Source organism: Zea mays, chromosome 7 (assembly GCF_902167145.1).
Source record: "Zea mays cultivar B73 chromosome 7, Zm-B73-REFERENCE-NAM-5.0, whole genome shotgun sequence".
Classification (NCBI taxonomy): domain Eukaryota; kingdom Viridiplantae; phylum Streptophyta; class Magnoliopsida; order Poales; family Poaceae; genus Zea; species Zea mays.
Window position 1 is genome coordinate 81,003,126 of NC_050102.1, and position 72,089 is coordinate 81,075,214.

The 72,089-nt window shown below is 45.4% G+C and overlaps 1 protein-coding gene across 2 annotated transcripts; it reads left to right on the forward strand.

Moving 5' to 3' along the window:
• The first annotated feature begins 25,433 nt into the window (after positions 1-25,433).
• LOC103632502 (DNA topoisomerase 6 subunit B) lies at positions 25,434-35,842 on the forward strand. 2 transcript variants are annotated; one of them, XM_020541030.1, is made up of 19 exons: positions 25,434-25,740; positions 25,840-25,892; positions 26,214-26,311; positions 26,404-26,509; positions 26,643-26,777; positions 26,868-26,919; positions 27,043-27,107; positions 27,961-28,067; positions 28,925-29,027; positions 29,103-29,188; positions 29,270-29,466; positions 29,808-29,923; positions 30,021-30,106; positions 30,197-30,269; positions 33,919-34,010; positions 34,095-34,233; positions 34,303-34,397; positions 34,952-35,126; positions 35,351-35,842. In XM_020541030.1, exons 1-19 carry the CDS (start codon positions 25,587-25,589, stop codon positions 35,495-35,497), a joined length of 2,079 nt encoding a protein of 692 aa, XP_020396619.1. In that variant the 5' UTR covers positions 25,434-25,586; the 3' UTR covers positions 35,498-35,842. The 2 variants fall into 2 exon arrangements, with proteins under 2 accessions (XP_020396619.1, XP_020396620.1); XM_020541031.2 differs by having other exon boundaries at positions 25,504-25,740; positions 26,187-26,311.
• The last annotated feature ends 36,247 nt before the right edge of the window (positions 35,843-72,089 follow it).

Sequence of the window (72,089 nt, forward strand, 5' to 3'; positions counted from 1 at the left end):
GGGCCACCAATGGGGATTGGGGCCATAGAGTCAGCCCCCAGCTCCAAGCCAGATGAACGTTGAAGTCTTCTTCTTTTTCTTCCCCTCGGTAGACACGGCTGGGTGGCCCATTCGGCACAATCGTTTGCCACAATCAACTCCGGGACTGCAAGCTCCTTCATCCTCTCCGAAAACATGACTAGTTGCGGCGCTCACCGATTTAGTACGAGCAGATTCAGATGACTCGCCTGGTAGCATATTAAGAACAGCGTTCACTTCAGCCTCATCTGCAGTCGTTTGTATCTGGAGATGGGTCTGTCTTTCCTCTTCAGGGAGATTCTGGTATGGAGCAATGAAGGCCTCAATACCTTCTGAAGAAGGTCACACTCTATGGCCTGGACTGTCATCTTGAACAGGTGGATTGGATATGAACTCTGAAAAGGGCCTCTGCGGGAGAAGATTCTAGGCAGAATATGAAAGGGGAGCACCAACATTCGAAACCTTGCCTCTCAGCATCGAATCAACCCGACTCAACACGTCCTCCTTAGATATTCGCTTATTGGTAATTCGAGTGGGGTCATCAACACCGGTGTACAGATAAGCAGGGTAGACTATATCCTTCAAAAACTGAATATTCTTGAAAATAAAGTCGACAACAACAGCTTCAGCAGTCAAGCCTCTATCCTTCAATACACATATCTCTGCAAGCAGCACCCTGTTTGTCTGGCATATTGTCTGCTATGGAGATATTTGAGCATGTCAGAGATTTAGATTGCTATCCTAATGTCTCAATCGCTTATCGAATATTATTTACTATGTCTGTGATGGTTGCATCAGCTGAGAGAAGCTTTTCAAAATTGAAATTATTGAAGAACTATTTGAGATCAACAATGACTCAAGATAGATTAAATGGTTTGGCAATTCTGTGCATTGAGAAGAAGCTGTTGGATGAGATTGATCTTTATGGTATAATCGACGACTTTGTATCACAAAATGTTAGAAGAAATTTTTAGCATGATATCATGTGACATGTGACAAGTAAGTGTTATGGCTCTAATATATATTTGTCATCTTATAAACTTTAAGGCATGGTATAGAAGTTTTTCCCATTGAATGTTCAATAATTTGTGTTTATAATATATATGGTGGATGGGGCCTCCATATTGGATTTTGCCCCAGGCCCCCAAAAAGTCAGGAACGGCCCTGGTAGAAGTATGGGTTGGCATGTTAAGTCGGGCGCAAAAGGGCAAACCGATAGCTCGGGAGAAATCTTGGTTGCAGCAAAGCAAGCATCACTTAGGCATTACCTCTAAAATGCTAGTGAACCGGCAGACACAAGAGCAGAGTACGCAGTAGCAAATTGACACTAAAGCAAGTTTTCATTTACAGGAGGGAGATCATTACAAAATTGAGACCAACTCATCATGAGTCGGCCTCCCACCTCCCGATCAGTACAATACATTACATTACCACTTAAACTACACTACACTACTAACTAAACTACATTATTCTACTACTAACTACTACTACTATTGCTATGCTATACTAATATTTAAGCCGGCAGCATTATGCCACTGGCCTTACCGTCGTCGTCGCCACCGCCGCCCTCGCTGTCGCCGCCCTTGCCGTCGCTGTCGCCACCCTTGCCGTCGCTGTCGCCGCCTTTGTCGTCGTCGCCTTTGTCGTTGCCGTCATCGCCGCTGCCCTCGTCACCGTCGTCGCCACTGCCTTTGCTGTCGTCATCGCCTCTGCTGCTGTCGCCCTCGCCGTCGTCGACCTCGTCGCCGCTCCACTCCTTGGAGTCAGAGGAGTCCTCCACCTCCTCTGAGGAGGCCTCCTCCGAGTCATCCGACCCACCGAGCCCCACGCACTCGATGGATCGCCAGTACGCCCGCGCTGCGACGGACAATCCCATGGAGTTGTCTGAGTCCTCGGACTATGCCACGGGGGACGTCGGAGCAGGCGAGCGATAATACTCGGAGGTGACATCCTCCGAGTACTCCGAGTCCCTAAAGTCCTCCGAGTGAGGACTCGGGGGGAGGGGGCGCTTGCGCTTCCCGTCAGCATGGCGGGGCCCTCTCTTGCCCTTCTTGCCTCTGTCCATGGTCGTGCAGAAGGAGGGGAAGTAAAGAAGGAGAAGGCAAGTGATCAAGAACGGGGGCTACACTCATTGGGTGCACCTTCGGTGCACCCAACAGAATCACAATACTTTGAAGCCAAGTGCTAATTTCAAAAGCATAAGATGAAGACCTTTGAATTGATTATTTCAAAATCAACTCAAAGCTTGGGGGCTACACCCACCCAACGGATTCAAAATACTTGGGAGCCAAGTGCTGATTTCAAAAGCATAAGATGATGACCTTTGAATTGATTATTTCAAAATCAACTCAAATCTCGGGGGCTACACCCATTGGGTGCACCTTTGGTGCACCCAACGGATTCACAATACTGTCGGGTACCGTAATTAGGGGTACCTCCAACACTCCTAAACACGGCTGGAAAACATCTTCAGAACAAACCATAAAGACTGATAAGCACGGTTCAAGTCAAGGCCTCGTCTACCAAGGGACGCGATCTCGTCTCGCCCGAGCCCGGCCTCGGGCAAGAACAATAGTTCCGGACGGATTCACGCCTCGCCCGAGGGCCCCCTCAGGCAGTGGGCGCACCCCCGGCTCGCATGAGGCCAAGCTCGGGCAAACTTTGTCGTACAGCGACCTCGGCCATATCGCCTTACCACCGACCGTATCGCATGCACATTTAATGCGGGGATCACCTGACATCTTATCCTGACACGCGCGCCTCAGTTGGCAAGGTCGAAATGACCACAGTCACTTCGCCCCCTTTACTGATCGTTCTGATAGGAAAACAACACTATTCACCCCGTTCCGACTACTTTGCCAACCACCAGGGTAAAAAACGACAGTAAGTCACGACCTCCCTCGAGTCCAGCCTCGGGCGCAACTGGAAGCTCCGCCTCGCCCGACCTCGGGCCTCGGCCTTGGGAGGAGTCACAACCTTGGCCGACCTCAGCCTCGACCTCAGGAGAAGTCACTGCCTCGCCCGACCTCGGCCTCGGACCGACTGTGCCACAGGGGATACATCATTACCCTACCCCTAGCTAGCTGCCTCAGGCTATGAAGGAACAAGACCGGTGTCCCATCTAGATTACTCCGGCAATAGGTAATGATGGTTCCCTGCATGCGTCCATGACGTTGATTGTTCTCAACTCCCTACGAAGGCAAAGAAACGTCAGCAGGACCCCGGGTCGCACCGTTAGCTACGCTTCTACAGGGCTCAAGCACTTCTCCGCCTGCCACGTTAGCACATAGCTACACCCCCATATGTACAGCTGGATCATCTCCTTGTATCTATAAAAGGGGATGTCCAGGACCTTCCCAGGGGAGGAGGGCGGACGCGAAGGAGGCCAACTCAGACGACTCACTCCAAGGCCAAACCCTCTCCCGCGAAGCTTGTAACCCCTACTACAGCACCCCGGTGCAAGATAATATAAGCCTCATCCCCCCTCTCGTATTTCATCTTGCATTAACCCATCTGGTGTAACACCTCAGGTGTTACTCAGGGTGTCCACCCAGGGCTACCCCCTTTTAACCTATTATCACATGGGGATTGAATTGGGCAGAGTACATCAAACTTGGAATTCAAGGTCCTAATCAAGTGCAAACCATCTAGGATATCATGCCCTAGCTTGTCATGCACATCTAAGTGGGGAAATTTCCCAAAACCCTAAAGCAAACCCCTCATGGGCAATAGGAACCCTAATTGAAGCTAGGATCAAAGGGTCATGTAAATCTTGTGATCATGGCTTGGGCCAAATATAAAAGTTGTAATATACTTCATAACCTACAATTAATAGTAAGGAAGTACCCCCAAAAAGTTTTCAGAAAAGTCCTAAAAAGTTCACCTAAGGTTCAGCTCAGGGGAGAATTCAGATTTTGCCTAAGTATAAAAACTAACCCTTGAACAAATATTCCACATGTTCACCTTAATCCAAATTTCAAAACCCTTCGACCCAATTGACAAAGTGGCGCCAAATTAACCCTAGAATACCCTGGAAAGAGACGACACCTACCCTAGGGCATTTGACATGACTTGGCACCATTTTTGTCTCGGTTTGGACATGTCTGACACAGCCAACTTCCCACCCTCATATCTCTCTAACCCGACCACATCTATTCTTGGAACTTACATGAACTAGGTAGCTCTAGGTGCAGGGAAGAGATCTCCCACAGGCGATAGGGTAAGATTCGTACGTTTTGGCCGCTCAGTAGAGGGAAGAACACGGGCAGAAGCAACGAGCCACGTGTTCGACGCGCTCTGAGCTCGCCAGAGCACGCCCGCCCGCGCCCCCACGTGCCCCGCGTCGCGCCAACGGCCAGCCGGCGCCCTGTCCCGCACCCGCGCCTATAAAACCCTCCTAGGCGTCGGTTACACTCTTCCGCACACGCTCAAGCCTCACCGGAGCTCAGTTCACCGCCGTTTGCCCGTGCGCGGCGTGTCCGCGGCCACCCGAGCCACTGCCGCCGTAGACCGGCCAGTCCAGCCTTCCCCAGCCCCATCCAACCCTCGGAGACGAGTGTGCACAACTCAGTGAAGCTCCCCGAGCGAGGAATCGAAGCCTGCTTCGCCGGAGAGGCCAGTCCACGGTCGCTGGAGCTCTCAACCCCGCCGGAGTGCGTGGACCGGGTAAATCACTGAGCCATTTCTCGATTCACTGCACAGATAGCCTATACGTCACCCCAGGAAGCTCATCGTGCCCTTGGATTGAACCAGATCGCCGTGGTTTGGCCGGTACACTCGCCGCCGACGAGAACCCCCGCCTGCGCACGTGGACTGGGCGATTCCGGCCATCCCCGCCGTCAAGCCGCACCTCGCTGTGACCGCCAGAGCCTCCCCGAGCCAACCCTGCCCTTCGCCGGACCTATCTCGCCGCCGGTAAGCCGCGCCACCCTTTTCTTTCCCGCGGGTACTGTTTACAGTGGGGGAAGGACTGCGGGTGAGAGGAAGAGAAGGTCAGGGGGCTTTTTGAACTGTCAGCGACTCAGGGGAATAGTGGCGCAAGGGTAGAACTGCGAAGATTGATTTAGCCTTAACCCAGGGACCTCGGTGCAAACTGTTTTTCCAGGAAACTCTTTTTAAATTTGTTTTTAAATTAAACAGAGGCTTTAAAAATTCATAACTTCTGTTTAGTTCATCCAAATTTGGTCAAACCAATTTTGTCAGACTCTAAATAATGTAACCCCCTTAAGAAAAATATAAAACCCCCTAGGTACTATAGAAAACTTTAAAGCTCTGATTTATTTATAGTTTTGGCCAAAAGCTCAATAATAGGGCTAAAATTAGTTGCACTATTTGACTAAGGCTAGAAAAATTTGGAGAAGTTTATATCTATCTACTAACCCAAATAAAAATGCTAGACCTTTCTGTCCACCCCATTAAGTTAGTTTTTGCCCCTTATTTTACAATATGCTCAAGGTTAAGAAAAATAGAAAATGTGATTTAAATAATGAACCAGAGGGCACCCCTATTTTTGTTAGGATACTTATTCAAGGTAGTTCACTGGAAAAATATATCATACCCTGTTTAGGTATAAAATAAGTAGGATACCTTTTATTTTAATAAAACAAGGGAAACTTAGAAAAACCCTACAAAAATAACCCCAAGGTGAAAACACCCCAACCCTTGGGATAACTAATGTTTTGTTAATAAAAACTTAGGAAAAATATGAAATCTGCTGTTTGACATTTTTCAAATAACAATGTAGTAGAAAGTGCCTTTTTGACTTTAAACTTTAGAAAATCATAACTAAATAACCACCCCTTAGCCTTCTGTGGTTTTTGGCACAGAAGCCTATTATTGCTGTTAGATGCCAACAAAAATAACCTTTAAGACAGACCCCACCTCTAATTAAGAGATGTAGTGTAAAGTGGCTCATTTTACACCACTCTTGTTATTTTTGTCTAAAGCATAGCCTTATTATTTTGAGCCTCAACTTCTTAAAACAAGCTAGAAAAGCAAATAGCAACCCACTGTAATTTTTACAGAATTTTTGGAAATTATTAAACCATTGTCGTAGTTCAAACCTACACTAGAAACCATAAGTAGAAATTAAAGAAAGGAAAATAAATAATGGTAATTAGTGTCATCCTAAAACCCTTGTAAATTGCCCACTGAAATGTATAAAGACAATACAAATTCACTATGTTTATCCTCAACAAAAGCCCAAACCTAAAAATGATGAGCACAACCCACTAAAAGCCCCGCATGACCAAGAAAACCCTAAGTTACTCCTTAACTTAGTTTTCTTCTTAACATAATGTTATTAAATCCTGCATCATCATGACATTCATGTTCATTGCATTCGATAGACTGTAACCTTGCTGACGGAGAATACGTCCTCGTACCGGAGCAAGGAGCTGCTCAGGAGGTAGCCCCGGATCCAGCACCAGAGTCTGCACCAGAGGACCTGTCTGCCACTGCTTTGGAAGGCAAGCCCCGGTTTATGCATAACCTGTTATTTATGCTATTTTACTGCACTTATTGATTGTAGGATTGAATGTGCACTTAAGTGTAGGAGTTGTTTGAAACCCTAGTTGCATGATCTCAGGAATCCTGTTGAGATGAATACTAGTATGCTAGGTCGAGTAGCTGCTTTATTAAGTAGGATCTCGGTAGAAGTCGAGTGATTTTTCTAGCACTCGCGCGAGGCCAGGAAATTGATTGTATCCACTTCTTATCATAATGATGCTAGTTTGTGGACAACAATCCATGGGGATTGGTTGTTCATGGGATAAAAGAAATTTGATTAAGGATTAAGGTGTGGTACCGTGAGTCAAGCGTTTGAACGTACTAAACATATGCCGAGAAATATGGTAAATCGGTAAGCCTAGTACTTGATTGAACCTGGCAGTGGACTTTACCCCTCACGCGACCTGAGACGTGGTCTCCCATTCCGGTTATGGTGGGTACAAGTGCGGTCACTGCACGACGGCAGTCGGGGTCAGTGAGGCATTGTACGCCAAGGCGGTGAGCCCTGATCTGCTGACGGGGAATCGATGGGGACGGTTGATGTGTGTGGGGACGGAGTGCCCCTGCATGTCGTGTGTTTAGGTTTACCTTGCAAGGTTTAAAAAACTTGATTTGAATCGTCTGCTTCTCGCAGCTAATGAGACTGCTTGATCCATGCTGCTACATTGAGTAACAAGTGGAATTGTGTTGAGATGATACAAGATGTTGATTGCTAAAAATGTTTGCTACTATGTATGAATAGATAGTACATCTTTAGCCTTAAGAGAGTCACACTTAATTTTGACAAAGTTAAAAACTTGATTTAGAAACTCAGCTAGTGCTTTTGGCAACCAAACCCCACAGCCAAACAGCTGCATGTCTAGAGGTAGAGGAGTAGACTCCTCACACCGGGTAAGTCTAGCTGAGTATTAGTATACTCAGCCTTGCTTGTGGCATAATTTTACAGGTTCTCTGGAGGACATGGTTGCCGGAGTGACTTGGTCGTCCATCTTGCCACCGGGTTGGACTGTCGAGTGGGACTCTACCTCGGCTGAGGAGGAGCATGAGGAGTGATGGGACAGGCTTCCCCACCTCTCTGTTTATTTACCGTTAGTTTATTTCTGCTGCACTTCGAACAATGACAACTACTTTTGCAAAACTCCGATGGTGATGTAATAATTTAATACTCCTTCATGTATGGTTTTATGCTTTATTGTGTTTGCTCTGTGACTCACCATCGAGTGAGATTGTGGTACTTGATCCTGTCAGTGGCCGTGTCGGACTAGATCCGAGGGATTGACGGGTTATTCCCATTTAAGTGTGGTCTAGCCTCTGAGGCGGGACTTAGGCACTTAAGTTGGAATAATTCGGGCAGTTCCGCCACATCTGGGCAGGGACACGCAGCATCAAATTCACTGGTCGGTTGAGGGTCCTCGTGGGTCCAAAACGCCGACAGTTGGCGCGCCAGGTAGGGGACGCTGCGTGTTGGCAATACTTTCCCGTTGAGTTCCAGATGGATAATCTTCAGCAACCTCTTCAGCCCAGGACGGTGCTCCGCTTTGGGAGTCTCGAGTTCATGTCCCCCGACAGCAGCTATGACATGGTACTCCTCCCCCCGCAGCACGACAACAACAACGGTCATCGGCTCGCCCGGCGAAGGCGAACTCGACGACGACTTCCCCCCGTGGTGGAAGAGGAACACCCGGGTTTGCCCCACCACCCTCCTCGCCGGAGGAGGAGGAGACGGAGCAACCATGGCCAGGCATGAGGCGGCTCCTCGTCGGCTATCGGACCAGAGCGAGTCGACGACACCGACACCCCTGCGGGAGACATGTCGGGTGTCGCTTCCCAGCAACGTGCCAACCCCAGGCGGACTAATGACGCTAGCACCCTTGCGAGGGACTTGTTGGGCATTAGTCTCGCGCCTGAGATAACGACGCATTCCGTCCCCGATGCGACTTCACCATCGTCCATCAACCAGGAGGTACCATCCGTTTCCCATCTTGTTCCTTTTAGATTCAGCTTCGATCCACCAAGCGACCCCACTTCGGCGAACGCTTTCGCAAAGGCATATCCTGACCTTCCGGGGTACCATATGTGGTCAACTTGGGACCTGTTGACGGCCGCCTCAACCTCCGGACTCGCGGGTTCTAAGGAAGAGGACGACCCCGACATCAGTTGGGATTTCTCCGGACTCCATGATCCCAGTGCCATGCGAGACTTCATGTCCACATGTGACCACTGCCTCTCCAGCTACTCTGACGATGGCCACAGCCTTGACGATGAGGGTTACAGCCCAAGTCGCGAGTGTTTCCACGTCGATCAGGGGGATCACGACGAAGACAACCACCTCGGCATGCCAGAAAATGACGATGTCCCTGTGCCTGTGTCTCGCGTTGAGATCCCGTGGGAGCTAGCTGTGGTCCGAGTCCCTACGAGGGGTCAGGGCACACAGCTCGAGCAACTCTGTGAGATGCAGGCCAAACTCGACGAAGAAACGGGGCGACTTGTGCAGCTCCGACAAAACATCGAGCAGGAGTGGGCAGGCCGAGCACTCGCCGGAGGAGCGCGTCATCGGGCCCGGGACGTCCAGCGCCGTATCATTGGCGATGCCAGGGCAGGGCTGCCCCCAGCCTTCAGCGGGGCCGACCAGAACCTAGCTGCAGCGGCGATGTTACTTCGGACAATGCCGGAGCCATCCACCACCGAGGGGCGACGAATCCAGGGCAAACTCAAGGTCCTCCTGGAAAATGCCGTCGTCCGACGAGCCGAGAGCTCTGCCTCCCAAAGGCGCGGAGGCCCCTCGGAGCATCACGCAGCGTCCTCCGAACGCATGTGCGAGGCCTCGGTCCGCACCGAGCACACAGGAGATAGGACACCTGCCGCTTGGGATCGCCTCGGCGACGAACAACACCGCTGCGACCGTCGAGCCCGCCTCGAGGAGAAGGTGCGCCGAGGCTACCACCCCAGGCGCGAGGGACGCTATGACAGTGAGGAGGATTAGAGCCCCTCGCCCGAACCACCAGGTTCACGGGTCTTCAGCCGGGCCATACGACGGGCGTCGTTCCTGGCCCGGTTCCGAGCTCCGACTACCATTACCAAGTACTCAGGGGAGACGAGGCCGGAGTTGTGGATCGCGGATTACTGGCTGGCGTGCCAGTTGGGAGGGACGGACGACGACAACCTCATCATCCGCAACCTCCACCTTTTCCTCTCTAACGCTGCCCGTGCCTGGCTGGAGCATCTGCCTCCTGCGCAGATCTTCGGCTGGGACGACCTAGTCAAGGCCTTCGCTGGAAATTTCCAAGGTACGTACGTGCGCCCTGGGAACTCATGGGATCTCAGGAGCTGCCGCCAGCAGTTAGGGGAATCCCTGCGAGAGTACATCCAGCGGTTTTCAAAGCAGTGCACCGAGTTACCTAACATCACTGACTCGGACGTCATCGGAGCATTCCTCGCCGGCACCACTTGCCGGGACCTGGTAAGCAAACTGGGACGCAAGACTCCCACCAAGGCGAGCGAATTGATGGACATAGCCACCAAGTTTGCCTTTGGTCAGGAGGCGGTCGAAGCCATATTCCGAAAGGACAAGCAGCCTCAGGGAAGACAGTAGGAAGATGTCCCCGAGGCGTCCGTCCAGCGTGGCACAAAGAAGAAGACCAGGAAGAAGGCGCAAGCAAAACGCAACGCCATTGACGCGGATCTCGTCGCTGCTGTCGAGCACAGGAATCCTCGGAAACCTCCCGAAGGGGCCAACATGTTCGACAAGATGCTCAAGGAGTCGTGCCCCTATCACAGGGGTCCCGTCAAACACACCCTTGAAGAGTGCGACATGCTCCGGTGTTACTTCAATAAGGCCGGGCTCCCCGGTGGAAGGTGGCAAGGACCAAGGCAACAACAAGAAGGGGGGCAACAAGGAAGAGGAGTTCCCGGAGGTCCAGAACTGCTTCATGATCTACGGTGGGCAAGTAGTGAATGCCTCGGCTCAACACCACAAGCAGGAGCGCCGGGAGGTCTGCTCGGTGAAGGTAGCGACGCCAGTCTACCTAGACTGGTCCGACAAGCCCATTACCTTCGACCAAGGCGACCACCCCGACTGCGTACCGAGCCCAGGAAGGTACCCACTTGTCATCGACCCTGTCATCGGCAACGCTAGGCTCTCCAAAGTTCTCATGGACGGAGGCAGCAGCCTCAACATCATCTACGCCGAGACCCTAGGGCTCTTAGGGGTCGATCTGTCCACGATCCGGGCCGGTGCAACACCTTTCCACGGGATCATCCCAGGCAAGCGTGTCCTGCCCCTTGGGCAACTTGATTTGTCTGTCTGCTTCGGAACTCCCTCTAACTTTCGAAAGGAAACCCTCACTTTCGAGGTAGTCGGGTTCCGATGGACGTATCACGCGATGTTGGGAAGACCGTGCTACGCCAAGTTCATGGTCGTCCCCAACTACACGTACCTCAAGCTCAAGATGTCAGGCCCCAAGGGAACCATCACCGTCGAATCCACATACCACCACGCTTATCAGTGCGACGTGGAATGCGTGGAGTACACCGAAGCCCTCGCCGAGTCCGAAGCCCTCATCGTCGACCTGGATTGCCTCTCCAAAGAGGCGCCCGACGCGAAGCGGCACGCCGGCAACTTCGAACCTGCCGAGGCGGTTAAGTCCGTCTCTCTTGACCCTAGCAACGACGCCAGCAAGAAAGTCAGGATCGGCTCCGAGCTTGACCCCAAATAGGAAGCAGTGCTCGTCGACTTTCTCCACGCAAACGCCGAAATTTTTGCGTGGAGTCCCTCGGACATGCCAAGCATACCGAGGGATGTCACCGAGAACTCACTGGACATCCGAGCCGGTGCCCGACCCGTGAAACAGCACCTGCGCCGTTTTGATGAAGAAAAGCGCAGAGCCATAGGCGAGGAGGTCCACAAGCTAATGGCTGCAGGGTTCATCAAAGAGGTATTCCATCCAAAATGGTTAGCTAACCCTGTACTTGTAAGGAAAAAAGGTGGGAAATGGAGGATGTGTGTAGACTACACTGGGTTAAACAAAGCATGTCCAAAGGTTCCCTACCCTCTACCCCGCATCGATCAAATTGTGGACTCCACTGCTGGGTGTGAAACCCTGTCTTTCCTTGATGCCTATTCAGGCTATCACCAAATCAAGATGAAAGAATCCGACCAGCTCGCGACTTCTTTTATCACACCTTTTGGCATGTATTGTTATACTACTATGCCATTTGGCTTGGGGAATGCAGGTGCAACATACCAAAGGTGCATGAACCATGTGTTCGGAGAACACATAGGCAGAACGGTCGAGGCTTACGTTAATGACATCGTTGTCAAAACAAGGAAAGCCTCCGACCTCCTCTCTGACCTTGAAGTGACATTCAGGTGCCTAAAAGTGAAGAGCGTAAAACTCAATCCCGAGAAGTGTGTCTTCGGAGTACCCTGAGGCATGCTCCTGGGGTTCATCGTCTCTGAACGAGGCATCGAGGCCAACCCGGAGAAAATCGCGGCCATCACCAACATGGGACCCATCAAAGATTTAAAAGGAGTACAAAGGGTCATGGGATGCCTTGCGGCTCTGAGCCGCTTCATCTCGCGCCTTGGCGAGAAAGGATTGCCCTTGTACCGCCTCTTAAGGAAGGCCGAGCGCTTCACTTGGACTCCCGAGGCCGAAGAAGCCCTCGGAAACTTAAAGGCACTTCTTACTAATGTGCCCATCTTAGTGCCCCCCGCTACAGGAGAGAATCTCTTGATTTACGTAGCCGCAACCACTCAGGTGGTTAGCGCTGCGGTCGTAGCCGAGAGACAAGAAGAGGGCATGCACTGCTCATTCAGAGGTCAGTCTACTTCATCAGCGAGGTGCTATCCGAGACCAAAATCCGCTACCCGCAAATCCAGAAGCTACTGTACACAGTGATTCTAACACGGTGAAAGCTGCGACACTACTTCGAGTCTCATCCGGTGACTGTGGTGTCATCCTTCCCCCTGGGAGAGATCATCCAGTGCCGAGAGGCCTCGGGTAGGATAGCAAAATGGGCAGTGGAACTCATGGGGGAAACACTTTCATTCGCTCCTCGGAAGGCCATAAAATCCCAAGTCTTGGCGGACTTCCTGGCTGAATGGGTCGACACCCAATTGCCAACAGCTCCAATCCAGGCCAAACTTTGGACCATGTACTTCGATGGGTCGCTTATGAAAACAGGAGCAGGTGCTGGCTTGCTCTTCATCTCACCCCTCGGGAAACATGTGCGCTACGTACTACGCCTCCATTTTCCGGCGTCAAACAACGTGGTCGAGTACGAGGCCTTAGTTAATGGATTGTGCATCGCCGTCGAGCTAGGGGTTCGGCGCCTCGACGCTCGTGGTGACTCGCAGCTCGTTATTGACCAAGTCATGAAGAACTCTCACTGCCGCGATCAAAAAATGGAGGCCTACTGCGACGAAGTTTGGCGCTTGGAAGATAAGTTCTATGGGCTGGAACTCAACCATGTTGCTCGGCGGTACAATGAGACCGTGGATGAGCTGGCTAAAATAGCCTCGGGACGAACGACGGTTCCCTCGAATGTCTTCTCTAGGTACATATATCAACCATCGGTCAAACTCAACGATGCACCCGAGCCTGAGGAGACCTCGGTCCAGCCCGAGATACCCTCGGCCGCGGAGGGTGAGGCCCTACGCGTCGAGATAGAGTAGAGTGGGGTCACACCAAACCTAAACTGGCAGACCCCGTACCTGGAATATCTCCTCCGAGGAGAGCTGCCCCTCGACAAGGCCGAAGCTCGACGACTGGCTCGGCGCGCTAAGTCATTTGTTTTATTGGGTGATGAAAAAGAGTTGTACCACCGCAGCCCCTCAGGCATTCTCCAACGATGCATATCTGTCGCCCAAGGACAAGAGCTGTTACAAGAAATACACTCGGGGGCTTGCGGTCACCATGCAGCACCTCGGGCCCTCGTAGGAAACGCTTTCCGACAAGGTTTCTACTGGCCGACCGCAGTGGTCGACGCCACTAGGATTGTACGCTCCTGCCGAGGGTGTCAATTCTACGCAAGACAAACGCACCTGCCCGATCAGGCCCTCCAGACGATACCTATCACTTGGTTGTTCGCCGTGTGGGGTCTGAACCTCGTCGGTCCCTTGCAGAAGGCACCCGAGGGCTTCACGCACCTGCTGGTCGCCATCGACAAATTCTACAAGTGGATCGAAGTCCGACCCTTAACCAGCATCGGGTCCGAGCAGGCGGTGGCGTTCTTTACAAATATCATCCACCACTTCGGGATCCCAAACTCCATCATCACCGACAATGGCACGCAATTCACTGGGAAAAAGTTCCTAGACTTCTGCGAAGGCCACCACATCTGAGTGGACTGGGCCGCCGTAGCTCACCCAATGACAAACGGGCAGGTGGAGCGCGCCAATGGCATGATTTTACAGGGACTAAAATTGAGGATCTACAACGACCTCAATAAGTTTGGCAAGCGGTGGATAAAAGAGCTACCCTCGGTGGTTTGGAGTCTGAGGACGACGCCGAGCCGGGCCACGGGTTTCTCGCCGTTCTTTCTAGTCTATGGGGTCGAGGTCGTCCTACCCACGGACTTAGAATACGATTCCCCGAGGACAAAGACATACGACGACCGAAGCAACCAGGCCAACCGAGAAGATTCACTGGACCAGCTGGAAGAGGCTCGGGACGTAGCCTTACTACACTCGGCGCGGTATCAGCAGTCTCTACGATGCTACCACGCCCGAAGGATTCGGCCCCGAGGCTTCGAAGTGGGAGATTTGGTGCTTCGGCTACGACAAGACGCCCGAAGGCACCACAAGCTTACTCCTCCCTTGGAAGGGCCGTTCATTATCACCAAAGTTTTGAAGCCCGGGACATACAAGCTGGCCAACGATCAAGGCGAGGTCTACAGCAACGCTTGGAACATCGAACAACTACATCGCTTTTACCCTTAAAGTGTTTCAAGTCGTTCATGTATCTCGATCCCTTTACATGCATAAATAAAAAGTCTAACCATCAAGGGAGGATCGACCTTGCCTCAGCAAAAACCGAACCTCCCTCGGGGGCTAGAAGGGGGGAACCCCCTCTGCGTCAAAATTTTCCTCGGAAAAGTTTTCCACCAAAATGACTTTCATGCCTTTCGACTATATCGATAACGGAATCCTAAAAACAAGCTAGAGAAACCTTGAACGGCAAGGCCGACCGAGCCGAGGGACTCCTACGCCTCCGGGATACGGATACCTCACTCATCACCTTCTGCGACAAGCCGACAAGTAACTCACGCTCGTATAAGTGATTCTGCTACTGAACAAGTCCTAACGCTCGAAACAAGAGGAAAGAAAACGTAGCTTTATACTTTGACACTAAAAAAAAGTTAGGCCTCAGCGGCCGCAAGAAACGTACGCATACTTAAAACAAACTGTTCCCCACAGGCTCAGGTGTCGGCAAGGGGAGGAGCAGCACCCTCGGCGTCGTTCCCGCCCGCGGCAGAATTTGGCCCGGCCTCGGACGGCGACGCAGGCGGAAGGATCTCCACCTCGAAGAAGGAAGCCAACGCCGCGCCTGGGCCCTCGGCAGCCGCGTCAAGCCTTCAGACCTCGGATAGGGCGGCCTCCTCTTCGTCGGGTAAGCAGTATCCCTTGCTGACCCGCTCCAAATCCACGTCGTAGTGGGAAGCGAGGACGGAGAAGGCCCGCCTAACGCCGTGGTGCAGCGCCCCGCGGAGTCTGCTGCGCACGTGGCCACCCAAGGCCCGTAGGCGACTCTGGGGGGAGCTGCCCGAGGGAACGTCGCCGAGGCCAAAGGTCCAGTAGAAGACCGAGATGGCCTCGGACATGGCCACGCGGTCGACCTCCTTCTGCTCAGCCACCTGGGCAAGCGCCTCGCAGTTCTTGACGGACTCGTTAAGAGCCGTCTCGAACCCTGAAGATAGCCGAACAATATCCTTCAGACGCGAGGAGAAGAATGAAGCAAAAACAAAATCACGAAGCAGGTAAAACATACCTTCGGCCCAGGCACGCTGCTGTGAGGTCATGGCTTGGGCGGACCGGGCAGACCCGACGGCCACGGCCAGGCCCTCCGCAAGGGTCCCGGCCCGAGCGGTCGCCTCGGGTCTAGAAGGGGGGGAACCCCCGAGGCGTCAAAATTTTACTCGGGAAAGTTTTTATACCAAAACGACTTCCGTGCCTTTCGACTATATTGGTAACGGAATCCTAAAGACGAGCGAGAGGGACCTTGAACGGCAAGGCCAACCGAGCCAAGGGACTCCTACGCCTTCGGGATACGGATACCTCACTCATCACCTTCCGCGAAAAGTAACTCGCGCTCGGATAAGTGATTCTGCTACCGACGAACAAGTCCTAATGCTCGAAATAAGAGGAAAGAAGCACGGCTTTATACTCAAATACCCAAATGTTCAGGCCTCAGCAGCCACAGAGAACAAACACACATACTTAGGGTAACTATGCTACCAAGACTTAGACGTCGGCAACGCCCTCGGTGGTTTTCCTGACCTGCGGCAGATGTCTTAGTACTTGAAGCAGTTACATTTTGCTCTCAAGCAAATACCATTACATTCCCTTATGAACGGGACCCCAGCTCCATTCCCGCAGGAATGAACTACCTCCACACCAGAAGGGCTGCGGGACAACGAACTCCAAGTGGCTCACGGGCGACCACTGCACCAGCAGCGACAACGACCTCCGCCTCGGGCGGCTAGACAACAGCAGCGATTGCCTCAGGGCAAACGCTACTATGAAAAGGCCCCCGTCCCCCACATGGGGGGGCGAGAACAAGCCATTAAAGCCAAAGAGCCGGAGGTCCGGCCGCAGGTGGCACTGACGGTCTCGTCGGCAGAGGCAACCCCCTTTGCAGTGGGAGGCTTCACCTGTGGCGGCCACCACCTCAGCACCGACGAATGGCGGCCGCCCCAGCGCGCACAAGGAGGTCCTCACTCACATCCTCGCTATGGGAGTGAGGACAAGACCATCCAGGGACGTGGGCACTGCCCCTGCGGCGTACGACGTGTTGTACGATCCCCCGGTGTAGCCGACGGCGTGGGAAGGGCCGTGGACGTGGCCGACCTACGCACGGCGCGACCGTCGCCCATGCGGTGGACGGACAGCCACACCCCGACCAGGCAGCAGGTGGTAGTTCGCCTCCTCCGCAAGGCTGGTGAACGCCCTTCTCCCCCAAATGCTGGAGGAAGAAGTGGGTCGTCAGCCCATGCGGGGAGCAGGACCGCAACTCGGCTTGCCCTCCCCCCCAGCACGGATGATGGACATCCTTGAAGCTGAGGGCAGGGGGAGGCCACAGCCCGGCTCGCTCTTCTCCACCACAAGGATGACGGTCATCATCCTGGGTGACCGCCGGTGGGGGACTGCAGCCAGGACGCATGATGAAAATCCTTGAAGCCGAGCGATGACTGAAGAGCGCCAACCTCCACGAGGTCTCGCTCCTCCAACAGCAGCAAGAAGAAGGCAACACAGGTGCACCCCATCTGGGGGCCCGGAAGGTGGGAAGACGCGATGAATGCGAGGAGTGCGAAGGCATGGCTACTGCCCGGGGGATCGATCCCTTTTTAAAGGCAGATCTCCTCACTCGCACCCCCAAGCGTCACGGGCAAACTCTCCGCCGACGTGCTCCAGGGTTCCCACCCTACGACACGGGGGCTAGGTCCCACATGTCATACGAGCTGACCCGAAATGCGAAGAGGGCGAACCGCCGCACACGAAGCATGTAACCGCCCCGCGGTTATACGCCCTCTCATCCTCACCGAAACCAGCGGTCGAAAAGGCGGACCGCCATGCAAGAAGCGTGCAACCGCACCGCGGTCGTGCACCCTTTCAGCTTCGTTGCAATCGACGGTCCAACATGGAGGCACGGGCCCACATGTCAAGTAACAGGCGCACCGGTTACTGCGTGCAGAAAAACCGCACCGCCACTTGCGCCAATGCCGCGTCTTCTCGGGACTACAGAACCAGTGCAACGACTCGAGGCAACCCCGTGCATGACCCAACAGTGCCAATTAAGTGTGACGGTCACGGGTCAGCCAGCTGTGGGGATAGACACGACGGTTGATATGACCATAGGCGGACCGACAGTAATTGCAGCCACAGACATACGGAAGCAGTGGTCCAACCACCAACCAGGCCTTGGTCACGCCTACAGCTCGCATCCTCCTCCGAGGCGGCAGGGGAGCCCTCTCCTACAACATCCACAGCATAAAGACGACGCACCCGTGTTCCATTCCTCGAACGACTCGCGCACGCGCAACAGATACCCCGCGAACCGCCCGTCCCGTCGCATTAACTCCCAGGCAGGGCACGCGACACCTCTGGTAGGCGAAGCGGGCGCCGTTTCGCCTCCGTCATGATGACCGCCTCAAAAAAGATGTGCCACATTGTTTAAATTTATATCCTGTTTTCCTTTTCCCTCTCTCTCTCTCTCTCTCTCTTGCCATAGGGATGGGAAAGGGGATATTTCGAAAGGATCCTTCTCAGCGAAGGAAACGGGCCCCGAGACCTCCTACTGATCAGGGGTTCGAAGGTTGTGCCCCGCGGGGTTCGGCAACCGCCCCAGAGCACTCGCGCTCCGAGCCCTTTACTGATCAGGGGATCGAAGGCTGGCCCCTCGGAAGGGTTCGACAGCCGCCCCAGAGCATGCAGAGTCAGGGATGACCCTGGGTATGTCCGTTACATGGCCGAGGCTCGGTCTACGCTCCCGAGGTACCCTAGGACATTTTCGAGACCAGCGGGAACGGTTTGTAATGGAATCCCACCGGAGGGAGGCACCGAGCCCTCGGACCCTATCAAATGGGTCCGGGTCCAGCGAATCACCTGTAGGTACTTTTGGAGCGCGCCTCTGGGCCACTAGCCGACCCTTATCGAACGGGGCTCGGGCGTCCGCTCGGATTACCCGCTAGCAACTCACTAGAAACACCATGTTCAGCGCCCACCGAGGGTAACATGGCGCCTTCCCCCCCTCCTCATTGCGGAAAGGCGACGAAGGGGCGTACAATAAAAAAGCCAAGACGGTCCTCGATCGTCCTCTCGCTCCGTGCAGAGGCTCGGAGGCTGCTCTCGCACCCGGGCTTAAAAACTTGGAGCCTGACCATGCACCCGGGCTGCGGCCAGGCCGCATGAGGGAACAACAAGGCCAACCGAGGAATCACAAAAAGAATTAAGACCTCAGAGGAGTCAAACCACTCCTCCGAGGCCTCGGGGGCTACACCCGACGGGTGCGCTCGCGCGCACCCATCAGAACAAAATATAACCAAGAAAGGCTGGTCCCCTTGCAAAAAAACCGGCAGAACCTCCAAGCGAGTATCTACACTCCCTTCGAGGCTCGGAGGCTACTGTCGGGTACCGTAATTAGGGGTACCTCCAACACTCCTAAACATGGCTGGAAAACAACTTCAGAACAAACCGTAAAGACTGATAAGCACGGTTCAAGTCAAGGCCTCGTCTACCAAGGGACGCGATCTCGTCTCGCCCGAGCCCGGCCTCAGGCAAGAACAGTAGTCCCGGACGGATTCACGCCTCGCCAGAGGGCCCCCTCAGGCAGTGGGCGCACCCCCGGCTCGCCTGAGGCCAAGCTCGGGCAAACTTTGTCATACAGCGACCTCGGCCATATCGCCTTACCACCGACCGTATCGCATGCGCATTTAATGCGGGGATCACCTGACATCTTATCCTGACACGCGTGCCTCAGTTGGCAAGGTCGAAATGACCGCAGTCACTTCGCCCCCTTTACTGATCGTTCTGACAGGAAAACAACACTATTCACCCCGTTCCGACTACTGTGCCAACCACCAGGGTAAAAAAACGATAGTAAGTCACGACCTCCCCCGAGTCCAGCCTCGGGCACAACTGGAAGCTCCGCCTCGCCCGACCTCGGGCCTCGGCCTCAGCCTCGGCCTCGGGAGAAGGTCTCCGCCTCGCCCGACCCCAGGCCTCGGCCTCGACCTCGGCCTCGGGAGAAGGTCTCCGCCTCGCCTGACCTCGGGCCTCGGCCTCAGCCTTGGCCTCGGGAGGAGTCACAACCTCGCTCGACCTCAGCCTCGGCCTCAGGAGAAGTCACTGCCTCGCCCGACCTCGGCCTCATCCCGACTGCGCCATAGGGGATACATCATTACCCTACCCCTAGCTAGCTGCCTCAGGCTACGAAGGAACAAGACCGGTGTCCCATCTAGATTACTCCGGCAACAGGTAATGATGGTTCCCTGCATGCGTCCATGACGTCGATTGTTCTCAACTCCCTACGAAGGCAAAGAAACGTCAGCAGGACCCCGGGCCGCACCGTCAGCTACGCTTCTACAGGGCTCAAGCACTTCTCCGCCTGCCACGTTAGCACATAGCTACACCCCCATATGTACAGCTGGATCATCTCCTTGTATCTATAAAAGGGGATGTCTAGGACCTTCCTAGGGGAGGAGGGCGGACGCGAAGGAGGCCAACTCAGACGGCTCACTCCAAGGCCAAACCCTCTCCCGCGAAGCTTGTAACCCCTACTACGAGCACCCCGGTGCAAGATAATATAAGCCTCATCCCCCCTCTCGTATTTCATCTTGCATCAACCCATCTAGGCAGGGACACGCAACATCAAATTCACTAGTCGGTTGAGGGTCCTCGCGGGTCCAAAACACCGACAAATACTTTGGAGCCAAGTGCTGATTTCAAAAGCATAAGATGAAGACCTTTGAGTTGATTATTTCGAAATCAACTCAAAGCTCGGGGGCTACACCCAATGGGTGCACTCCCACGGAGTTACAAACATTTCCAGACATACGATGAGCCCATAAGCAGGGACCAGAAACCTTTGAATCGATTATTTCAAAATCAACTCAAAGATTGGGGGCTTGTGGGGGACAGATATCCACCGGGTCCACTAGAAGGCGAAAACTCTGCTTGGGGCCACATGCCAGTCACCCCGTAGGGACGTCGCGTCGTGGGCCGGACAAAGATAACGGTGGAAATGGGCTGACCCAGGAAGGCGATGGGCTGACGCCCGGATTACTCATGGCTTGGGGTGATCCCGTTGAAGCTGTTCGCTTTTCCCGCGCTCGACATCCTTGAACGTCGGGGATAGCTTGGATCGGGCGCGCCGGGTTTTCCTCAGGATAAACGAAATTTGTTTGCTATTAGTTAGGAGATAAGTTGGAAGAGTGTGATCAACATGTACGCGGGAAGTGCCCTATAGTCGTGTATATAAGGCCAAGGGGGATCCCCATCATTTTTATCTCATTAGCACCTCACCATTCGGTAGACACCACTTGTAAACACATCCCTCATACAAAGTCACCCCAGGAAGTAGGGTATTACGCTACTCAAACGGTCCGAACCTGCTAAAAATCGCTTGACTCTCTCTTCCTCGTGCCCCGGCACGAACCATCGAGTTATAATCCACGACACCATTCTACCCAAAAGCACCAAGAATATACCTCGGTTGTGTGATCGGACACTAAACACCGACACAAACATTTACAGAGAAATGTGACGGTGTTAGAGTAGCAGCAAGCAGATCTCGTGCGCGGACGTGCGTGACGTGGTGCAGAAAATGAGCGCGACGGCCGGAGAAGATGAGCAGAGGAACAAAGAAGCCTAGGCGGTGGCGAAAAATGGCGAGTGACAGTGCTGCTTCCGCGGGCAGCAGGCATGGAGCGCGAGAGGAAGAAATGGAGTGTGGGAATCACATAAACAGCGGCGTGGGGTGGCAAATTATAGGTTGGGAGGAGGAAATGGCGCTGGACAAAGAGGAATCGAAGGATCGACCATTAATGGCATTGTGGCAGTGAGAAGGGAGAAACAATCGAATTCAACAAGAGAGATGAAAGGGAAGAGATGGCGGTGGCGCGACTGTAGTGCTCCACTGCAGCAGCTGGGGAGGAGCGGAGAGTGGAGGCTGAGTGGTGCACGAGTGACGACGACGCAGCGTTACTGGAGAGACGGACGAACACGAGCAGGAAAATCATCATGTGACTATGTGAGGAAGAAGAAAGAAATGACACATATGTGGACCCTACGTGTAAGAGAGAGAAGAGAGGGAGAGTTAGGAACACGGGATGGGCAATGGGGTCATTCAGCCGATCAGTCATTTTTCTTTGTTTTTTAATTCAGAAAATATACTTAAATATATATAAATATATATTTAAATATTCCAAAACAAAATCATAATAAATCTAAAAAATAAAAATACCCAAATCTTAGAATAAACATTTTAGACAAAAATCTATTTTTAAATAAATTTGGTTCACAAAAGGGATAAAATCAATAAAATGTTATTTGTTGTGCTTTTTGTGAATACTCACAACAAAAGTTATTAACATAATAAAATACACATTAAAAAATATTGTTGTAACAATTCATTATTACTTATAAAACAAGATCATTCTCACACAACTAAATCCAAGAATTGGATTTGAAATTCAAATCAAACAAAATATATGCTTCGACAAGAATGCATCAAACACTTTGATAAAATTTTACTATTTAAGAAATTGTTCAATTTAATTATATCACCATTTCTTTATTTGCTAATATAAATATTTTTTCTTTCTACTGGTAATTAATAATATAAACTTTGTTTTTTCAAATGATGGATTTGGGATGTTACAGTTTGATAAAAGATGTGTTTTCTTCTTAACCATTGGATTCAAGCACATGAATTGATGTTATGTCCTTCTTTAGGCTTGAATACATGTCAATAATGCACAAGTCACATTGTTTTTGAGTTGTGTTAAATGATCAGGATGGGAATGGAGACAAAGTGGTCACCCTGCTTGGTCGGACAACCTAGTTGTCGGCGACGTGGCTTTGGCCAGGCGACCACCATTCTTTCTCCATTGTCGATTCTTGTAATTTGGTGGTGTCATGCATAAAATTATCATACACAACTCGTGGAACCTATTAGATAACACAAATTTGGTCCCATAGAACTCCTTAAACACAAAATGTTGGTGGTCACAACACGTTTTTATGTCCACCATAAATAAGATGGTCGCTTTCAGACAATTTATGTCGTTTAGATGCTAGATTCATAGATTTCTTATATGGTCATGTTGAAGCCTATAAAGACAATTTATGACTTAGGACAATTTGTTTTATCATCATTGTTGAAGCCTATAAAGAGTCATGTTACTATATGCGGTGATATTCATGGACAATTTCATGATCTTGTTGAACTCTTTCCGAACTGGTGGAAATGTACCTCATTATTTTCTGTTCGTTTGCTTCTGTCACTTCTTTGATTTAATAAAGAAAACATGAGTATTCCAATATTTCGAAACTTCCACTTTTACCATTGTCCAAATACAAACTACCTGTTTATGGGAGATTATGTTGATCATGGTTACTACTATGTCAAAATTATCACTGTGAGTGTAACTCACATGGCTTTATGTTATCACCATCAACATATTCATCTACCCATAGTGGTCATGGGCAGTATAGATGTGCAGTGGGCACTCTATTGAAAAGCATATCATATTTGCCTTTTGTTGTTCCTACTTCAAATCTCTAAATTGCAGAACTTCACTAATTATTGGCACTAATTTCATACACCACAAACAAACAACTTTTGGTGGCTTTAAAAGTTCGATGTCATAAGAGGACCACCATTTTCAGAGGAAACCATGAAAGCCGACATGTATACAATTTTTTGTTTGACAAATTGTTCATGTTTCGCAGCGTACCTCACACCTCCCGTCATGGAGTCGATCATCCTCCGCCTTCTGTCCTATGGCCACACGCTCGACTTCTTCCACCACTCATACTATCCCCTCAATGCCATGGCGTCACTCCTGCCACCACACTAACATGTGTACCTCGACCACCTCGCCACAGATGTGCTCGCCTCTCACTGCTCCATGACGTACGACGTATTGGGTTCCTCCTTCGCCGCCTTGGCACTACTCGCGCCTTCTATACATTGTTGTCCATGTCTTTGATGCAGCGACTACGACGCTTAGCTACGCCCCAAACTTATACATGTACAACTGCCTCCTCGAAACGCTCGCCAAGGTCGGCCGCACGAAAGGCGCCTAGACATAGTTGTAGGAGATGGTGGCGAGGTGCAGTGATGAGAGGGTAGATAACTAGATAAATCGTGCGCGTGTCGTCCTAAAGAGCGTGCGCTATGTTACAGAGAATGAGTGAGAGGGCACGTGTTGACGATGCTTATTGTGTCGTTCAACAAGTGGGGAAACATGGAGGATGTAGTTGAGTTGCTTAGGGGGATGGAGGCACTTGACATGTGACAAGCGAGAACACATTGAGCGTTTTGATACCTAGATTTGCTAGGCAGCGGAGGGTTGATGTGGCATGGATATGTTTGGTAAGATGGCCAGTTATTGATTCAGTCTGGATTTGGTGATGTATAATGTGTTAATTGAGGGACCATGTCATGGAAATGAGATGAGGAAGGCTGTGAAATTGCTCAAGTATATGAAGAGGGATAGGGTTACACCTGATGTTCGCTTGCTCAAGATGATAATAGAAGCATTCTGTAGGTTAGGAGATTTCTCTACTGTTGGCCCATTCATTAATGAAAATGTAGCGTATTTGAAACCCAACAATGTTGTTCTATTGTATAATAATGTGATTCTTGAAGGTCTTATTAACCATGGAGAGGTAGAAGCAGCATGTCAGTTACTCAACTCCATGGTGCATGGTGGTCAGAGGGTTAGTGATGACGATACTGTTGGTGTGCATATTTTTATTATCAATGAAGAAGTTGAACCAAACTTTGATTTGTTTAATATTGTTGTGTCTGGCCTTTGTGAGACTAGATCTAGCTTTGGCTCTCACAAAAACATGGTTGGCCTTGGTTGCAAGGGAAAGTTTTTGGTGTTTAATGATTTGATACTTGAATTGTGCAATTTGGATAAACCAGAAGCGAAGGATCTTGCGAGTAATACACAAAAAAGATAGAATATAACTCTCCATTCAAATGGATTGCTAGAGTCACTTGGGCGTGTTTGGCATGGTTCTGTTCCACTTCAGAGTAGCTCTACTCTAAAACTCTGGGTGGAGCAGCTCCGCTCTAGAGTTTAAATTGTTTCTCATAACCAGTGACAGTTAAATAACTCTAAACTCCACGTCTAGGTTGTTTTTAGAGTTTTCGGAGCAGCAAAGCAGGTACTCCAAAAATTTGTACTACAACTCTGAAAATTCCATTGAGTTTGTAACCCTGGAGTTAGAGTGAACTTCTTCTTAGAGTTCTACTCCGGAGCCATGCCAAACACGCACTTAGTCGTCCCAACACATTGATATATACTTTCACCTAAAATTTAGGGGGTGTTTTTTTTGGATTACAATCTATCCAGATTATATAATCCGACAAATTAAACAAAAATGATCTCGGTAGACTATAATCCCAAAAAATACCCCCTTTAGAGCAATAATTCTCTAAAACTAAATCAATAATTTAGGTAGTTAATATAAAAACTCTTCTCCAACAGTTCTCTAAACGAGTTTTATAAATTTAGCAGTTCTTATCTAACCTCATTTTCTCTCTATATTTGACAACTATTTAGCAACTCACTAAACAAAAATGTTGACTGCATTATGTAGTTAATGGAGATGATTGTTCACATTTGTGTCTTATTTTTTATGTGGATAGATACAAAAAAACTTCAAATTATATTTAGAAAACTACTAGAGAACTCATAATTCTTTACTCCTAAAGTTATTTAATAACTTATTAAATCTATGATTTAGATAGCTAAATTTATATAATTATTGGAGCTGCTCCTAGCTGGATAAAATTCCGTTAGGTGGAACCATTAGTTTGGAAACATCATTTTTCTCTCAAGAAGATGTTTTCACCCTAAACGGGCAAAAACCAGTTTTCGTAAAAGTCGGCGTTGTTGATTGATTATTACTTAAAAAATGCCATTTTTTCAACCATGATTTATGTCGAGTGTCTAATTTCTTATGGACCATTTCGATACATCTGGTACGATAGTCCGCCCAAAGTCCCAAACGGACCCACATTTGGCTCAGACTTTTGAGAGATCGCGCTCTCCAATTTTGCACCCGAACCCTAGCTACCGTCTCAATTAGATCCGACCTCGCCATGAACACCTCCGACGACGAGGCCATTGCCGCCGCTGCCGAGACCAAGAAGAAGACTCCCAAGGCGGCGGCGGCCAAGGGGAAGGCAACGGGGAAGGGGAAGGCGGCCGCCGGCCCCAAGACGTCGGCCAAGGAGAGCAGCCTCCTTAAGCAGAGTGAGCTCCCTCCCCGATCCCATTTCTCATTAAGATTTTCAGTACTTTGGGTCGGTTTATCTTATACATTTTGTATCTTTTCTGGGTGTTCTGCTGCAGAATCGCCCGCCGAATTCTTCGCTGAGAACAAGAACATTGCCGGGTTTGACAATGTGAGTTGTTCTCTAAGGACTTTTAGCCGATTTGGGTGCAACAGCTAGATTTCGTGCGTTTGCGAAATTTAGCTAGAATCAGTGTGGAGATGCCCTGTTATCTTGTCGACAGATAATTTCACTTCTTTATTTTCCTTCTGGTTCAAGCACATTCTTATCTATAGATTAAACTTAGACCACATCTGGCAGTGGGAAACAAACAAAAACTATGATTAAAGGATATTACTCATTCTAGTTGTAGTACACTTTTGAGGAGGAAATTTATAAGATACTATCGTAGTCATTATTTCACAGAGATACTGATGTAATGGTGCTGGTCAGCCTGGTAAATCCCTGTACACCACGTTGCGGGAGCTAGTTGAGAATGCCCTTGATTCCGCCGAATCCATATCGGAGCTCCCTGAAATAGAGATTACAATGTAAGTAATCCCCAAATGTATTCTTTGTGGTCTTTTGCTATGTTGCCGTACGGGACAGTGCCCATAAGTTTGTTTTGCCATATCTTTGTCAGAGAAGAGATCACGAAGACCAAGTTCAACACAATGATTGGGCTAGTGGATCGACAGCGTGTTGACGAGGCACTATATGATGATTTTGAGTCAGAAAAGGCTCGTGAGGTAAGATGAGCACCTAGGTTTGTAGTAGTTTGACCATGGATGATGTGTTGAGAGGGGTGAGACTTCACAAACTTACCTCTTTGTATTATCATAATTTTAAGTCTGATGAAGCTGTATGATTCACAATACTTAGAAACGCCTAGCCAAGGAAGCACGTTTCCAAGAATCTCAGGCTAAAAATGCTGCACTTGGGAAGAAAGTTAAGGATGCTCCATCTGTTCGAGGAAAAGGTCGGGGTGAGGCTGCATTTTTCAAAGTGACTTGCAAGGTATTGTTGTGACAATGTGATTTATGATATACCCGATGAGAATATATTTTCTTAACTTTGATCTTTATTATTCCCCCCTTACGGATGCAGGATAATGGTAGAGGTATGCCACATGATGATATCCCAAATATGCTTGGGAGAGGTAAGTTTTTAATGGTATATTTAATCCGTAATTGCTGAATTCAAACAGTTTGGTCCTTTCTTACTTGGAGAGGAGATAGTACCACGATGTCCAATATCATTGGAGTTATTTACATTGGTGCAGTTTTGTCGGGCACAAAGTATGGTTTGAGGCAAACACGTGGGAAATTTGGACTCGGTGCTAAAATGGTAATTTTTTTTTGCGTACACAATTGAGAAGAAGCTTTCTAAATTGTATGTTGCTGTGGACTATTGTTTTGTATCTTTTTGATAGTTAAGAATGAATGCAAACAGTTAGTTGATTCTGCATTGTCATGAAATGTTGAAGTTGTTTCCTTTCTATTCCTTGGGAATGACTGTCTTTGTGTTTGCAACTTTGCATTAGATTGTGCAAGTGTGCAACCAAGCAATACTCGTCTTATGCTGTTTGTCATGGTACTTTTATTTCATTTTCTACATAGCCATGTAAAACTTTCATCATAACTAAAGTAAAATGTTACAATCATAATAGCAATTTGTTTGCAGTTGGCATAATCATCCTTTTCTTTCACTTTGACTATACCTTTAAGTGTGTAGTGGGATCCTAGGGCATGATAATAATGCGAAGAGAGGCATGAAAAAACCGAAGTTGACATGGGAAGAGACAGTAAAAGGAGACTTGAAAGGATGGATTATACCTAATGATTTAGCCTTGAATAGGAGCAAATGAAAAACAACTATCCACGTGCACGAACCTTGATTTGTGGCTTCTGCTGGGTTTTTAACTCTAGCCTACCCCAATTTGCTTAGGACTAAAATACTTTGCTGTTGTTGTTGATTATACCTTTAAGTGATTTATTATTACTTTGCCCTCTTGTTTGTTATTTCAAATTTGATGGTATTCTTTTGCTTAATCTATCCCATGCCTAAGAGATGCTCACCGTGTTTTGCCTCTGTAAAATAGCTTAATACAATAAACATGTGACCTATGATATTCTCATGGATTATTATTATTTTAGTGGCTCTAATGTTCTGTTTATCTTATAATTGTGGATTAGAACAGGCACTTATATGGTCAAAGATGAGTACAGGGCTTCCTATTGAAATTAAATCATCGATGAAAGGCCAGAACTATACTTCCTTCTGTCGCCTGGACATAGATATTCATAAGTAAGTACAGCTTGTTGGTTTGTGTGTCTGTTCAACACATGTACTGACTTAATATTGCTATTTATCTCTATTTATGTCCATGCTTATCAAGGCGTCCATTAAGCGTCGCCTTAGCGTCGCTTTAGCGCTAAGGCGCGCTCATAGGGCAAGACGTCTTGCTCGCCTTGCGCCGGGGAGTAAGGCGTCCGCCGCGGCATAAGGCGCCGGCGGGGCGTCAGCAGGGTGTTCTCGGGGCGTCAGCGGGGCGACGCTTAGGGGATAGGTAGGGTTTTGAAGGGCGACAGCTGGAAACAGAGAAGAGGGTTTGACCTGTGTCTGTGTGGCAGCTGCAGCTGCTGCCTCCTTCCTCGTCGGCGCGCAGTGCTCCGGCTATCGGAGGTGGGAGACTGCGGTGGAAGAACCGAGGGAGAGAGAGAGAGGAGAGCTGTGGGGGAGGGAGAGAGGGGACTGAAGAGAGATGCAGTGTGAGGGAGAGATAGAGGCTGGCATCTGTGACCTAAAACTGTGTTTTGGGCTGAGCTGGGCCGAGTTGGGCCGGACTCACTTGTTGTGAGGTTCTTTCTTTCCTTTTTTTTCTGCTTCTACTAGACTGAAATTGGACATATTAGACCTTATAAAAGTGCTAGCTTGCTTATTAACTTTAAATTAGTGATATATAAATAATGTTTGATCTCATTTTTTTTATATTTATCTATCTATATAACTAAGGCGTCACCTCGCCTTATGCTTTATCGCTTAAAAGATAAAAAGGGGGTCGGTCGCCTTATGTCGCCTTACCGCCTTAATAACTATGTTTATGTCAATTCGGTAACTTGTGCAGTTTACCATGACCCATTTTGGTGTATTCCATTTTTCAGAAATATCCCTCATGTCCATTTACATGAGAAAAGAGAGAACAAAACTCATTGGCATGGGGCAGAGATTGAAGTTATAATTGAGGGAAATTGGACAACTCATCGTGTGAGTAGCATGTTTTGGAACATTTGAAACAAGGAATTATTCTGTAAAGCTAAACATGTGATCTCTTTCATGCAGTCAAAGATCCTCCATTATATGCGTCAGATGGCAGTCATCACACCATATGCTCAGTTCCTTTTTAAATTTCTATCTGATGCGGCAGAGTAAGCATTTTGTTTATGGTTATCTATGTTGTGCAAAAGCTGTTGATATTTTTTTCATGAATGAAAATTTGTTTTCTGCAGCAAAAACTTAACAATAAAGTTTACACGCCGGACAGACGTTATGCCTCCTGTTCCACTTCAAACAAAGCATCACCCATCTGCGGTTGATTTGTTACTGATAAAACGCTTAGTTGCAGAGACTACAAAGCAAAATCTTTTACAGTTTCTACAACATGAGTTTGTGAACATAAGCAAACCGCATGCTGAACGTTTAATTGGTGAGTTTTATGATATGCATTATGGCTGACCTGGTTATCATAAACTAAAAAAATAACTAAATCAGTATAGTTTCTATCTGTTTTCAACACATCATGGACTACTTAGTCCAATTTTCCAGAATAGAACCTTTTTGGTGATCGTGAAGTTTCAATTGTTTATAATGTTGCTTTTCAAAGTATTCTACTCTCCACTAAAATCATTTACAACTCCTATTATAATCTATTTTGACTAAAAATGTAGTTGTATTGTTGTTATGTACTTTTATATTACTCTATTTCTAGGCTTTACTGTTCTTGTTACCAGTTCTATGTTTTAATATAACATATTTTTGATTTGGCAGGGGAGATGGGACCTGATTTCAGTCAAAAAATGGCAGTTAAGAGCCTTACTTCTCAGCAATTAGTTCGAATACATCAATTATTTAGGCAGGCTAAGTTCGATGATCCCAGCGGCAATGTATGCACTCCCTTCAACCTTTATTTGTCAGTTATTCATTGGTTGCTTTCATATGTGTAACTGGTCATTGTGGTATCGAAATCAACCAATTCTATAGTGTCTTAGTCCTGCGGGTGAATATAATTTACGCCTGGGTATCATAAAAGAGTTGCACCCTGATATGGTTGCGACACATGCAAGCAGGTATACCATTTTATTCAGACTGAATTCCAGAAGGCATTCCAATACTGCATATTTGAACAAACTAATAACATAATGTGGTCCTCTATTCAGCCCTCAGGTTTTTGAAGGTCACCCATTTATTGTTGAAGCTGGGATAAGCATTGGTGGAAAAGATGTTAAACAAGTAAATACTTAACTTTTCACTCTCTACAGCAACAACTATGCTTCTATTTTATTGTGTTAAAAAAGATTGTATAAACATGTATTTTGTTAGTCCTTTGTGGTTCCAGCAATTTTCGATGCTAGGCAAATAGCCCCTCAAACAGATCAGCAAGAACTCTCATACACAAACGAACTTAGCGGGTTTGGTGGCTGGAGTTACTTACCTCCTATACATATGTCTCTACCTCTCTCTCTCTCTCTCTCTCTCTATATATATATATATATATATATATATATATATATATATATATATATATATATATATATATACCAACACTATTTGTCACCTAGGTTGAAGCTTCATCCACTCAAGTAATTTTCGGTAATTACTAAACATTAGTCAATAATTACCGGATAATTACTGACTATCGTTTAGTAATTACCGAAAATTACTGAGTGAGTGAAGTTTCACTCTAGGTGTCAAATAGCATATATATATGGCATTATGGCAACATATCAGGTGCAATCCAATTTTCCATGCAAACCAAGTAATCAACTAACAAAAGTCACAAAAAATTCTCAAAAAAATTATAGATGTACTTCATTGCCTATTCTACCACTGTGTAAAATTTTAGGTTCAAATTCATCATAAGTTAAGAGATAAAAAGAGAATTTTTTTGAGACACAAAAAAGTGCAAATTATCTCAGAATTCTTTTTTTGTATCCTTTAATATATGACGAAATTGAAATTGAAATTTTATACAGTGGTAGAGTGGGCAAAGAAGTACATCCATATTTTTTGTAACTTTTGTTAGTTAGTTTGCACAGAAGTACTAGTGTGCACCTGATACATTGCATATATACTAGTCGGTTGCCCGTGCGTTGCGACTGCTCACAACAATACCCACATAAACTATCCACCAAAAAGATCTCAAGATTTTTTATTGATTGTCTCCGCTCTCCGCATAATATTTTTTATGAACGCACGAGTACTATAGGCAGCAAATCAAGGACCCCATCCCTCGCCTCCCCCACTTCCAAGGTTTCGTAGAGCAGGAAGGGAAGGGAAGAGACGAGCATACCTGTTCGTTGCCGGAGAAGGACACGATGAAGACCTGGACATTTGGAGGCGACATAGGTAGTATACCACTAGATACATATAGGGAGAGAGCACGCAAGCAGAGAAAGAAGTCCAACCGGAGCAACTCCAAACCAAGAGGCACCCACACCAGGCGTCAGTCTGAGAAGGGCGAGAAAATGCGAGTGCCTTTATAGCCCTGGACCCGCCGAGGCGACACAACGTCACCACCAACTCCGTAGCATATGCCGACTGCTGTCGCGCTACGGGCCTTTGGTTGTCCAATATCTCAGACCTGGACTCCTCATCGCCAAGGTAACCTAAGCGTGGCAGGCGCCACCGTGTCCTCGGCGGCACGCACGAAGAAAGGTCAGGAGCAAGACCGACTCGCCCCGTACCCCCGTTGACGAGCGTCGGTCGGCTCGCGGCTGCGACCGGGGCGGGGCAGCAGGTTGGGGAGGAAGAACAGGGCGAAGGTTGGGAAGACGAACGGGACGTCCGACGACGGCGAAAACGATGGTGCGTGCATGCTGCGAAACATCCTCGTGGACGTGCGTCGGGGCTGGTGTCGAACGAATACGGGGAGGAGGCGCCTGCTCCCACGCCCTCTGCTGAGAATGGGGTGGCGCGGAGGCGGAGGCATGAGGGGAGAGAGAAAAGAAGCAGGATGACGAACGAGGTGGTAGCAACTTAGGCGAGGACCATCATTATTGTGCGGAGGTCTAGATGGGCAAATGGACCGTGTCTGGCGGGCCGGCCCGAGGCACGACCCATTTAATAGTGCATGGGCCAGCCCGGCACGAGCGCCATGCAGTGCTTGGGCTGTAGCCTCGGCTCATAGTGCTCGCCCAGCCCGACACGATTATTTTTTTATTTTACAAAAAAATCGTATATACATATGTACAATCTATATTCATATTAAAAACACCTGAGCATGATGTTCTACTGGTTAGACGCTTCACCCAGTATCTCCCGCCCTTCTTTCATCAGGGCGTGGGTTCAAACCCCACCTCCTGCACCGTTTTTAACATTTTACGGTGATTTAACCAAATGGCCCGATGGGCTAACGGGCTGGCCCGACACGGTCAGCAGGCCGGTGTGCCATGCCTGGGCCGGAGCTGTGGCCCGCGGGCGTCAGGCCGCCGTTTGGCCATCTATATGTATGCAGAGGTATGGTTTGGGATGTGAAGGTTGATTGCGCGGAGGGGATGAACGTATTAATTTGAAATAGATGTGAGGGGTATTTGTAAAAAAATGACGCGGAACGACCGTTGAAACTAGTGCTTTAATATACTACTAGTCGGTTGCCCGTGCGTTGCGACGGCTTACAACAATACCCACGTAAACTATCCATCAAAAAAATTTCAAGATTTTTTATTGATTGTCTCCTCTCTGTATAATATTTTTTTGATTTGGCTAACTGATGTTATTGTTTACTTCATGCAATATATCTTGGTACAACACGACCAATGAAGTGAGCGATTAGATAAGAGTTAACAACGACTGACTGAACGAACATAGATTATAAATGACATAATTTCACCATATAGAGACCAAATAAGAGAAAGTTTGTGAGCTCAAGTTTCTAAAATAAGTCACATGAAGTCAAACTTATAAAAAGATAGATCAAAATATGGAGTGATTGCTAAAGTCAGGCATAAATAAAAACTAGATGCACTGCATATAAATTATGCTACTTCGTAGCAATTACTAACGTTTAAAACCAACAAATAACCTTTTATTTTACTGTTAGTGTGACAATCATTGTTGCTCCATCCAATTTAGCAACCTCAAACACCATGGAGTCCATTGCGTCAATGTAGTCTCCGAAACGACCTAATGCTTTCAAGAGCCAAGAACGCCGTGCCGTGCTTGGGTTGTAGCCTCAGCCGTAGTGCTGGCCCGGCCCGACACGTTATATATTTTTTATTTTACAAAAAACGTATATACATATATACAATTTATATTTAATATTAAAAACATCTGAGCATGATGTTCTACTGGTTAGACAGCTTCACCTAGTGTCTCCCGCCCTTCTTCCATCAGGGCATGGGTTTGAACCCCACCTCATGCACTGTTTTTTTTTAATATTTTACGCCAATTTAATCAAATGGGCCGACGGTCTAACGGGCTGGCCCGTCACAGTCAGCAGACCGACATGACGTGCCTGGGCCAGAGTTGTGGCCCGCGGGCGTCTGACCCATGCCGGGCTGCCGTTTGGCCATATATAGACATGCAACGGATTAATTTGAAATAGTTGTGAGGGGTTATTTGTAAAAAGATGACGCGGGACGACCGTTGAAACTGGTGTTTTAAGTATATATATATATATATATATATATATATATATATATATATATATATATATATATATATATATATATATATATATATATTTATCACTCTAGTTGAAGCTTCACCCAGCGGTAATGACTGAACGATCTTCAGTCATTTCGCGGTAATGATTGAAAATCATTCAGTAATTACCGCGGGCAATGTTTTCTTTCCATCCTTCGCTTTTTAACTGACAGGATATCGCCACATGATTCTACTGGGGTTAAAATTCTTATATTATTATCTCTGTTTCATTCAGGGTCTAAATATTTTTAGGTTTGCAAACAGAATACCACTTCTCTTTGAACAAGGTGCTGATGTCATCACAAGAACTGCTGCAAAAAGGATCTCGTGAGTTTTTTTTTTGCTTGGTTAGTGTTTTATTAGTATTAGATGTTCTACCTCTTCTATAGCTTTTCCCATCCTGTTTTTTAGTTGGAGCAGCTACAAAATCAATCAACAGCAAGATAAGATTGGTGTCTTTGTGAGCATTGTAAGTACAAAGATACCTTTCAAAGGAACCGGAAAGGAGTACATTGGGGATGACATAACTGAAATATCATCTGCTGTTAAGGTACATTCCAACTTCCTTTATTAACTGTGTCTGTAAGGCAACATATTAATCATCCTCTTGCACATTCAGTCAGCCCTGAAGCAGTGCTGTCTTCAACTGAAGTCTAAGATTGTGAAGAAACTTCAGGCTCGTGAGCGGCAGGACAGGAAAAGGAACCTGAACAGGTAGTTTCTACTTTTGACTTTGGGTGTCAGAGTGTTGTACCTCTGTTCTTTTTTATTTGTCACGTTTTAGTTCAAAAATGAACTAGCGGGCGACAAATATTCGAAAACGGAGGTAGTATATAATTAGAATTATGGCAAAAGCTTCTGTTTTGAATATGTTACTGAACCACACATTCCATAATACTTGATAAATGCTGATATTGGTTGGTATATAGTATCACTACTGGCATTCAAGCTGACAACGTAAACTCTTGGGACTAAAAAAACTCGCCTGCAGGGGATGATACCTTCTAACACACTTTGGCATGGAACAGACATGAAGATTTTTTAACGTATGTCTGAAAATTCACTTCCACTAGGAGTGGAACCCAGGCCCTTAGGCTAAACTACCGGGACTAAAACTGGCTTCCCTAATCCTTACGAGTATTTGTAGAAAAAGCTACATTCTGTGGCAATGGATTTATTATGAACAAAAGGGCTCATGCTGCTTTACACTGACACAATTCTCCAAATGGTATGCGTTTTTATCTTATTTTACTATTTTATACTTGCAGATATATTCCTGATGTTGCAAGAGCGGTTATGGAAACTCTAGTAGAAATTGCAGATCAATCTCCCCCAAAACGGCCACGTTATGATAAGGAAGATGAGGAACTCCTTGAGAAGGTAAATTCTCAGGAGGTAACGGAGATGACATTTAGAGACTGCTTGACTCAGCATGTTGAACAGGTAAGAAAAACATATATAAAAAAATAAAAATAATCTTTGAGCCTGTGACACATTTTCTTGCGTGTTCTGTTTCTAGATTTTAAGAGGTCATATATGATATATTGAAAAAATAATTCCTGATGTGGAATACAATCACATCATACCGGTTATTGCTTTTTTCCCCATTGCAAGTTGCTTCAAATGTTCTACTTCAATCGTCTGTTTATTTTTTGATTATTCCCCAGGTCGACTATGAAATGGCGCTGGACTACGCCATGCAGAGTGGAGTAAGCGAGGAGCCCCGAGAAGCAATATATTTGAACTCACTTGAAGGATCTTATAAGTTTGTTGACTTACAGAGTCCAGTCTTCGTGTTCAGATTTGTTCATTGAGAAGTGAAACTTACAGTTGTACACGTCCATCGATACCAAGTTCCCATAGTACCTGGGATGGAAACTGTCCATGAATTATATTGATGTTGTACCTGAATTTTATGCTTAGGCTGTTGTGACTGAGCTGTTCATGTAGCATAGGCATTAGTACATTACAAGTTGCTAAGTAGCTTGAGCCAAGGATTCCTCTGTATGTTGCTTTTAGGGAGAAAATAATATTTATTACATGTAATTCAAACTGCATTGGGTCCAAAAGTTCAGTACTCATGAGTCAGAACTTGAGACATTAGCTATATAATTCTGAAGGAGAAAATATAAAAGTTGATGCGGCTGCTTGCCACATGCTGTCGAGGTCTCCACGTTCAATAATTTGTTTGATATTTTTTCTTTATGCCTCTCTCTTTACTCATCCTTTTCATTTGCAAATTTTACCACTATAAGACTGAGTACAAGACTACAACAGTTTCTTTTAAATTTCACCCAGTGATTCCCCCTATATCCCAGAGTCATTATAAAATATCAATTTTCTTTCAACCACCATAACTATCTATCCTTCCATTTTACATATATTTGAAGAGCTATATTTATTTTGTTGCTTAGTATCACTAAACTTAATTTGCCATTAATAAATAATATTAGTGTTGTTACCCGCAGGTTTACCAGGAAAAAAAATCAAATCACAAGACCAACATAGGGTATGTTTGGTTGAAAAATAGGGTATGTTTGGTTGAAAAGTCAACTGAAATGGAGTAACTCAATTTCGATTTCTTAGAATTGAGTCATTTCATTCTGTGTTTGGTAAGCAGAACAGAGCTACTCTATTTTTTTGTTTAGTTGAATAGTAGAATAGAACACAACTGCTCCATTCTTTGTTTGGAGAGCCATATGAGTGGGGAGAGGAGAGGGAGGAGAGCGCTCGCTGATGAAGACATCACACCCATATAAACAATGTATGGAATGACAACACGAGCATGTACACGATAGCTAACTTTTTAGATTGGTTCTAACCTAGTCAGCTGTGTTTTAGAGCTTATATATATATAATATATATATATGGCAGATATAACGGGAGTCCTAAGCTTCCAATAGTTAAAGGAAGCCCAGGCCGACTACTCCTGCAATCTGGTTCAACCCGGCGCGCCGACTCAATCAGGCTGTCGGGTGCGTCACTCGGCCCATGACTGTACGCGCAAAAAAAGTAATGCATGCATGAGTCAAACACGTTCTCTTGCATGCGCGTAAATTCAGGAAAGATATGTGTGTCAGTTTCTATTTTTAAATGTTTTATTTCCTCCATAAATTTAGGATCACTGCAACAGCCATGTAGTTTGACGCATAAGGACCATTTTATGATATATACTGATACTAAATATACTACACTGTGTAGTAATTATGCAATTCGGTATACTGCGTAAAAATCTGTTACCAGCTGCATGCACACAAATTTATGATGGAAACAATGTGCAATGAAAGGAAATGAATTGCATGCATAGAAACAAAAATCGTATTTAATGTTTTATTTCCTTCATAAATATATGATCCCTCCAACAGCCATACAACTAAACACATTAGAACTAGTTTATGATATATAATGATACTAATTATACTACACGGTGTAGGTATTTATGCAATTCGGTACACTGCGTAAAACATCTGACATGTTGTTCATTGGTGGACGCATCTCCAGGTTGGAGCGTAAAAACTTAAATTTTGAGCATAAAATCCCTCAATTATAAGCGTAAATACCGAGCCAATGTGAGAGGTTGATAGCTCTAGTAGGTTGTTATTACGATCCTATTTTTATGGTAGGTTGTTATTACGATCCTATTTTTATGGCATATCCGAAAAACATGGCAGTCGCATGCATGTGGTTTCTATTTTTATACATATCCAAAAACTATGGCAAATCGTGGGAGTTTCCATTGCATGCGTGCAAATTTTGGATTATATTTTCCTTTCGAGTTCATGCGCGCAATAAATTGGATAACATGAGTCATATAGAGCATAAATTCTTATACAACGTCGCATAAATACTTATACCGTGTAGCATGCAACAAACTGATATACGAACTCTGTGTTCAAGCATAAAATCGTACAGTTTTTAGCGTAAATAATACATGCGGTAGGCATAAAACACAATAATCGAAAAACACGAATCAGATGAGGTAGTGGCCGGAGGACGTCGTCGATGACACAAGCACAAATGTACGTCGTCACTCGGGCCACCCAAACTGCGCCGGATTGGAGGATGTCACACGCGATCATCGCTGCGCGCACCTCGCGCCTTCCGTGACGCCGCTCGCTCGACCGTGCCACGTCGAGGGGCGCCGCTTGCTCGCCGGCCTTGGAAGTGCCGCCGCCTCGGGGCCCCGGGGACGCCGCCGCTTGCCCGCACAAGGGCCCCGCTGTCGCTCACCCTCTGGATCGGGGAGCCGCCGCCACTACTCCGGATCGAGGAACCGCCGCCACCGTGCGTCAAGGTCAGGGAGCCGCGGCCATCGGCTGGGAGTCCACCGTCGCGCACGCTCTCGGGCAACCGCCATTGTCGCACGTGTCGTCGCTAATGAATCAGTGTGGAGCGTAAAAAACTGAACCCTAGCACTCCAGATCTTGTTTTATAGACGTCCGGACCTGGTCTGACTCGACCTAATTGCACCGCCCGACCTGGGCTTCCTCTAGTTATTGGAAGCTCAGGGCTCTTAATATATAAACTATATATATATATATAGTGTGTGCGCGTGTGCGCGCGTATTTGTGTTGTATCTAATAGACCGGTCCAAAGCACACACAATTCTAAACACGGCCTAGGCATAATGTTTGGTACCGTACTGCTGCCTTGTCGCCTTCGCGCATAGTGTTTGGTACCCTCGTGTTTTAGTTTTGTCTTTAGCCAAAGCTTCTTTAACATTGATCACGGTTATAGAAAATACAACAAAATATCAACATCGAATTAGTTTCATTAACTTCACTGTTAAATATGTCTTTGCAATTTTATCATTAAATTCACCGTCAAGTGTCTTGGTATTGCATTTATACTGTAAATTTGATCGAAGTTAGAAAAAATTGACTATTAATGTTTCTTGGTTTTTGTGTCGAAGCCGACTGTACAGTCTGCTTCTTCTCTCTTTCCTCCACCTCAACATTTACCTACCTTATAGCTTTTCATTATGCTCGCTCTAAACGAGGGGGCACTTCCTCTCTCTGAAGTGCCTTGTGCTTTTAGGGGACACATTGATATTTTTATGGTTATAATGGATATATTGAGAGAATTTAGAGAAAAACTCTCGAAGGATAAAAAGTAGAGGGTGAAATCTCTAAGGACACTCTAATGAATCCTCTTCATCCAACGCCGCTGGCTGCCGGCCCGATTCAGAAGGCTCCATGGAGGGTCAGAGGTCTTGGAGTCCAAGGTTTGGCCCCACCCCATGCACCTGCATCTTACAGGCCGCCCACTGACCAACCAAAGGTAAAAGAACCCTACCGCACCAGTATTTCCTGGCTCCTCTGGAGCGCATCACTTCAGCTTCTTGGATGGATTTGTCTGTGGTTTCCTTTGCTTTGATTGTTTTGTTTTGTTTCTGCGATTCTATGAAACTCTGGGAAGACCAAGTTGTTTAAACGCGATGCTACATTTTGTTACTCCTTCCGTTGCCTTGTCGCCTCCGCGCATACTGTTTGATATATACCTCGTTTGGCAAATCTATGATCTAATACACATGTGAGCTAAACCACCTGTGGATAAGATGGATCCCGTTGAGCCACCTAATCCCCCTCCAACCGATCCCCACACACGTGTATTGATTTCCATGTGAGTACAAGTGTAACATACTGACTGTTTTGCCATTCCTACAACAAAACATTGTAATATACTTTGCTGGCGTTATGTACTAAATAAGTATTGTAATATTCATATTTGAAATTTAAAATAAAATAAAAAATACTAATATTCATATTGAAATTTAAAATAAAAATGAAAAATTTTAGCACAAATACTAAAGAGCATGGCACATCGAATGTGCAAATTAACGGAGCATTCAAAGGTGCTTAAAAAAATACATCCATTGTTCTAGTCCTGATTTAATAACAAGAAGTATCACATCCAGAGGTGCTTATGGCAAATTAAATAAACATCCATCGTTCTAGTCTTGATTTAATAACAAGAAGGATCACATTCAGAGGTGCTTGACAGGTTCCAACTGAAAGTTCGCCTACTAGATTGCTTTCAAACAATTGCTAGTAATAATTTCAAGGTCTTCCAAATTCTTAGTTGCATTTTCTTTGAGCCCTCAAATTTCAAACAACACTGCAAAACAAAGACACATCGTGAGCTAGGAAAAAATACTTACTGCAAGAGATAAGGATCACAAAAGGGATTAGACAAGATAATATCAAACATCAACATAGCCTTTTAGTCCCAAGCAAGTTGGGGTAGACTAGAGTTGAAACCCAACAAGATGTCACCAAAAGGATAAAGAGAGAGAAAGGGGAGGGAAAAGCTTTTGAGAGCACTAAAAGGAAAAAGGCCTAATCACGGTTCAGGCACGTGGATAACTTCTTTCCAAACACTTCTATCAAAACACAACTTCATTGAGATATTCCATTCCTTCAAGTCCCTTTTGATTGCCTCCTCCCATGTCAAGTTTGGTCGACCTCTACTACTCTTCACATTATTATCCCGTTTTATGATGCCTCTATGCACCGGTGCCTCTGAGAGTCTCCGGTGGACATGCCCAAACCCCAAACCATCTGAACCGGCGTTGAATAAGCTTTTCTTCAATTGGCGCTACTCCTAGTCGATCGCGTATGTCATCGTTTCTCACTCGGTCCAATCTTGTGTGCCCACATATCCAACACAACATACGCATCTCTGTGACTGCGACACTTAGTTGTTGGATATGTCGCCTCTTAGTAGGCCAACACTCAGCCCCATATAACATAGCGGGCCTAATCGCTGTCCTGTAAAACTTGCCTTTCAACTTCTGTGGCACTCTCTTGTCACATAGGACTCCCGATGCTTGACGCCATTTCATCCACCCCGCTTACGGCCGAAAAACCCAGTCGGTTAGCTCAACCCTAGGACTCATGTGCCGTATCCCTGGAGAGGCCAGGAGATAGAGTAAAGCTAGGCGGCGGTGGCGGCGCTAAACGGCCTCTCCGTCTTTAGTGGCATGTTCGGCCGAAGCTTGTGCCCTCCCCTTGCACGACCACCTCCTGCTCGGCTCCTTATAATGGGAGTTCGATCTCCTGGTTTGGTAATCTGGGAGACACAATATTCCTTCTCCTCTCTCCCTATTCACTGCTCCAGTTGAGAACTGGATCGATTGACTCGATCCCTGGCCTTCATGTGGTGATTCTTACTGGTTGTGATTGGAAGAAAGCTGTAGCTGGCGCTGCACACGTGCAGCAACAGTTCCTTGCGCTCTTCTTCTGTGCTCGGACTCCTGTGTGGTGTTGTGCACTTCTCTCTGGTTGTTGTCGACCGTGGCTTGGTGCTTGGGCTTCCTACTGCGCGGTGTTCATCTTCTCGGGCTGGTGCCATGGGCGTTTCCCTCAGTTTCAGCAGCGGCTCTAGTATCTCCGTAAACCTCCCGCTGTGCAGGCTCGGACGTGGGCGGCAGAATTGGTTTTCTGGGACAGAACTTCGTGTTCGCTGAGCTGGTCTTCCCATGTAGACTATCTACGTGTTGTGAGTTGCCCGTTGCCTCACTTTATTTACTGTTTGATTTTGTGCAATCTGCTAGTATTAAATACTTGGGTGTCATTGCACTATTGTGGGTGGATTTGTATGCTCGATGATGATAGCGGTGTAGTGACTAGTGAGACAACGTGACAATTTGAGTTTTTAGTGTGTTGTTATTTTCAGCATCAAGTATATATTTATGCCTAGTTATATTAATCTTTATTAAGGCTGTTTACTTGTGTTAAGATCTGTTATTTTATTTAGTGCATAGTTCCCTACTCTTTGTATTCATGCTTGATTTCTAGGCTCATTATATTTGATCTAAAACCCTGATTTGGTAAGTTAGGACTGTCACGTTAGTCAAGGATCTCTGGTCACCAATTAGCGTTGGAGGGCTATTCAATATAGCAACCCGCTATTTTGAGAGCAATATCAAAAGATAAACAATAATGTTTATGTGCATAATCTGCCTTCTTCATCTGCAAGCCATGTTTAATATTGAAATGGACATGAGTAGCTATTTTACATGTTTTCATGTCCTAGAATTGCTACTGTTCATTGCTGCTATAATTACATATGACATTTATCTGAGTTATATGTTTGTTTTATTCAGAATTAGAATATTTAATATATTTAAATATGTTGAAAGCATGTCACTTATTTCTCTAAAATTACAACAATCATTGCTATAGTAATTGTCTCCTCCAGGAAGATCAACAAAAGTTTCTGGCAATATGTTACTTGTTTGGCTATTCAACCAATCTTCATCCCCATTGTGCATCCATATAATATTATGGAACAACATTGCCGCAACTGGTATTTTCACTTGGTTCCTAATTGGGTGGTGTGTTCCAACTTTTAGAATGGGGAAACTCTTCTTCAAAACTCATATTGCTCTCTCTATGTGGTTCCGCAGTAAAGCATGGCGGTGATTAAATAATTCCTTATAGTTTCTAGACCGTTGGTGACCATGGCCAAATTCTTTCAAGTGGTATCGAACACCACGGTACGGTGCAATGAATGATGGTGTGTCAGCATATCCCCCATTGACAAGATAATACTTTCCCTCAGGAACATGGAATCATCCAAGTAGCGTAGACCTTAGAACCCTAGCATCTGTAGCTGATCCCTCCTAACCAGATGATATAAAAGTAAATTTCAAGTCAAAATCACAAACCAATATTACATTTTGACTTAGTGTGCCTTTTCTATTCCTATAGGGAGATTGCTTTTCTGCTGAAATGGTAATGGGAACATGTGTTCCATCAATAGCTCCAATGCAATTCTGGAAATAAGGAAAGAACCGTTCATCCGTGCTAATCTTCCAATGAACTGAAATTCCAGTGGCAGGCTTCACAAATCTATACATGAGAGATGGGATTATATGGAAAACTGACTCGATGTGTCGGTGGATAGTTTCACCACTATGTTTGAATTCATGTTGTAAATCCTCATAACTAGCATTATGGGACAACATGAAAAGGAACATTCCCAATTTTTCTTCCACAGTAACACCCCTTATATCATGTAGGATGTGTTCTTCTCTAAGAAATGTTGCTATATCTTTGAATATTCTAGGCTCCATACAAAATGCGACAAGACAATTCTTCTCATGTCCTTCGAGAATCTCTTTAAGTCTCTCCTTGCCTGGTAGAATAGAAGCATGCCTTGCTCTTTTCTCTCTCCCTCTATTACTAATTAGATAAAGAGCAGGGAAAAGAAAGAGCATTAACTCCTCGTCCTCCTCTTCTCTTCTATTCCTAATTAGCTGATCCATTTTTTCTTATCCTTGGTACAGTCTGATATCATAGCATACAAAACAAATAAATGGACCAATGAATTTCAGAATATAACTTATTTATTATTGCATTGTTGTAACACTGTGCTATAAGATGACTTTGATTTAAATACACTAATTTTAATTTTCTATACTAATATAAGTAAGTATAGAAATTATTAGGAGCACTAGTATATCAATTATTAGGAGGCGAAGCTGATAAAAACACAGGTGGGTAGTGACAGGTCACAGTAGCTAGCTATCAATTTTTAGGAGCACTAGTTATCGCAAGTGCTACTGCAAGCTCCTGAAAGCTACACAACGACATACCTGTGGGTAGTGACAGGTCACACTAGCTAGCTATCAATTTTTAGGAGCACTAGTTATTGAGATGAGCAGATTTTCATAGATATGCTGCAAATCGATGGGGCCTAACATGGTTAGCGTAGGATCCTTACTACCGGAAAGAAAGTGAAAGGGCTTTAGCACCAACTGTTTCAACTTTCAATGGATTCAAGGACAGACTAGAAACATGGAGAATTCGTTGCTCAAATTTACGTCGGGAAATGTACACAAAAACAATTTTCTGGTACTGCAAGCAGCCTTCCATGTTCCTTAGGCGGCTACTACCAATGCCAGTACCAGAAGCCGCTGCCTTCGATGTGGGAAGTCATCATACTTGCAACCAGGAAAATCGAGGTGGAAAGTCACCATAACTGTAAGCAGTGCCAGACGCCGCAGCCGTTGGCGGCTCGCGCGGGCGCAGGCGCCCTGCCAGGTGCCACTGCTCAAGGAGGTATCACTCATAGCAGTGAACAGGAAAAAATGGTGTACAGGAAGAAGTAAAACTCACACGTTGTACGAACGAGATCGGTGGTGACGCGGAGATCTGTGGATGCCTCTCGACCAATGACACACGCTCGTCTTGATCTAGGGTTAGCGACACCGGCACGCGAGGACGACGGGCTGTCTTCCACACCTTGGTGGGGATTTTCTATCTCCCGCGTATTGGCATGTATCGGACCCCAATCCACTTCAACACCAGATTTATCAAAGATAAATTTGGGCCACACAGGGAACGTGCTCCCTTCGTGGACCTGATCACACGTGGGGCGTGTATTGGGCCTCAATACTAGCTTTTACACCCGTTGCCAAACGAGGGCTTAGGTGTTCTAGTTTTGTCTTTAGTCAAAGCTTCTTTAACATTGATCATGGTTATAGAAAATACACCAAAAATAACAACATCAAATTAGTTTTATTAACTTCACTGTCAAATATGTCTTGGTATTGTATTTTTATCATTAAATTCACCGTCAAGTGTCTTGGTATTGCAGTTATACTGTAACTGTTGGGTGCCTTCTTACATCATATTGCATCATAACATCGCATCATACATCATTTTGCATCAACAAAAGCAGTGAGAAAACGAGGATTTCTCCTTCAGCTTCATCAAAGATTTACGAAAGAGTATTAAAGATGTGTGGCTTATGCTTGAAGCTACCGCCACGTGAAGTTTATGCTTCCGACAATACTATTCCTACGCAATGTCTACACCAAGAATCAAACATCATACATTAGCTTCGGCAAATAAGGGGGATTTCTTTCTGAAGCGTGAAAAGAAGGGAAGGTGTTTTTTCGCCGCCGGCTCAAAAATGGTATGTACGAAGGTTCCATGCTCCATAAAGAAATATATTACATCATTACATAAATATACATACAAATTGTTTACAAAGTGTTTCTTACAAAACTAGGAATCATATTCTAGGACATTAAGCTAGCAAAGATACAAAGTTTTTAGTCTTCCCTAAGGACTTTATCGGCAGCTTCGTTCAGAAGCCTGTCGACAGCTTCGTCAATAGAGTCATTAGCAATTTTAATAATGTCCAACGCCTCTTTGATGGACGGGTCAGCTTCAGGATTGTATGGTTCGGGAGGTGGAGAAAGCTCAGTTGCATTGAGCCACAAGTACCTGTCAGTGTCGAAGCTGAAAAACCTATGAAAATAAATTAGAAAATGCATACCTATAAGTCTAGCCCGCTCAGCAGCTTCTTCAGCCCTTTTTGCTTCGTCTAAAGCATCATGAGATTCCTTCTCATTTCTTTTGATGGCTTCATCGATGATTTCTCGTCCACCCTTCATCCATACTTCGGAATAAAATTTCCCACCTAGGGTAGTAGCTTCGGTTGAAGGGTTCTGATTTCGTGAGCTGAGAGGGCGAAGTCTGGCTGAGTTACAGCCTTAGCATGATCGCAACCAGCCTTCTCCAAAATGGACGTAGCTGAAAGTCGCCTAGAGGGGGGGGGGGAGTGAATAGGCGGAAACTGAAACTTACAAACTTTAAGCACAACTACAAGCCAGGGTTAGCGTTAGAAATAAAACTGAGTCCGAAAGAGAGGGTGAAAAACAAATCAAGGCAAATGAAGCGGATGACACAGTGATTTGTTTTACCGAGGTTCGGTTCTTGCAAGCCTAGTCCCCATTGATGTAACACCCCTGGTGTTACCCAAAGCCCTGGCCAAAGCAAGCACATTGGGTCCTACTCAAACTTTATGCTACAATGGAAAGTGATGGGACTCAAAGTTTAAAGGCATGGTTAAGATAAGCATTATCCACAACAATAAAGAAATTCTATCCTCCATACAATGTTCACCCACAAACAAGACTCTAAAGCCCTAATTCCTTCTTAAGCCCTTAAACCCTAACCATGGGATTTAAAAGGGTAAGAATGGGCAAATGATCAAAACATAAAAAGGAACCTTTACTAAAGATGAAGAGCATTAGTAAAGCTACAAAATTTAGTAAGAGAAAGATTTCAAAAAGGCCCAACAAAAACCTCAAATAAGTTCACCAAGTGGAAAGCACACTTGAGCCTTTAAAAATCTCTCTAAGTCCTAAAAACCACCCTAGACCAAAGATCAAAGGTGTTCACCTTTGTGCTGGCGCCAAAACCCCTTGGTCCAAATAACAAAAAGTGGTCAAACTACCTAAGGCACACCCTGGAAAAATTTGAACCGAAGCCAAGACCACTTGACAAGGTTTGACATCAGTTTTGTCTCGGGTTGAACAGTGCCGACAGACCCAACCGGGCGCCCACATATCTCCCAAGCCAGGGCATATCTCCCATTGGAACTCACACAAACTAGCTAGCCCTAGGTGCCAGGAAGAGATTTGCACAAGACCCTTGGCAAGATTTGCACGTTTGTGATCTCTGCCAACGCTTTAACAGAGGTAAAAGCAAACGCCCACGTGTTCGACGCGTTCTGGCGCGCCAGAGCATGCCCTCGGCGCTCTGCCCACGCGCGCAGCCCCACGCCGCGCCAACCTCGCGTCCACACCGCGCCCGCGCCTATAAAAGCCATCCCGACCTCGACCGTACACCCCCGCGCTCCACTGACCCAACCCAAGCTTGAGTTCGTCGGAGTTCGCCCCGTGAGCAAGGTGCTAGCGGCCGCGCAAGCCACGACCACCGTAGACCGGCCAACCTAGCCATTCCCCGCCCCGTCCGACCCTCGGGATAGCCTCTACAGACCTCGGTGAAGCTTCTAGAGCCGGGGATTGAACTCTACCTCACCGGAGGCACCAGATCGACGTCGCCGGACTTCACCTGACCGTCGGCGCACGTAGACCGAGCTCCACGGTGAGCCTTTCTTCGATTCCTTGCACTGGTAGCATCCTTAGCACCCCGTGAAGCTTCCTGTGCCATTGGATTGAACAATACCGCCGTGAGCAGGCCGGATGTACGCCGCCGACGAGCCCGACCGCCTGCGCATGTGGCCCGACCGATTCCGGCCATCACCGTCGACGAGCCGCACCTCGACGTGACTGCCAGGACCTCCCGGAGCTAACCTCGCCTTTCGCCAGACCTTCCTCACCGCCGGTAAGCCGCGCCACCCTGTTTATTCCCCGCGGTTATTGTTTCAAAGGGGGAGGGAGCTCGGGGAAAAAGAAGAAGAAGCCGGGGGTTTTTTTGAATAGTCAGTGACTCATGTGAATAGTCCCGCAGGGGTATGGTTTAAAGACTTAGTTTAGGGAAAGCCCAGGGGTCTCGGTGTAAGCTGGTTTTTCATAAAACCTTTTAAACATTATTCATTTAAATGTAGACAGAGCTTACAAAATTCATAACTTTAGTTTTATCCAACCAAAGTTAGTCAAACTAATTTTGCTAGGTTCTAAATAACATGAACTACTTAGAAAAAATACCAAACACCCTAAGTACTGCAGAAAATTTTAAAGTTTAGATTTAAATAGTAAACTGACCAAAAGCTAAATAAAGAAGGGAAAAATATCTACACTTTTAGACTGGGGTTAAGAAAAATTAGAGAGGTCCTAAACCACTACCTAGCCTATTTAAAAATAATAAACCCCTCAGTACACCAGATTAGGGAAGGGTTTACCATTTAAACTTACTTTGACTCAAAGTTAAAGAAAATAGAAAAGGGAGTTTAAAATAAGAACCAGGGGGCAACCACATTTTTGCTAGCTTAATTTATTAACATAGTTCACTAGAAAATTTTGTTAAGCCCTCTTCTAGTACAAAGAAATGCACCACATTTTATTTCATGAAAAAATGAAAACTTAGAAAAATCCTAGAAAAATAATCTTGAGGAGAACCCACCCCAATCCTTGGGATAACTAATAATATGCTGATATAAATCTAGGAAAAATATAAGTTCTGTTGTTTGACATTTTTAAATTACAAGTTAGTTATAAGTACCTTTTTGGCATTAAACTTTAGAAAATCACAACTAAATATCCAGTGGGTCTTTTTCTGTGATTTTTAGCACAGAGGCCTATTATCACCTATGGATCATGGCAAAAAATAAATTTTAGTCCAGAAACTTCACCAAAATCTGAGCTATAGTGTAAAGTACCCTTTTACCCTTACTTTTGTTAATTTTGCAAAAGGAGTATCTGAATTAATTTCAACCTCAAAGTTTTAGAATAAACCACAGAGGTCAATGTCTACCCACTGTAATTTTTGTAATATTTTTAGAAAATTCTAAATTGCCATGCTAGTTCAAAAGTACTAAATAATAAGCAAAATAGAAAGTCGGATGAGAGTTTTTGGGGGAATTTAGTGGGGTGCAACCTTAATTCCTCAAAGAGCCCAAAACAAAAATCCAAGGGATGGCTGAAATTGTAAGTTCATTCAAGACCCTAAAATGAATGTTTGAAACTCTTAAGGCCAACAAAGGAAACCCTAGTGTACCACTATTTTAGTACTGATTTACTATACTTAGTATTTACAAAACGCCATATCATTAATATGCATATATCTTATTCATTGCATTCTATAGACTATAATCTCGCTGACGGAGAGTACATCCTCGTTCCGGAGCAAGGAGTTGCTCAGGAGGTAGTCCAGGAGCCAGCACCAGAGCCTGCCATCGAGGATCTGCCTACCCCAGCTTTGGAAGGCAAGCCCTAGTTTTATGCATAACCAATTCTATATGCTATTTTACTGCACTTAATGTTTGTAGGCTTGTATTGTGCACTTAAGTGTAGGAATTGACTGAAACCCTAGTTGCATGAACTTAGGATTTCCTTTGTGATGGATACTAGTCTGCTAGGTCGAGTAGCTGCTTTGCTAATTAGGGATCTCGGTAGAAGTCGAGTGATTTTTCTAGCACTCGCGCGAGGTCAGGAATTGGTTGTATCCACTTTGATAACATAATGATGATGGTCTATGGACACGATCCATGGGGATGCGTTGTCTACGTGACGGAAATTGGAATAAGGATTAAGGTGTGTACTGTGTGTCAAGCGTTTGAACGTACTAAGCACATGCCGAGAAATATGGTAAATCGGTAAGCCTAGTAACTGAGTGAACCTGCCCGCAGACTTTACTCCTCACGTGACCTGAGACGTGGTCTCCCATTCCGGTTATGGTGGGTACAAGTGCGGTCACTGCACGACGGCAGTCGGGGTCAGTGAGGCATTGTACACCAAGGCGGTGAGCCCTGATATGTTGCCAGGGAATCGATGGGTACGGTTGACGTGTGTGGGGACAGAGTGCCTCGCCACGTCGTGTGTTTAGGTTTACCTTGCAAGGTTTAGAAACTCGATTCGAATCGTCTGCTTCTCGCAGCTAATGAGACTGCTTGATCCATGCTGCTACATTGAGTAATAAGTGGAAATGTGTTGATTTGGCAAAAGATGTTGATTGCTAAATGTTTGATATCATGTATGATTAGTTAGGTACACATTTAGTCTTAAGAGAGTCACACTAAAACTTGAAAGGCTAAAACTTGATTTTAGACTCAGCTAGTGCTCTTGGCAAACCAAACCCTCAGCCAAACAACTGCATGTCTAGAGGTAGAGGAGTAGACTCCTCACACCGGGTAAGTCTAGCTGAATATTAGTATACTCAGCCTTGCTTGTGGCATAATTTTTTACAGGTTCTCTGGAGGTGTGGTTGCTGGAGCTGGAGGATGTGGTTGCTGGAGTGACTTGGCCGTCCATCTTGCCACCGGGCTGGATAGTCGAGTGGGACCCTACCTCAGCAGAGGAGGAGCATGAGGAGTGAAGGGACAGGCTTCCCCATCCCTCCGTTTATTTACCATTAGTTATATTCCGCTGCATTCTGAACAATGATCACTACTTTTGATAAACTCCGATGATGTTGTAATAAATTTAAGTACTCCTAAACGTTTGGTTTTATGCTTTATTGTATTTGCTCTGTGCTTCACCTTCGAGTGAGTACGTGGTACTTGATCCTGTTAGTGGCCTTGTCGGACTAGATCCGAGGGACTGACGTTTTATTCCTATTTAAGTGTGGTCTAGCCTCTAAGGCGGGACTTAGGCACTTAAGTTGGAATAATTCGGGTGGTTCCGCCATAGCTGGTATCGGAGCTTGTACCACTACAGAGGAATCAATAAATCATAATTACCAACCTTTTCAAAGAGTAAAACTTGTTAGAAACAAATGTTGGATATATCGGTAAGACGATAAGGATGGACATAGAACGTGAAGCCTTAGGATACTAGATGGGTAGCTAGGTGGCTATTTGAATGTGCCCTACAGGCTACTATAATAATGGATGGAGGTTTCTCTATCCCTATATGTTGATGTGAGGTCGCTTAGAACGAGCATGCATGCATCATTTTGTCCTAACTACTTGGTAAGGGATCAAGAATTTCAAAAGCTATGTAATCCAAGAGGCACCATAATAAAAATTAAGTATACCTCAAAGATCTCAACTAGCCTTAGGAAAGCCAAGCACTAATTCCCTTTATTTTCGTATTTCTTTTTCTTTTTCGCTTACGCTTACCCTTACGCAGATGACTTCTCACAAATCCTCAGAAGGAGGGAACACACATTCCCGCACAGACGGACTTGCACGAGAGGGTTTTCCCCACATTTTGTGGGAGGTGCTGCAGGGAGCCGGTTATACGACGCCTCCCTAGCATGCAGTGCAGTTGTTCGAGGAGCACCGGTTACCCCGTTGTAGGGTGAGGATGACCTTGGAGCCTCATCCCTTGCAACAGGGCTAGCGTTCGTTGGATTCCGAGTCTTTTGGGTTCAGGGCTGAAGATACTATCGAGTTCATTGCTCTCCACAGGCTGACTACCTTTTGTGGCTTTCACCCCTTGGAGCTGTCAACTCATCCCATTGGCTTGTTCCCCGCTGAAAAGGAGGATGACCCAAGGTGGAAAGACCGAGTGGAGCATGCCAAGGATGTGTGGCTCTTTACCCGGGACAGACTGCTCACCTGACGGTGTGGTGCATGAATGCCCTGTATCGTCTGCAAGCAGTGCGAGGTGAGGCAATGTCCCAGCTGATGGGATTGGTGGAGTCTACCAAGATCACCCTGGATAACAGGGAGGACCTTGTGGCCACACATCCTTGAGGAGCAAGTAGGGGCCAGGGAGAACACCATCGAGGTTCTCAAGGATCAGCTCCTGACCACGTAGCAACAACTGGAGGAAGCCAACTGTCACACCCGGATTTTGGGGCACCAAGACCCGGGCGCGAACATAATCACCAGGTGTGTTGGGACCAAGTCTCACACATATGATGAATCATGGCACATGATCGAATGTCACATCTTTACTACATAATAGGAGTTCTATACAAAATAAATAAATAATTACATTATAAGGAGACAACGGTCCAGCAACCCAAAGTTGACTGGGAGACGACGGCCTAGACCTCTCACGAACTCGTCACAGCATCCTTCATGCGCCTCATCCTGTGGTACCTGTTCTTGACCTGTGGGGGGGGGGTGTGAGACAGCAAGAGTGAGCTCACATACGTTCATCGCTCAACAAGTTGTGGGGAATAATGTGCATGAACTCGCCAAAGGTGGGAGCTCATGAAGTGTAAGGCTTACCAAAGAGGATGGTTAGAGCTGAGCATTGCTTTTAAAGTTGGTCAAATTTTTATTAGCAGTTACTACGTATAAGTAAATACCAACCTAATTAAATAGTAGAACAAAAGTAACAACATCACCTGCGATGCAATGCATATGACAAATTGAATTTAGGTTCCATAATTTAATCATGTGAGTGTCCGAGCTGCTCATGACCGTGAGCACGACTAGTATACCAGTTTTACACTCTGAAGAGGTTGCACATCTTTACCCACAAGTCATGTTACCCATCTGCCAAGAGACGACCAATCCCATACACCTCTACCGAGGAGGCGAGGCAGGGTAACACTACGAGGCCTTTACAAAGTTCCACTAGCTTCAGAAAACCCGCTACAGTTTATAGGAAGCTCCAATGCAGGAATCCCTCGCATGACCGCCATCGCAGCAAAATCATCCCAAGGGCCTCCCTACACTGACCACTCCCCTACCGCCCTTGCCCCTTTCGGGTAAGGTAGTCATCCACTAGCTTTCCTAATTAATCAGCCAAGGGCGTCCCATTAAACCCTTGTGGTAGCACTGTTTTCCCGGGTGGTTCTCCATGTTCCAATTAATATAATGATCTTATCATGAACAGTAAATAACAACTGATAACAGAAGTGTAATCATGAATAATGTATCTCCATACCCAAAACCACATATAGCACTAGCAAGTACTACCCAGAAAGTTCAGTGGTAAACAAGGTATAAAGATAGACAAACTAGGGTATCCTATTGGGTCCCATCAATATTAACCTATGCAGATCATTATGATTAATCAGAACATGACTAGGTAAAAAGAAGTGATCAAGGGCACAACTTGCCTGGGACTTGAGAATCCAGGTACCAACTTGCTCTTCAGATGACTCGTAACCTCACTGCTAGTCGTAGCAATACAAACAAACATGGTATAGATAAAATTAACATCACATCAAACATAAGAACAAACTGCATAATAATACTCTACACGTTTCTACGAGATCGTGGGTACGAGAATTGCTAAGATCGGAGTTACGGTTATGAGGTTATGGTTTTCCGAAGGTCCACGTGGTTAAGTATATAATAGACTAAGTGCAACATTGTAACCTATATATCATGATAAAACAAAGTTACCAGATGATAATGAATATTATTGTGAGACTAATGCAACTAGAATGGATCAAAACGGAATTACGGTTATTGAGTTATGAATTTCTGAAATTATTTAGCACCTAGAATAAATTAATTCAATTGAACAATTTTAATTTAAGTTTCATGGTCAAACAAAGGTACTAGGTGATAAACAATATTAATACAAAACTATTGCAACTGGAATGACTCAAATTGAAGCTAAAATGGATTTAATATGATTTATTCAAGTTTCTGGATTTATTTTTTGTATTAAAAATCAATTTCCTGAACTATTTCTTTATTTTTATTACACTCTGGACCACGCAACAAATTCTGTAGAGTACAGGGGCCCCTGCGTAAGTGTTCTCAAGACTCAGAACAACATCCGCATGGACGGCGGGTTTATTTTAGTAAAACACAGGGTCTCTTTAGCAAATTGTTGAGGCCGAAGGGGTATCTTGGAGTCTCAGCCGCTAGATCTGAACTGACGGCCATGATTATATCATCATAAATCTAAAGGGGTACGCACTCACGGTCGTTGGATCGAGATCGGATGGCCCAAATCGTAAGCTACGAAGGGGTAGGCGATCCACTAATCTCCGCCGTTCAGACAGAACCAGACGGTGTAGATTTGCTTGGATGAAGGGCTATACCTGCTCTAATCTGATCTACACACTCCAGATCGGATGGCCGCAGGATCTTCTTCTACCTCCACATCCAGCCGCCGTTATCCTCCCATCCGCTGGACACCCGCCTTGAAGACGCCACCAGCAGGTTCTTGTGGCACCAGTGATCCTCCATGGCCACATCACGAGTCTTCACGACGGAGCTCTATTTTCCACTGCTCCCCTCGTCGAAGGGTGCTCTCGGCAATGGTTTGATGAAGCAAGGAGGGTGACGGGCGGCTCAAATATATAGTCTTAGATGACTCAGGGAACATGCAGGGCTCAGCTGGGTCCAAGGCCAATCGCTGGGATCAAATCCCGATTGTTACAGGGTCTGTTACGGTTGATTCAATTTCGAGTTGGAAACGACAAGTGAGAAAATTCTGGAGCTTAGCCCCACCTGGCGGCTGCCAGCACCAGCGAGCGCAAGAGCGTAGAGTAGATAGGCTGAGGGCAGCATGCACGAGCTCAATTCTGTTTGAGAAGGAATATCTAGCACCCCAGCCCCACCCAACAGCGGCTCACAATGAACCACAACAAGGAAATGGCTAGCATCGGAGTCTAACTTGCGAAAAATAATAAAAAAACAAATAGAGAAAGGTGACATGGGTCGGGTGAGGAGAAGTGACTTGGGCTGAGAACGCATGTGAGTCTTCCATTTTTTTTATCATTTTCCTTTCTTTCCCTTATTTCCTTTCCTATTTTATGTTATTTATTTGCATTTCAATTCTTTAATTTCCAATTCACGCTTTGTAGTCAAGTGCAACAAATACAAAAGAAAAATACTCAGCATGAATGCAACGTATATTTTATTTGACTTCTATTATTATTCTATTCTTTTAAGTAATTGCACCAAAACATATAGCTCCCCACAAATTAAATTGCACCATTTAAAGATCCTTTCAAATTATTTATTTGAGAGAATAATTTTTTAACCACATTCAAAAAATAATTGTTTATTACCCACTTATAAAGGAATGCTTACGAAACATTTATTTATTAATTATTCTATTCATCGAAAATGAGCACTATAAAAAAACTACATAACAATAGAATTATTAGCTCTCCCTATTCATATAGAATTTGGGTACTACAAATCCTACCCCCTTTACAGAAATCTCGTCCTCGAGATTTGTAGGAAAAAGGGGTATAAAGAGATTGGTAAGTAAATTCACTTTTAGTTTCGCATTAGTTCAAAAATTAAGAGTACAAAGATTTTTTTAATAATCCTTAATGGATGATCAGGAGAGTAAAGGTATCTAGCCACTTATTATATAGGATATAAGCTGGACAGGTTGAGGTAAGAAAGATTATGGCAAGGAAAAGACTTCATCCGAAATGTTTAAGTCTTGATTCAAGCTTTGCTTTGACCGTTATATCCTTCCTTGTCGATGTTGTCTTTTCTTCTCCAGTCTTGGTCTCATTAATTTAAGGTTAATGTATATCAGCAGAGTTGGGGCATATAGTTGAGGTAATTATGGGTGAGATGGACTATATGATATAGGTCAAAATCTTATTTGATGTTAGGTGGGGAGAGACAGATTATGCAATCCATCACGACTCTATTGGTTGGGTTAGATCTCATGCACATGGCTGAGTTGGTCTAATGTGCCAAGTTAAGTTAACATCTTGCTATTAAGGTCTAATCTATTTCACTAGTACTAACTAATTTGTTAAATAACTCACATTAGTTTGGATCTTATTAGATTAGGTGGGATCTAGATTAGATCGGTATCACCAGATTAGACTAGACAATATCCAATTACTTTGGATTAGATCATGGTGGTTACCCTAGTGTGGGATAAATATGTTTATTAGGGCAGGATGAATCCATAAGGATAAGATAAAATCTTTTAAGGTCAGTTAGATCTATTAGGGTGACATAAGATCTTTTCAAGATAAGATGAGTCTACTAAGGTAATAGAGTATCTTTTAAGATAAGATGGATCTATGAGGATATATATGTTTTAATGAGGGATGATCTAGTTTATCTAGTTATTATTTTTTATAAAATTTTTTTTCTATATGTATATACAGATGTAATTGTGGATATTACTCCACAACCCATCACACTCAATCAAAGATCCAAATCAGACAAGTATCATAAGAACAAACATTCAAGTGCATAGATATATAAAAAAATAGTTTTGTTTTTTTGTTCCTAAGAGTAGGTCTCCTATTCCTAAAAGTCACTTTAGGCACAGGATTTCAAAGTGTGAAATCCACATTTGTCTTTAGAAGGAAAAGGTAAGAATAATCAGAGTAAAGCGGAAATAGATGAGAAAAGATTAAGAGAAGTTTAGAAAGAATCAGAGTAGCAAAGATAAGTAGACAAATGTTGTCCAGTTCTATCTAGGTTTCATCCTACAGTCAACATTCCTCTGATACCACTTCTGTCACACCCGGATTTTGGGGCACCAAGACCCGGGCGCGAACATAATCACCAGGTGTGCTGGGACCAAGTCTCACACATATGATGAATCATGGCACAGGATCGAATGTCACATCTTTACTACATAATAGGAGTTCTATACAAAATAAATAAATAATTACATTATAAGGAGACAACGGTCCAGCAACCCAAAGTTGACTGGGAGACGACGGCCTAGACCTCTCACGAACTCGTCACAGCATCCTCCATGCGCCTCATCCTGTGGTACCTGTTCTTGACCTGTGGGGGGGGGGGTGTGAGACAGCAAGAGTGAGCTCACATACGTTCATCGCTCAACAAGTTGTGGGGAATAATGTGCATGAACTCGCCAAAGGTGGGAGCTCATGAAGTGTAAGGCTTACCAAAGAGGATGGTTAGAGCTAAGCATTGCTTTTAAAGTTGGTCAAAAATTTATTAGCAGTTACTACGTATAAGTAAATACCAACCCAATTAAATAGTAGAACAAAAGTAACAACATCACCTGCGATGTAATGCATATGACAAATTGAATTTAGGTTCCATAATTTAATCATGTGAGTGTCCGAGCTGCTCATGACCGTGTGCACGGCTAGTATACCAGTTTTACACTCTACAGAGGTTGCACATCTTTACCCACAAGTCATGTTACCCATCTGCCAAGAGACGACCAATCCCATACACCTCTACCGAGGAGGCGAGGCAGGGTAACACTACGAGGCCTTTACAAAGTTCCACTAGCTTCAGAAAACCCGCTACAGTTTATAGGAAGCTCCAATGCAGGAATCCCTCGCATGACCACCATCGCAGCAAAATCATCCCAAGGGCCTCCCTACACTGACCACTCCCCTACTGCCCTTGCCCCTTTCGGGTAAGGTAGTCATCCACTAGCTTTCCTAATTAATCAACCAAGGGCGTCCCATTAAACCCTTGTGGTAGCACTGTTTTCCCGGGTGGTTCTCCATGTTCCAATTAACATAATGATCTTATCATGAACAGTAAATAACAACTGATAACATAAGTGTAATCATGAATAATGTATCTCCATACCCAAAACCACATATAGCACTAGCAAGTACTACCCAGAAAGTTCAGTGGTAAACAAGGTATAAAGATAGACAAACTAGGGTATCCTATTGGGTCCCATCAATATTAACCTATGAAGATCATTATGATTAATCAGAACATGACTAGGTAAAAAGAAGTGATCAAGGGCACAACTTGCCTGGGACTTGAGAATCCAGGTACCAACTTGCTCTTCAGATGACTCGTAACCTCACTGCTAGTCGTAGCAATACAAACAAACATGGTATAGATAAAATTAACATCACATCAAACATAAGAACAAACTGCATAATAATACTCTACACGTTTCTACGAGATCGTGGGTACGAGAATTGCTAAGATCGGAGTTACGATAATGAGGTTATGGTTTTCCGAAGGTCCACGTGGTTAAGTATATAATAGACTAAGTGCAACATTGTAACCTATATATCATGATAAAACAAAGTTACCAGATGATAATGAATATTATTGTGAGACTAATGCAACTAGAATGGATCAAAACGGAATTACGGTTATTGAGTTATGAATTTCTGAAATTATTTAGCACCTAGAATAAATTAATTCAATTGAACAATTTTAATTTAAGTTTCATGGTCAAACAAAGGTACTAGGTGATAAACAATATTAATACAAAACTATTGCAACTGGAATGACTCAAATTGAAGCTAAAATGGATTTAATATGATTTATTCAAGTTTCTGGATTTATTTTTGTATTAAAAATCAATTTCCTGAACTATTTCTTTATTTTTATTACACTCTGGACCACACAACAAATTCTGTAGAGTACAGGGGCCCCTGCGTAAGTGTTCTCAAGACTCAGAACAACATCCGCATGGACGACAGGTTTATTTTAGTAAAACACAGGGTCTCTTTAGCAAATTGTTGAGGCCGAAGGGGTATCTTGGAGTCTCAGCCGCTAGATCTGAACCGACGGCCATGATTATATCATCATAAATCTAAAGGGGTACGCACTCACGGTCGTTGGATCGAGATCGGATGGCCCAGATCGTAAGCTACGAAGGGGTAGGCGATCCACTAATCTCCGCCGTTCAGACAGAACCAGACGGTGTAGATTTGCTTGGATGAAGGGCTATACCTGCTCTAATCTGATCCACACACTCCAGATCGGACGGCCGCAGGATCTTCTTCTACCTCCACATCCAGCCGCCGTTATCCTCCCATCCGCTGGACACCCGCCTTGAAGACGCCACCAGCAGGTTCTTGTGGCACCAGCGATCCTCCATGGCCACATCACGAGTCTTCATCGACGGAGCTCTATTTTCCACCGCTCTTCTCGTTGAAGGGTGCTCTCGGCAATGGTTTGATGAAGCAAGGAGGGTGACGGGCGGCTCAAATATATAGTCTTAGATGACTCAGGGAACATGCAGGCTCAGCTGGGTCCAAGGCCAATCGCTGGGATCTAATCCCGATTTTTACGGGGTCTGTTACGATTGATTCAATTTCGAGTTGGAAACGGCAAGTGAGAAAATTCTGGAGCTTAGCCCCACCTGGCGGCTGCCGGCACCAGCGAGCGCAAGAGCGTAGAGTAGATAGGCTGAGGGCAGCATGCACGAGCTCAATTCTGTTTGAGAAGGAATATCTATCACCCCAGCCCCACCCAACAGCGGCTCACAATGAACCACAACAAGGAAATGGCTGGCATCAGAGTCTAACTTGCGAAAAAATAATAAAAAAAACAAATAGAGAAAGGTGACATGGGTCGGGTGAGGAGAAGTGACTTGGGCTGAGAACGGATGTGAGTCTTCCATTTTTTTATCATTTTCCTTTCTTTCCCTTATTTCCTTTCCTATTTTCTGTTATTTATTTGCATTTCAATTTTTTAATTTCGAATTCACGCTTTGTAGTCAAGTGCAACAAATACAAAAGAAAAATACTCAGCATGAATACAACGTATATTTTATTTGACTTCTATTATTATTCTATTCTTTTAAGTAACTGCACCAAAACATATAGCTCCCCACAAATTAAATTGCACCATTTAAAGATCCTTTCAAATTATTTATTTGAGAGAATAATTTTTTTAACCACATTCAAAAAATAATTATTTATTACCCACTTATAAAGGAATGCTTACGAAACATTTATTTATTAATTATTCTATTCATCGAAAATGAGCACTATAAAAAACTACATAACAATAGAATTATTAGCTCTCCCTATTCATATAGAATTTGGGTACTACACCAACCAACACTTGGATATGCAGCACCTGGAAATTCAGGACATGGAGGCAGAAGGAGCCAACGAGGATGTCGACATCGAGGGATGAGAGGAGCCTGCATCCAGTTTGGACAATGCTGGCTCAGGGAGACCACCTTCCCCCGAGTCTAGTGTTGCCTCGTTTGGCCATTAGGATTCAGAAATGGGGTTAGAGGTGTGCAATAGTAGAACTCCTCGAAACTAGCTTAGCTTTTGCACCTAGAAGGTACTAGGCTAGAGAGAGTCGAGTATTTTGAACACTGCTGTAACTGTTAGAAAACTCTTTTGGCTTGGTGAATGATGGATGATTTCTATTTTAAGTTATGAAGGAAAGTTATGTCATGTGGTACCTCTTATGAAAATGCAAGGAAATGTTTGACATTTTACAAACTCTGTCCTTTAAATTCTCTTACCATGTGCAATCCCTGATTTCAAGGAATGATATTAAGGGCATCCTAAAATTTCAGATGGCAGGAAGAGCGCGCCGTGGATAGAATGAGCGTATTCCTCCACCCCCGCCACCGCCTCCTACCATGCAAGAACTGATGGCTTAGCAGAATGAGATTCTGCAACAGTTAGCTCAGCGTCAGCCACCACCCTAGCACTATGGTGGTGGTGATCACTATCAGCATCCCCCAGCAGCGGCCACCTATCAGGAGTTCCTCAGCACTCAGCCGCCATTGTTCACTCGGGCAGAGGATCCCCTTGATGCTGATGTATGGCTCAGAGTGGTGGAATCCAAATTCCCACTGCTTAATGGAGTTTGTTCAGATGTGGCCAAGGTCCGTTTCACCACCTAGCAGCTTCGCGGACCCGCGCGAACATGGTGGGATCACTTTCTAGCTATGCAGCCGGTTGATCACGTGGTGGAATGGGGAGAGTTCAAGGCAACATTCAGAGGACATCACATACCGGCAGGCATCATGGACCGCAAGCTTAATGAGTTTCTGGCACTTACTTAGGGGAGTCGTACAGTGTTACAGTACGCCCAAGCCTTCAATGACCTGTGTCAGTACGCAGGCTACCATGCTGATACGGATGAGAAGAAGAGGGACAGGTTCAGGAGGGGCCTCAGTACTAAGCTCCACAACCGTCTCAACACAGTCAGGGCCAACAACTACAATGAGTTAGTCAACATGGCCATTTCTCAAGAAGATTGCATCACAGCCCGCCAGGCAAAAAAGAAGAGGAAGACCCCTATGGCAGGACCTTCAGCTCAGCCTCAACGCTTTAGGATTGTGTCCGACACTCAGAGTAGGGGACCTCAGCAGCAAGGACGATGGGTGATCCGACCACAACAGCAGCAGCAGGCACCCAACCGCTCTCAACCCCCAGTTCAGAGGAACAACAACCAGCCACAGCAGCAGTACCGTCAGGCCAATGACAACAGATGTTTCACTTGTGGCAGCACTGGACACTACGCCAAGAATTGCCCCAAGAACCAGCAGAGGCAGGGTTAGAATTCCAATCAGAACCAAGGCTAGAGGCAGAAGGTGCAAGTGAGACAAGGCAGGCTGAACTTCACCACCTTGGCTGATATTCCAGAGGGAGCACCCGTCATGACTGGTATCTTTTCTGTTTCAAATTATCCTATAGTCATTCTTTTTTATTCGGGTGCATCACACAGTTTTATCAGTGCAAAATTTAGTGCCAAATACCAGTTGCCTTTTCATCACACAAATGGGGCATCACACTAATGAGACTGCTTGATCCATGCTGCTACATTGAGTAATAAGTGGAAATGTGTTGATTTGGCAAAAGATGTTGATTGCTAAATGATTGATATCATGTATGATTAGTTAGGTACACATTTAGTCTTAAGAGAGTCACACTAAAACTTGAAAGGCTAAAACTTGATTTTAGACTCAGCTAGTGCTCTTGGCAAACCAAACCCCTCAGCCAAACAACTGCATGTCTAGAGGTAGAGGAGTAGACTCCTCACACCGGGTAAGTCTAGCTGAGTATTTTATACTCAGCCTTACTTGTGGCTTAATTTTTTACAGGTTCTCTGGAGGATGTGGTTGCTGGAGTGACTTGGCCGTCCATCTTGCCACCGGGCTGGACAGTCGAGTGGGACCCTACCTCAGCAGAGGAGGAGCATGAGGAGTAATGGGCCAGGCTTGCCCATCCCTCCGTTTATTTACCGTTAGTTATATTCCGCTGCATTCCGAACAATGATCATTACTTTTGATAAACTCCGATGATGTTGTAATAAATTTAAGTACTCCTAAATGTTTGGTTTTATGCTTTATTGTATTTGCTCTGTGCCTCACCTTCGAGTGAGTACGTGGTACTTGATCCTGTTAGTGGCCTTGTCGGACTAGATCCGAGGGACTGACAGTTTATTCCTATTTAAGTGTGGTCTAGCCTCTAAGGCGGGACTTGGGCACTTAAGTTGGAATAATTCGGGCGGTTCCGCCACAGTTGAGGTGGTCACAAAGACCGGGTCTCTTTCAACCCTTTCCCTCTCTCAAACGGTCACCTAGACCGAGTGAGCTTTCTCCTTAATCAAACCGGGTCACTTAGACCCCTACAAGGACCACCACAACTTGGTGTCTCTTGCTTTGATTACAAGTGTCTTGAGAACAAGAAGGAGGAAGATGAAAGCGATCCAAGCGACAAGAACTCAAATGAACATGAAAATCTCTCTCTCACAGGTCACTAAGTGTTTGGAGTGGTTTTGGACTTTGGAGAGGATTTGATCTCTTGTTTGTGTCTTGGAGTGAAGTCTAGAGCTCTTGTATTGAATGCAATATGCTGGAAACTTGGATGCCTTGAATAGTGGTGGTTGGGGGTATTTATAGCCCCAACCACCAAAACAGCCGTTGGGGAGGGCTGCTGTCGATGGGCGCACCGGACAGTCCGGTGCGCCAGCCACGTCACCCAACCGTTAAGGTTCTGAAGGTTTCGACCGTTGGAGCTCTGACAGCTTGGGGCACCGGACAATCCGGTGCCGCACACTGTTCGGTGCGCCTTCTGGCGCTGCTCTGACTCTACGCGAACTGTCCGCTCATTGTAGCGCTTTTGCAGGTGTCCTTTGGAGTTGATCGTTGCGCTGGAGCCGTTGCTCCTCTGGCACACCGGACAGTCCGGTGAATTATAGTGGAGCGGCTGTCCAGAAATCTGAAGGTTAAGAGTTTAGCTTGTACGGACCCTAGGGCACCGGACATTGTCCGGTGCGCCAGACCAGGTTTCTCTTCGGTTTCTTTTGCTCCTTTCTTTTGAACCCTAACTTAGATCTTTTTATTGGTTTGTGTTGAACCTTTAGCACCTGTAGAATATATAATCTAGAGCAAACTAGTTAGTCCAATTATTTATGTTGGGCATTTCAACCACCAAAATCATTTAGGAAAAGGTTTGACCCTATTTCCTTTTCAATCTCCCCCTTTTTGGTGATTGATGCCAACACAAACCAAAGCAAATATATAAGTGCAGAATTGAACTACTTTGCATAAGGGAAGTGCAAAGGTTGCTTGGAATTAAACCAATTTTTACTTTCATTAGATATGCATGAATTGCTTTCTTTCTTTTAATATTTTGGACCACGCTTGCACCACTTGTTTTGTTTTTGCAAATTCTTTTGGAAACTCTTTTCAAAGTCCTTTTGCAAATAGTCAAAGGTATATGAATAAGATTGCAAGAAGCATTTTCAAGACTTGAAATTTTCTCCCCCTGTTTTAAATGCTTTTCCTTTGACTTAAACAAAACTCCCCCTGAATGAAATTCTCCTCTTAGTGTTCAAGAGGGTTTTACCAATTTGAAAGAAGATCAAATGTTTTAGATACCAATATGAAACAATTCTAACCAATTGGAAAACATACCAATTTTGAAATATGTCTATTAAAAATTTTCATTATAAGATGCCAATAGAAATCTTCTTTAAAAACTTTTGAAATTGGTGGTGGTGTGGTCCTTTTGCTTTGGGCTATATTTCTCCCCCTTTGGCATTAATCGCCAAAAATGGAGTCTTTTGAGAGCCCATGTTACTTTCTCCCTAATGGTACAAATGAATATGAGTGAAGATTATACCAAAGTGGAGAGCGGTGCGGAGTGACGGCGAAGGGTAAATAATACCGATAGAGTCGAGTGGAAGCCTTGTCTTCGCCAAAGACTCCATTTCCCTTTCAATCTACGACTTAGCATAGAAATACACTTGAAAACACATTAGTCGTAGACATGAAAAGATATGATCAAAGGTACATAAATGAGCTATGTGTGCAAAGTATCAATCAAAGTTCCGAGAATCAAGAATGTTTAGCTCATTCCTAAGTTTGGTAAAGGTTTTCTCATCTAATGGCTTGGTAATGATATCGGCTAATTGTTCTTCTCGATATCCCGCTTTGTTGGTGATCCCTCAAAAAGTGATACCGAATGGCTATGTGCTTAGTGCGGCTGTGTTCAACGGGATTATCCGCCATGCGGATTGCACTCTCATTATCACATAGGAGAGGGACTTTGCTCAATTTGTAGCCATAGTCCCTAAGGGTTTGCCTCATCCAAAGCAATTGTGCGCAACAATGGTCTGTGGCAATATACTCGGCTTCGGCGGTAGAAAGAGCTACTGAGTTTTGTTTCTTTGAAGCCCAAGACACCAGGATCTTCCCAGAAACTGACAAGTCCCCGATGTGCTCTTCCTATCAATTTTACACCCTACCCAATCAGCAACTGAATAACCTATTAAATCAAAGGTGGATCCCTTGTGGTACCAAAGACCAAACTTAGGTGTGTGAACTAAATATCTCAAGATTCTTTTCATGGCCCTAAGGTGAACTTCCTTAGGATCGGCTTGGAATCTTGCACACATGCATACGGAAAGCATAATATCCGGTCGAGATGCACATAAATAGAGTAGAGATCCTATCATCGACCGGTATACCTTTTGATCTACAGATTTACCTCCCGTGTCGAGGTAGAGATGCCCATTAGTTCCCATGGGTGTCTTGATGGGCTTGACATCCTTCATTCCAAACTTGGTAAGTATATCTTGAATGTACTTGGTTTGGCTGATGAAGGTGCCCTCTTGGAGTTGCTTCACTTGAAATCCTAGAAAGTACTTCAACTCCCCCATCATAGACATCTCAAATTTTTGAATCATTATCCTACTAAACTCTTCACAAGTAGATTTGTTAGTAGACCCAAATATGATATCATCAACGTAAATTTGGCATACAAACAAATCATTTGCAATGGTTTTAGTAAAGAGTGTAGGATCGACTTTTCCGACTTTGAAACCATTAGTGATAAGGAAATCTCTTAGGCATTCATACCATGCTCTTGGGGCTTGCTTGAGCCCATAAAGCGCCTTTGAGAGTTTATACACATGGTTAGGGTACTCACTATCTTCACAGCCAGGAGGTTGCTCAACATTGACCTCTTCCTTCATTGGTCCATTGAGGAAGGCATTTTTCACGTCCATTTGATAGAGCTTAAAGCCATGGTAAGTAGCATATGCAAGTAATATATGAATTGACTCAAGCCTAGCTACAGGTGCATAGGTTTCACCGAAATCCAAACCTTTGACTTGTGAATATCCCTTGGCCACAAGTCGGGCCTTGTTCCTTGTCACCACACCATGCTCATCTTGCTTGTTGCGGAATACCCACTTGGTTCCTACAACATTTTGGTTAGGACGTGGAACAAGATGCCATATCTCATTCCTCGTGAAGTTGTTGAGTTCCTCTTGCATTGCCAACACCCAATCCGAATCCCTTAATGCGTCTTCCACCCTGTATGGCTCAATAGAAGACACAAAAGAGTAATGTTCACAAAAATGAGCGACTCGAGATCGAATTGTTACCCCTTTATGAATATCGCCGAGGATGGAGTTCACGAGGTGATCTCTTTGAATCACTTGATGGACTCTTGGGTGTGGCGGTCTTGGACCCTTGATTTCTTGATTATCTTCCTTGTCTTGATCATTATCCTCCTCTTGAGGTGGCTCATCCTCTTGATCTTTATTTTCATCATCTTGAGCTTGATCCTCATCTTGGGTTGGGGGAGATGCTTGATTGGAAGATGATGGTTGATCTTGTGCTTGTGGAGGCTCTTCGAATTCCTTAAGACACACATCCCCAATGGACATGTTCCTTAGCGCGACGCACAGAGCCTCTTCATCATCTAGCTCATCAAGATCAACTTGCTCTACTTGAGAGCCATTAGTCTCATCAAACACAATGTCACAAGAAACTTCAACTAATCCAGTGGATTTGTTGAAGACTCTATATGCCCTTGTGTTTGAGTCATAACCAAGTAAAAAGCCTTCTACATCCTTAGGAGCAAATTTAGGTTTTCTACCTCTTTTAACAAGAATAAAACATTTGCTACCAAAGACTCTAAAATATGAAACATTGGGCTTTTTACCGGTGAGGAGTTCATATGATGTCTTCTTGAGGATTCAGTGAAGGTAGAGCCGGTTGATGGAGTAGCAAGCAGTGTTGATTGCTTCCGCCCAAAACCGGTCCGGAGTCTTGTACTCATCAAGCATGGTCCTCACCATGTCAAGTAGAGTTCTATTCTTCCTCTCAACTACACCATTTTGTTGAGGTGTGTAGGGAGAAGAGAACTCATGCTTGATGCCCTCATCCTCAAGAAAGCCTTCTATTTGAGAATTCTTGAACTCCGTCCCGTTGTCGCTTCTTATCTTCTTGGTTCTTAATCCGAACTCATTTTGAGCTCGTCTCAAGAATCCCTTTAAGGTCTCTTGGGTTTGAGATTTTTTCTGCAAAAAGGACACCCAAGTGAAGCGAGAATAATCATCCACAATTACAAGACAATACTTACTCCCGCCGATGCTTATGTAAGCGATCGGGCCGAATAAATCCATGTGGAGTAGCTCAAGCGACCTGTCGGTCGTCATGATGTTCTTGTGTGGATGATGGGTACCAACTTGCTTCCCTGCTTGACATGCGCTACAAACCCTATCATTCTCAAAATGAACATTTGTTAGTCCTAAAATGTTTTCTCCCTTTAGAAGCTTGTGAAGATTCTTCATCCCAACATGGGCTAGTCGGCGATGCTAGAGCCAACACATATTAGTCTTAGCAATTAAGCAAGTATCGAGTTCAGCTCTATTGAAATCAACTAAGTATAGCTGACCCTCGAGTACTCCCTTAAATGCTACTGAATCATCACTTCTTCTAAAGACAGTAACACCTATATCTGTAAAAAGACAGTTGTAACCCATTTTGCATAATTGAGAAACTGAAAGCAAGTTGTAATCTAAAGAATCTACAAGAAAAACATTGGAAATTGAATGGTCAGGAGATATAGCAATTTTACCAAGTCCTTTGACCAAACCTTGGTTTCCATCCCCGAATGTGATAGCTCTTTGGGGATCTTCGTTTTTCTCATAGGAGGAGAACATCCTTTTCTCCCCTGTCATGTGGTTTGTGCATCCGTTATCAATGATACAACTTGAGCCCCCGGAAGCATAAACCTACAAAACAAGTTTAGGCCTTGTTCTTAGGTACCCAAACGGTCTTGGGTCGTTTCACATTAGAAACAAGCACCTTGGGTACCCAAACACAAGTCTTGGAGCCCTTGTGTTTGCCCCCAACATATTTGGCAACTACTTTGCCTGATTTTTTAGTTAAAACATAAGAAGCATCAAAAGTCTTAAATGAAACATTAGGCTCATTTGATGCAACAGGAGATTTCCTTTTAGGCAATTTAACATGGGTAGAATGCCTAGAGCTAGAGGCCTCATTCTTATACATAAAAGCATGATGGGAAACAGAATGAGTCTTCTTAGCATGAATTCTCCTAATTTTATGCTCAGGATAACCAGCAGGATATAAAATGTAACCCTCGTTATCCTGTGCCATGGGAGCTTTGCCCTTAACAAAATTGGACAATCTCTTAGGGGCATTAAGCTTAACATTGTCTCCCTATTAGAAGCCAATGCCATCCTTAATGCCAGTGCGTCTCCCATTATAGAGCATGCTCCTAGCAAATTTAAATTTTTCATTTTCTATCTCATGCTCATTAACTTTACTAGTTAGTTGTGCTATGTGATCATTTTGTTGTTTAATTAAGGCAAGGTGATCATGAATAACATCAACATTAATATCTCTACATCTAGTACAAATAGAAACATGATCAACACTAGATGTAGACGGTTTGCAAGATATTAATTCATCAATCTTAGCATGCAAAGTGGCGTTCTCATTTCTAAGATTGGAAATAGAGATATTGCAAACATTTAAATCCTTAGCCTTAGAAATTAATTTATCATTCTCAGTCTTAAGGCTAGAAATTGATTCATTCAATTTGTCAATCTTAGCAATTAAACTAGCATTATCATTTTTAAGATTGACAAGAGAATCATCACAACCATTTAATTTCTCAACCTTAGCAAGTAATTTGGCATTCTTAGTTCTAAGGTTAGAGACAGTGTCATGGCAAATGCTAAGCTCTTTAGACAAGTTTTCATTTTTCTCTACTTCCTGAGCATAGGCATTTTTAACTTTAACATGCTTCTTGTTTTCCTTAATAAGGAATTCCTCTTGGCTATCCAAGAGTTCATCCTTCTCATGAATAACACCTATCAATTCATTCAATTTTTCTTTTTTGTTGCATGTTTAAGTTGGCAAAAAGAGCAAGTAAATCATCTTCATCATCACTAGAGCTACCCTCATCACTAGATGTTGTATATTTAGTGGAGGCTCTAGATTTTACCTTCTTCTTTTTGTCGTCCTTTGCCATGAGGCACTTGTGGCCGACGTTGGGGAAGAGGAGGCCTTTGGTGACGGCGATGTTGGCGGCGTCCTCGTCGGAGAAGGAGTCGGTGGTGCTTTCGTTGGAGTCCCATTCCTGACACACGCGGGCATCGCTGCCCTTCTTCTTGTAGTATTTCTTCTTTTCCTTCCTCCTTCCCTTCTTGTCATCGCCCCTGTCACTATCACTAGACATGGAACATTTAGCAATAAAGTGATCGGGCTTACCACACTTGTAGCAAACTTTCTTGGAGCGGGGTTTATAGTCCTTTCCCCTCCTTTGCTTGAGGATTTGGCGGAAGCTCTTGATGATGAGCGCCATTTCCTCGTTGTCGAGCTTGAAGGAGTCGATGGGGAGCCTACTTGAGGTAGACTCTTCTTTCTTCTCCTCCGTCGCTTTGAATGCGACGGGTTGCACCTCGGATGTGGAGGTGCCGCCTTGCTCGACAATATGTTTGGAGCCTTTGATCATCAACTCAAATCTCACAAACTTTCCTATCACTTCCTCGAGAGACATTAGCTTATATCTAGGATCACCACGTATTAATTGAACTTGAGTAGGATTACGAAAAACAAGTGATCTTAGAATAACCTTGACCATTTCATGGTCATCCCATTTGGTGCTCCCGAGGTTGCGCACTTGGTTGACCAAGGTCTTGAGTCGATTTTACATTGCTTGTGGCTCCTCCCCTTGGTTGAGGATGAATCGACCGAGCTCCTCCTCGATCATCTCCCGCTTAGTGATCTTGGTCACCTCATCCCCTTCATGCGCGGTCTTTAGCACATCCCAAATCTCCTTGGCACTTCTTAGCCCTTGCACCTTATTATACTCCTCTCAACATAGAGAGGCGATGAGTATAGTGGTGGCTTGGGAGTCAAAATGCCGGATTTGGGCGACCTCGTCCGAATCATATGCTTCATCCCCCATGGATGGTACCTACGCTCCAAACTCAACAATGTCCCAAATGCTAGCGTGGAGTGAGGTTAGATGATGCCTCATTTTATCACTCCACATACAATAATCTTCACCGTAAAAAACCGGTGGTTTGCCTAGTGGGACGGAAAGTAAAGGAGTGCGTTTAGAAATGCGGGGATAGCGTAGGGGAATCTTACTAAACTTCTTGCGCTCATGGCGCTTAGAAGTGACAGACGGAGTGTCGGAGCCGGAGGTGGATGGCGACGAAGAGTCGGTCTCGTAGTAGACCACTTTCTTCATCTTTTTCTTCTTGTCGCCACTCCGATGCGACTTGACGTGGGGAGGTGACTCCTCCCTTCCTTTAGCGCCGGACTCCTTCGATGGAGACTTCCCATGGCTTGCGGCCGTTTCCATCTCCCTCTTGGCGGATCCTCCCGACATCACTTCGAGTTGTTAGACTCTAATGAAGTACCGGGCTCTGATACCAATTGAAAGTCACCTAGAGGGGGGGGGGGGAGGGTGAATAGGCGGAAACTGAAATTTACAAACTTTAAGCACAACTACAAGCCGAGGTTAGCGTTAGAAATAAAACTGAGTCCGAAAGACAGGGTGAAAAACAAATCAAGGCAAATGAAGCGGATGACACGGTGATTGTTTTACCGAGGTTCGGTTCTTGCAAACCTAGTCCCCGTTGAGGTGGTCATAAAGACCGGGTCTCTTTCAACCCTTTCCCTCTCTCAAACGGTCACCTAGACCGAGTGAGCTTTCTCCTTAATCAAACTAGGTCACTTAGACCCCTACAAGGACCACCACAACTTGGTGTCTCTTGCTTTGATTACAAGTGTCTTGAGAACAAGAAAGAGGAAGAAGAAAGCGATCCAAGCGACACGAACTCAAATGAACACGAAAATCTCTCTCTCACAAGTCACTAAGTGTTTGGAGTGGTTTTGGACTTTGGAGAGGATTTGACCTCTTGTTTGTGTCTTGGAGTGAAGTCTAGAGCTCTTGTATTGAATGCAATATGCTGGAAACTTGGATGCCCTGAATAGTGGTGGTTGGGGGTATTTATAGCCCCAACCACCAAAATAGTCGTTGGGGAGGGCTGCTGTCGATGGGCGCATCGGACCGTCCGGTGCACCACCGGACACTTTCTGGTGCGCCAGCCACTTCACCCAACCGTTAGGATTCTGACGGTTTCGACCGTTGGAGCTCTGACAGTTTGGGCACCAGACAGTCACTGTTCACTGTCCGGTGCGCCTTCTGGCGCTGCTCTGACTCTGTGCGAACTGTCCGCTCACTGTAGCGCTTTTGCAGGTGTCCGTTGGAGTCGACCGTTGCGCTGGAGTCATTGCTCCGCTGGCACACTGGACAGTCCGGTGACCCACCGGACAGTCCGGTGAATTATAGCGGAGCGGCTGTCCAGAAACCTGAAGGTGAAGAGTTCAGCCTGTACGGACCCTGGGGCACCGGACACTGTCCGGTGCGCCAGACCAGGGTTCTCTTCGGTTTCTTTTGCTCCTTTCTTTTGAACCATAACTTAGATCTTTTTATTGGTTTGTGTTGAACCTTTGGCACCTGTAGAATATATAATCTAGAGCAAACTAGTTAGTCCAATTATTTGTGTTGGGCATTTCAACCACCAAAATCATTTAGGAAAAGGTTTGACTATTTCCCTTTCAGTAGCCCCACGGGCACTAGCAAAGGCACAAAAATCTCCTCGATCACTAAGAACTTCTTTGAAAGCTTCAACTTTGCCATTTATCCATTGAATGACTTCATCAGGATTTCCACGAATAGATTTCTACTCGGAGGAATAAGCTCCAACCATAGCAAAGCTGTTCTTTAAATTCTTAGCGCATTCCATGGATATTTTATAACATTTTTCTTTGGCGGCACGAAGCTCATCGACATTCTTTTGCGCTCTTGATCTTTCAATTTCGCATATCTCATGCTTCACCACCTCAACTTCAAAGTTCTCAGTTGCTTCGGCAACTTTCCTTCTTAATTCTTGTACCTCAGCTTCATGAGCTTCGGCTTGGGCGGAAAGCTTGGCTTCGCTAGATTTCAACCTTTCCACGAAAGAGAGTAAAATTTTATCCTTCTCAAGAGCTTCGTTTCTTAATGTAATAACCTCCGAACGAAGGTTTCCAAGTGCTATTTGGCAGCTCTCATCCTCTGCATCTTTCTGGTCCTTCAAAGCCTTGCTTAAAATTAAGCCTTGGAAAACGAAGAGTGAGCATGTAATGATGATAAGAAAAACCACAAAAATAGTTTATCGTAGCACAAATTGCAGAATGACAAATCAAAGTATACACACCTTCAGGCTGTTGTAAGCAAGACTGTCTGCAAGTTGATCTTTCGACATTACAGACAGACCAAGTTCAAGCTTCGGATATCCTATGTTGTCCATTATTTCCTAACAAACATTTATCTCTTTACTATCTGGTAGACAGTAAAGGAAGTCATCTTCGTCATTTCCACCGTATACCAAGGACCCTCAGGGGTATTTTAGATCCTTGGCATAGTGTTGCACTTCGGCAATCTTCTCTTCTGATAGTTGCTTTCCCGAAGCATGTCGAATAATATAGTCTAAATCACCCTAAGAAGGTGCTTCGGGAGCAGGCGCCGAGGGTTTCTCTAGAAGGCTCTCTTCCATAAGATTTTCTGGTGCAACTTCCGAAGGTCCAGCCTCAGCATGGGCAGAGGTACCGGCAGTATTCATTTCTGGGACATCTTTAGTTTTACTGCCAGAAGCTTCGGCAGAAGAAGGAGGCGACGTTTTTACAGATTCTAGAATAGCTTCCAAGACACTAGCCATCCTCTTCTTCCTTGGAGTTCCTACGGCACCTGGCAGCTTCAGCAGTACTGTCACCATCATCTGCAGCTGCTCTAGTACATTTTCCGCTACCTTTTCTAGCTCTGGCTCTCTGGCCGAGTCTGCGATAGCTTTAATAGACACAGCAGGAACAAACTCCATGGATAGGGGAGTCGTTTCCACCCTTTCATTAACTTCGACACATCGGCCGTTTTGATGCGCCTGGGTCTTCGTGTCAAAACTTTGATTTTCTTTGACTTTGATACACCAGTAGATGCCGAGGTAGCGACTTTCCTTTTCCTCCCTTTCTGGGTGGGATAGCAGTAGCCCGGGTAAACGAACCCAATAACATCAAATACTCTATTCAATCTCTTCTTGCCGCGAGCGCCGAATGCAGCGGTTATAGCTTCATCTTCTGCCTTCGAGTACGCTCCGAGTATCTCATCACTTGTGCCTTCTATAGCATTCAACTAATCATCGTTTGGCTCATCAAACTGATTTCTGGACCGAAAAGTATACTTTAGATAAACCAGGCCACCCTGGCTAGAACCAGCGGCGGTTTCTTTCGGCATTTCCCACTCGCTTGCAAGAGGCCACACTTTGTAAGCAATATGCTCCTGAACTAAGTCTCTTGTGCCAATATAGGTGCACACAGTGTTGAAAGCAGCTTGGCATGCCTGCACATCATTCCCAAGTGTAGTGGATGGCCTCCTAATGCCGAAGCAAGACCATATAGGACAGTGGACAATCCCTTTCACATCTTCCCTCTGACTCAAGTCATTTTTCACGTAAAACCATTCTTTCATCCAAGAACCTGGCCACTTCTTCTGAAACGTGGGCACCGGGTATTTCGCCTCAGATCGAGGCACGAAG

Coding starts and splice junctions, on each gene's coding strand:
- LOC103632502 (XM_020541030.1), top strand. CDS start 25,587: ATGAACACCTCCGACGACGAGGCCATTGCCGCCGCTGCCGAGACCAAG. Junction 29,028..29,102: donor GAAATTGGACAACTCATCGT/GTGAGTAGCATG, acceptor TCTTTCATGCAG/TCAAAGATCCTCCATTATAT. Junction 34,234..34,302: donor AAATATCATCTGCTGTTAAG/GTACATTCCAAC, acceptor TTGCACATTCAG/TCAGCCCTGAAGCAGTGCTG.